The sequence below is a fragment of the Urocitellus parryii genome, chromosome 5, assembly GCF_045843805.1.
Source record: "Urocitellus parryii isolate mUroPar1 chromosome 5, mUroPar1.hap1, whole genome shotgun sequence".
In the NCBI taxonomy this organism is placed as follows: Eukaryota; Metazoa; Chordata; class Mammalia; order Rodentia; family Sciuridae; genus Urocitellus; species Urocitellus parryii.
This window is the reverse complement of record NC_135535.1, coordinates 101173546-101245634: the sequence shown is the minus strand read 5'-3', so window position 1 is coordinate 101245634 and position 72089 is coordinate 101173546. Positions and strand designations below refer to the sequence as shown.

The 72089-nt window shown below is 38.5% G+C and overlaps 2 protein-coding genes across 3 annotated transcripts; both read right to left on the bottom strand.

The window, feature by feature from the left end:
* Nucleotides 1–12754: 12754 nt before the first annotated feature.
* Nucleotides 12755–22395, bottom strand: Aicda (activation induced cytidine deaminase). The gene is made up of 5 exons (XM_026379317.2): nt 22388–22395; nt 16279–16426; nt 13564–13834; nt 13170–13285; nt 12755–12808 (listed from the first exon to the last, which is right to left on the bottom strand). Exons 1-5 carry the CDS (start codon nt 22393–22395, stop codon nt 12755–12757), a joined length of 597 nt encoding a protein of 198 aa, XP_026235102.2.
* A 20433-nt stretch (nt 22396–42828) lies between these two features.
* Mfap5 (microfibril associated protein 5) lies at nt 42829–58440 on the bottom strand. 2 transcript variants are annotated; one of them, XM_026379313.2, is made up of 10 exons: nt 58222–58438; nt 57460–57519; nt 56434–56469; nt 51844–51879; nt 51201–51233; nt 50529–50564; nt 47138–47167; nt 45969–46056; nt 45113–45186; nt 42829–43367 (listed from the first exon to the last, which is right to left on the bottom strand). In XM_026379313.2, the coding sequence occupies exons 2-10, from the start codon at nt 57515–57517 to the stop codon at nt 43255–43257; spliced, it is 504 nt and encodes a 167-aa protein (XP_026235098.1). In that variant the 5' UTR covers nt 57518–57519; nt 58222–58438; the 3' UTR covers nt 42829–43254. The 2 variants fall into 2 exon arrangements, with proteins under 2 accessions (XP_026235098.1, XP_077654509.1); XM_077798383.1 differs by lacking the exon at nt 51844–51879 and having other exon boundaries at nt 58222–58440.
* Between the last annotated feature and the right edge of the window lie 13649 nt (nt 58441–72089).

The window sequence follows — 72089 nt, the reverse complement described above, 5'->3', positions numbered from 1 at the left end:
TTTAATCACTGAGCTACACTCAGCCCTTTTTAATTAATCTATGTATATATGTATGTATGTATGTATGTACTTATTTATTTACGGCACTGGGGATTGAACCCAGGTGCACTCTATGTCCCCAATCCTTTTTATTTTGATACAGGATCTTGTTTTTGATACAGGATCTTGTTAAGTTGCCCAAAGGTCTTGAACTTCAGCCTCCTGAGTAGCTGGGATTGCGGGTGTGTACTATTTGCCTGACTTCTTCAAAATATTTTCATGATGTTGATCACAAAGCTATTCATATTGATCAATAAATATTTGGATGAATGAATGAATAATTAACAGACTCAGTATTCATTTTTTATGAAGTCTCCTTAAAAACAATCATTGTCAGCATGATCATCTCAGAGTGAATCTCATTAAAATGCAACAAGATCTGGTGACCTGGGCACAGTGGTGTGCAACTAGAATCTCAGCAACTCCAGAGGCTGAGGCAGGAGCATCCCAAGTTCAAGGTCAATCTCAGCAAATTGGTGAAACCCTAAGCAACTTAGTGAAACCCTATCTTAAATTTAAAAAAAAAAAAGAGAATAAAAAGGGCTGGGGATGTGGATCAGTGGTAAAGCACCCAAAAGGGCTGGGGATGTGGATCAGTGGTAAAGCACCCCTGGTGGCATTCCCAGTACCAAAAAAGAAAAAACAAAACAAAACACACAACAACAACAGCAACACAAAAACTGACGAACTTATTGCAACAGACTAAGCAAGGATGTTGATGACTCACACTGGGGTGTGTTGATGGCTGGGCACAAATAACCGGGAGGTCGAGCCACTTGTAGATTCAAGCAGGAACGAACTTTATTTTCAAACTCACGTGAACGCCACCCACGCGACCCTCCAGGAACTCCCCCTGCCAGCTCAACAGAAACTCAACCAACCCATGCAAACTCTCTAGGAACTCTGAGAGAACTCAAAAATTGCGGGCACCCGAGGCAGCAGGAACTGCCCCTTCTGGCAAAATGCCAGGCACCATCTTGACCTGGCCGTGGCTCTCAACATCCCCCCCCTTTTGTTTAATTAAACAACAAGTATGTGGCTTAGGGACCATGCCTGTCTTAGGTTGTCCAATACTACATATGGACCTTACCCGTCATAGGATAAGCTGACCTCAAGGCGTCAGCCTCCTGTCTTAGGTTGGTACCATTGCAATTGGATCTTACCCGTCATTGACTACCAGCCCAGGATTTAGCCACACTTGTGGATAGTGGTTTTTATACAAACACCATAAACAACCTGCTACAAGCAGAAAGGGGAGGATACAAAACGCCAAGACACCAAGCCAATTGACAGCCCCTTTTGGAAAAATTGTACCACCCATGACATCATCAGCAAAGATACACCGCACTACCACAATTCACTGCACCAACAGGTAGTTCACAATGCATACAAGTGATACATAGTCCAGGCAAGTTCTGCAAGCAGTTCAAAGCAGAGGAATCCATTAATATATCCATTTCCTCCCAAAGTAAATCGACTCCTTGATTGAGTATCACTTGTTGAGTTACATTATTCATTGATGCATCAGTTTATACAGTTTGTTGTGATAGCTATCGAAGAATCTGTAGTTTGGTTTTATCTTTGTCTTCAGCAGCACTGAGATGAAGATAGGAATTCTGGCAGTGATGGCTAAAAGAAAAAATTATGTAACATTCCAGCAGGCACTAAAAAAAAGCAATTTTCTAAACAATTTACTAGCCTGAATAGAATTAGACATAATGAAAAGGAAAGGTGAAAGTAAACAAACAGATCTGTTAACCTCCTTTTTTGTTCACATTTTAAAACAATCCTCAACAGCTGTTTACCCAATTTAAATTAAACCATTTAAATCACGTGAATAATAAAAAAAAATATTTGGATCCATTTTTTCATGAGCGTTCCTCATATATGATATATGGACATATGCACATACAGACATACAACACAAACACAAGTGTACATACATAACACAATACATACAACACATAACATAATAGTAAAGGCCTTGTAGCTTTTTACAGGTGAAATCCCCATTGCAATGCTCAAAACCTCCACAGTCAAAAAATAAAACTGATCAGAAAAACATTAACCTAGGTCTGTATGTGCTCAAAAAGCAAAATAAAACTTCATGATGTGGGAAAGGGCAATAATAAAATAGATATTGAAAAAAGCATCCTGGTTACCACCTGGGTTTGACTCTTCTTTTGATATGCCATCCTTTTTCCTGTAACTTGCATATGGATCTGAAGGTATTCCCACAAGCAAGCCCCAAGGTTTCTTACATTTGAAATAGGCCTTAATGGTGTTCATTATTCATTAGCCTCCTGGTGTGGGAGAACCACTGTCACAGATGTAAGGATAGCCAAACTGGAGTTCTGGATATCAGCTGTTATGGATTAGAGCCAAATCATCTTCTTTTTGGTCTGTAGAAATCGCTTTAGTTAGTCTCTCTGGAATCCAAGTCAGCTGCTGTTCTCCCTGTGGAAACACACAAACAGACCCCCGACTCCAGACAATCACTGGGTCAGGACTTTTCCGTTGTCCTGTTAGAATATCCTTCCAAAGTACCTTGGGCTTATGTACATTTTTTGGACACATGTGCCTTTCCACAGCACTAAGCCCTGATGAATCCAAATTTAAAAAGTTTAGAGTAAAAAGGGTTATTTTAAGTTTATCTTTGGGGGATATATACCCCTTCCCAATTCCCTCTTTTTGCTTTAATAAGTACATTTTAATAGTTTGATGAGCTCTTTCAACTATGCCTTGTCCCTGTGGATTGTATGGGATTCTTGTTATATGAGTAATGTCAAATGATGAGCAAAATTGTTTAAAAGAGGTAGAAGTATAGCCAGGGCCATTATCTGTTTTTAACTGTTTTGGAATGCCCACAGTGGCAAAATTTTGTAAGCAATGAGCTATAATATCTCTAGTTTTTTCTCCGGCATGAAGGGAGCCCATCAAAAATCTAGAAGAAGTATCAACTGTAACATGCAAATATTTTAATTTTCCAAATTCTGGCAAGTGTGTGACATCCATCTGCCAAATATGGTTAGGTATCAGTCCTCTAGGATTGACTCCAAGATTAACTTCTGGTAAAAAGGTCACACAATTTTGACATTGTTTTATTATTTGTCTAGCTTGTTCCTTAGTTATTTTAAAATGCTTTTTTAAAGTATTTGCATTGACATGGAAGGATTTATGAAAATTTGTAGCTTCTTCTAGTGTAGAAAAAAATATGTATGTCATGTGTAGTTTTATCTGCTAAATCATTGCCCGAACTAAGGACTCCAGGCAATCCTGTATGTGCCCTGATATGTCCTATAAAGAATGGATATTTTCTGTCCCAGATTAGACTTTGTATAGTGGAAAACAAAGAGAAAACAGTAGAGGAAGGGGAAATCTTACCAGCATCTTCAAGGGATACTATAGCATTAACTATATACTGACTATAAGTTAAATAAATTAAATTAAATACAGAAAATAAATTAAATACAGACTCTTTAAATATCACAAAAGCTTGTAATACTGCATTAAGCTCTACCTTTTGAGCTGATTGTTTGAGTACTAAAAACATAAAAGTTTGATCAGGGGTAACTACTGCTGCTGTACCATTATTTGACCCATCAGTGAATATATTTGGAGCATTCATGATAGGTGTTTTTCTTGTCATTTTTTGGAAAAACTACAGGATGCGAAGACCAAAAAGACAACAAAGGATTAGATGGTAAGTGGTTATCAAATGAAACATTAGATTTACACATGATTATTGCCCAGGTATTTAACTAATTAGCTAACTCATCAATTTGATCCATAGTATATGGAGTAATAATTTTATTGGGAGAAATTCCAAACACTCCCTTTGCTGCTTTTATTCCTTTGAGTATTAATTGTCCTACAGCCTCAGAATACCTAGTAAGAATAGTATTAGGAGAATAAGATAAATGTATCCATAATAATGGACCTTCTTGCCAAAATAGGAATATTTTTTGTTGGTAATACAATAAATAATAAAGGCAAACTTATATCAATTCTATCCAAATGCATATTTTCCATATATATTTCAATGATTTTTAGTGTCTTTCTTGCTTCAGGTGTTAACATTTGGGGTTAATTTGGATCTGATGGACCTTTTAGGATATCAAATAAAGGTCCCAACTCTCCTGTTGGTATGCCTAGATAAGGCCTTATCCAATTTATGTCTCCTAATAATTTTTGAAAGTCATTAAGTGATTTGAGTTGATCTATTCGTATTTGAATTTTTGGTGGATGGACCATGGTCGAGGATAATAGAACTCCTAAATAATTAATTGTAAAATTTAATTGTACTTTATCTATTGCTATCTCTAGATTATAATTTTTTAATAAATTTGTAAGTGTGGCATAACATTCTAGCAATGTGTTTTTATCTTTGTGTGCTAATAATACATTGTCCATATAGTGAAATATTTGTAGTTCAGGATTTTGATTTCTAAGTGGCTGGATTGCTTTGTTAACATAAATTTGACACATAGTTGGGCTGTTAGCCATCCCTTGAGGGAGTACTTTCCATTCATATCTCTGATCGGGACCTTCATGATTCAGCTCATGGATAGTAAAGGCAAAACATGGACTATCCTCAGGATGAATTGGAATTGAAAAAAAAAACAATCTTTAATATCTATAATTAAAACATACCAGGTTTTTGGCAAAGCAGACAATTGAGGAATCCCCGATTGAGCAGGTCCCATAATAACCATCTTGTTATTAATAGCTCTTAAATCTTGCAGTAATCTCCATTTACCAGATTTCTTTTTGATGACAAATATGAGAGTACTATAGGGTGATATAGAAAGTTATATATGTCCCTCTGTTAATTGTTGTTTGACCAGGTCATGGGCTGCTTGTATCTTTTCTTTAGTCAGGGGTCACTGAGGAACCTATACTGGTCTTTCTGATTTCCAAGTAATTTTTATTGTCTCAGTGACCCCTCCTGAAAACCCAATCCATGTCTACCTATTTCTTGATCTATTTGTATTGGTGCCACTATACTTTATCCTTTTTCTCCTAATCCTTTTCCTTTCCTAAAACCTTGTCTAGTCCTAATAGTGGGTGCATTTGGATTGATGTTATTTGTTAATGTCAAACCTAATTGATCTAGAACATCTCGTCCCCATAAATTTATAGGAAGATGATCCAATACATATGGCTGTATAGTTCCTTCACATCCTTCAGGATCCTTCCAATCTAATACCATTGCACTTCTATGGGGATTAGTTGCCACTCCTAGGCCTCAAAGCGTTTGAGTGGCTTGTTGTAACGGCCAATGTTTTGGCCATTCTTGACGATAGATAATGCTAAGGTCTGCACCTATATCCAGTAGCCCATTAAATTCATGTCCTTGAATATTTAGTTTTAGCATGGGGTGAGAATCTAAACTTAAAGACAGTATAGCCCAATCTACATCTGTGGAGCCTAATCCCCTGGAACCTCTTTCTATAGTAATACTGGAAAATTTATCATGTAAGCTGGGTATTATTAATAACTGTGCTATTCTATCTCCTGGTGAAAGTCCTTTTAGAGTAGAAGAACTGTGTCCTAATAATAAGCCTACTATTCCTTGGGGAAGAGTCCTTTTACCCCTGTGGGAATGATTTGAACTCCCATATCTGGAGTTAGTACTGCTCTGGTGGAGGGGCAGATGTCCAACCCTGCACTCCCTCTGGTTTGTCTAATGAGGGATCTCATGAATAATGTGTCCTGGGCACTACCCTGATGGGGTTGCTGGGTTCCTCCAATGCCCTGTATATTTGTGGTCATGGGCCCGGAGCATTGGGCCCCCTTGTCCGTTTTTTGGCAATGGAGCCCAATGTTTTTCTCCATGATATCATGGGTAAAAATCTGGTCCTTGTCCGTTTTTTGATAACGGAATACCCTCTATAGTGGTTTGAGAATGGCATTCATTAGCCCAATGTCTCCCTCTATGGCATTGTGGGCAATACCGGGAATTCTACCCCTTTGATATCTAGTTTTGTTAAACCCTTCTCCTATGGGGCAACTCCTTTTAAAATGTCCTGTTTGTTCATAATTGTAGCATGTTTTTGGCCTGGCACCTAAAGCCTGTTGTACTGCAGCTGCCAAGACTTGCCCTTGTTCATTAATGTCTCTGCATAATCTAATATATGTGTTTAAATCTCCATGTTTCCATGGTCTAATGGCCTCCCTGCACCATCTGTTTGCTTGTTCGTAGGCTAGTTGTTTTATTAATGTCATCACTTGTTCTACATCCCCAAAGATTCTGGTAGCTGTTTGTATAAGCCTATCTACAAATTCAGCATATGGTTCATTAGCTCCTTGTATTACCTTAGATAATTGACCTTGTAAATCTCCATGCCCCTGTACAGTTTTCCATGCACTAACCGAAGCTGAAGCAATTTGTGAGTATATGTCAGATCATATCTAATTTGTTGCAGCTGACCCTCATAAGGTCCCTTTCCTAACAATGTATCTAGATTTCTCTGAGGATAACCGGCTGCTACGTTTCACCTAGCCATCTCCGTGCAAAATTCCTGATTGGCAACCTTCCATAACAGATATTGTCCTCTATTTAGCACAGCTTTGCACATACTAGCCCAATATGCTGGCGTCATGTTCAAGTTGGTAATGGATTCGACCATACTTACAGTGAAGGGTGCTTGAGGACCATAGGTTGTTACAGCCTCTTTCAGCTGCTTCACTGTTTTGAAATCTAAAGCATGGTGAACTCGCTGCTCTCTTGCCTCCTCAAATACAGGGCATGCTAATCTTTGAGGTCCTGTCTCAGGATCCCATCATCAACTATGGGGGTTGAGGGCCACTCAGCATATATTGTCTCCATAGGTGGAGCTGTTGCTTGAATTATGCCCTCTGGTGATAGAACGGTGTTAGTAGCAGCCTCCTGTTGTAACTTCTCCCCTGATAGCTTTTTCTCCTCTAAACTTTCTTCCCTTTTCTGACTATCTCGAGAGGCCTCCTCTTTTTCCTGATCTAATATGTCTTCCACCATAATCTGAACTGAAAGCTTTGGACTAGGCAAACAAAATCGTATCATCATCCACAATGGCAATGTGCCAACTGGCAAAGTTCCTGGGTTTTTCTTTTCCCTCTTCCTTAAGTCTTCACCATGATGGTCCTATTGTGATATATTCAACAACTCCTCCTTAAAAAGCCATGGGCTACATTTTTGTATCGTATCAATGTATGCCCTAACTGTTCTTGGTTTTACTGGGGTGCCTCCTTCCTCTAGCAATTTACTTAATTTACTTTGTTTTTTGCTAATTTCTGATCCCATATTTCTGCTACAAAGATAATGCAACCCAACAAGATAACACAAAACAAAACCGAAACAGAATGAAACAAAAACGGAACAAAAATGCATTGTATCAATTTTCCTATTTTCTTGAAATGTATATCCGTGGTCTATCTCTATCTCTTCCTCAGGGCTGAACAACTTTTCTAGCATCCTATTTATTTCTAGGGGCAGGCAGCTTGAAATAGAAAGTAACAAATCAAAACAAGAACACATTGTTTTTTTTTTAAATGGCCACCCATTCTCTCGCCCTGCCCTCAGGGGCAAGCAGTTTCACTTACCCCCAAGCTTCAGGCGTTCCCCGTGTGGGCCACCAAATGCCGCAGTCTGGCTGGGCACAAATAACCGGGAGGTCGAGCCACTTGTAGATTCAAGCAGGAACGAACTTCATTTTCAAACTCACGCAAACGCCACCCACGGTACCCTCCAGGAACTCCCCGCAAGCTCAACGGGGAACTCAACCAACCCACGCGAACTCTCTAGGAACTCCGCAAGAACTCAAAAATAGCAGGCACCTGAGGCAGCAGGAACCGCCCCTTCTGGCAAAATGCCAGGCACCATCTTGACCTGGTGGTGGCTCTCAACAGATGGCCTCCTCCCACAGATCACCAAGAACACACTTGGAGTCGAACAAATCAGGTTTATTACTCATCGTAGAGAGGGAGAACATGCATTAGGAGGAACCACCATACATGAGGTATCTCAGTAAAAAAAAAAAAAAAAAAAAAAGAATTTTAGAAGCAATGATAGCATTGGGGCTATAATTGATTTTGGACTTTGATTAGATGATTTGGGGGAGGGTCAAAGAAAATGAGGGCTTGCTATGGATCATATATTCTTAGAGAATGGAGTTGATTCTATGACTGAGTTTGTGAATAAATTGTTATCTGAAGTGAGGATGATCTAGAAGAGGGTAAAGCTAATGAAGTTGTGATCAGTCATTTCAACCAAGATAAGAAGTGCTGGTGTTTTCTGGGTCCCACAGTGACCTTTTGTCTATTTTTAGACAAAACTGTAAAATAGCTTTGCTTTCTCTCATTCTAGCATGTCTGAAGTCGATCTTCTATGAGATTGTGTATAAGCAACAGGAGCTAATATGGCCCAGCTATGAGTGTGGGGCCAGCTTTCAACTCCTAGGGGCTACTTTGTTTTCGTCTCTCCCAAGTGGCAGTCGAAGAGTTAGAAAAAATATAAATTCAAGAGATGTTTAGCAGCCAGGGATGTAGTTCAGTGCTAGAGCACTTGCCTAACATGTCCGAGGTCCTGAGGTCAATCCCCAGCATGGAGGTGGGGGTGAGGGATGAATAGAAAAATTTAGAAGACAAAGTCTACATGATTGGATGTTGGGGCAGAGGTTGATGTCAGGAGTGATCTCTAGGTTTCTGTATTGCAATGCCACTCATTAAGATAGTATTAGTTTTTATGTTGTCTTCTAATTTAATTCTTACCAAAATTATGTGAAATATTACCATTTTCATACCAATATTATAGATGGTAAATTGAAATTTTATAGATACTAAATATCTTTTCCATTGTCACATAGAACTAGAACTCAAATCCATGTTTCCCTGACTCCAAAGTCATACTTTAAGAAAAAAAAAATGGGGGCTAGGGATGTGGCTCAAGCGGTAGCACGCTCGCCTGGCAAGCATGCAGCCCGGGTTCGATCCTCAGCACCACATACAAAGATGTTGTGTCTGCCGAAAACTAAAAAATAAAAAATATAAAAAAAAATTAAGATAAAATTCCACTAATTCCATTACATAATTTTTGTCATTCCCAAATAAATATACATTAAATAGGCACTTTTCATACCCTCATCCCCATCCATGGAAACCAGTAATCTTTCTGTCTGTATGGATTTATCCATTCTAGACATTTCATGTAAATGGAAGTATACAATATGTGGCCTTTTGTATCTGATTTGTTTCACATAGTGCAATGGTTTCAAGGTTCATTCATGTTGTCCTGTGTATCAGTACTTAAATCCTTATTATGTATAGATAAGGATATTGTATAGATGAACCATGCTTCCTCCTACCCCCAGTACTGGGGATTGAACCCAGGGTATTGCTCATGCTAGGCAAGTGCTCTGTCATTGAGTTACACCCCCAGCTGGTTTTAAATTTTTATTTTGAGACAGGGTCTTGCTAATATGCCCAGGCTGGTCAAGAATTTTTTTTTAGGTGTCTTTTTTTTGGGGGGTGGGGGTGGGCGGGGGTGCTAGGGATTGAACTTGGGGGCACTCGACCACTGAGCCACATCTCCAGCAGTGTTTTTTATTTTTAGTTAGAGACAGGGTCTCACTGAGTTGCTTAACGTCTCACTTTTGCTGAGGCTGGTTTTGATCCTCCTGCCTCAGCCTCCCAAGCCGCTGGGATTGCAGGTGTGTGCCACTATGCCTGGGTGATCACAAACTATTGATCCTCCTCCCTCAGCCTCCTGAGTACCTGGTATTATTGGTATGCACCACTTCTTCCAGCTATACTATGCTTTTAAAATCTTTTCTTCAACTGATGGACATTTGAACATGTCCCCTTGAATATTGCTGTTTTGAACATTTATACACAAGTTTTATTTTGTTTGGTGGTGCTAGGGATAGAACACAGAACCTTGTGCATGCTATGCAAGCACTGTATCACTCAGCTATATACCCCATCTCTTTTGTACAAGTTTTGTTTGTATGTTCCTAATTCTTTTAAAAACTCAAGAGTGGAGTTAAGTCACACAGTAATTCTGTCTTTAACTTCTCAGGAATTATTGCTCTTGTCCACAGTGGTTATAGTATTTTTCATTTTAACTAGCCATGGATGTATAAGTGTTCCAATTTCTCCACAACCTGGCAAGCACTAGTTGTTATTGTTTTGCTGTGGTTGTTAGCTATGCAAGCGGGCAAGAAACTGTCGATTAATCCAAAATTGTGAAGATTTACCCTTTTGCTCCTTTCCTTCCCCATACCCCCACACCCTGGACTGGAGATTGAACCCAAGGGCACAATACCATTGAGCTACATCCCTTTCCCTTTTTATTTTCTATTCTGAAATAGGTTCTCACTAAGTTGTCCTGGCTGGCCTTGAACTTGCTATCCTTCTATCCAAGCTTCCTGAATCACAGGGATTAGACATTCACCATCATTCCCACTTTTGTTGTCTTTTAGGAGTTTATAGTTTTACCTTTAAGGATTGATAAATGTTGAGGTAATCTTCATATATGGTGTGACAGATGTACAAAGTCCTTTGACACATGATGTCCAGTTTCCCACACCATTTGTTGTAAGATCAGTCTTTCCTCACTAAATGATCTTTTACTCTTGACAGAAATCAGTAGATCATAAATATATAGGCTGATTTCTAGACTCTGAAGTCTATTCCATCATGCTGACTTTGAGTTTTAACATTTTATACATCACTTTTGTAATTCTTGTATTCAGCAATTCATCTCTAAAACTTCCAAAATTATTTTATATACTCGGTTGATTGAAAATGAGCAAGAATCAATTCACCGTGGAAGAATTTACTAAAAACCAAGAGAATAGCTTCATAGAAGTATTATCACAGTGTTAGACTATGTTACAATTAAATACTTTACTATTGGAATAATTTCTAAAATTATAAATTGATATGGCAATATGTAAAAACGTGGATGTGTAACCAATGTGATTCTGCAATCTGTATACGGGGTAAAAATGGGAGTTCATAACCCACTTGAATCAAATGTATGAAATATGATATGTCAAGAGCTTTGTAATGTTTTGAACAACCAATAATAAAAAAATTTTTTAAAAATTATAAATTGAGTTTGGGGGTAGCTCAGTGATAAAGTGTTTGCCTAGCATATTCAAGGCCCAGTGTTCAATCCCCAGTACCTCCAAAATTAATTAATTAATTAAAGTTACAAATTTATGAGACTTCAGGAACCAATTTCAACATTTCAGAAAAGAAAATTATGATAACAAAATATCACTAGACACTTTGTAGCATAATATAAAAATGAATGAATACATGAAGTAGTAACTTTTATTATTTAACCTTTCACAAACTTATATACAATAAGATTAAAATAGCTAGCATGGTGACACACTCCTGTACTCCCCACTATTTGGGAGGTTGAGGCAGGAGGATCACAAGTTCAAGGCCGGTCTGTGCAACTTAATGCAACCCTATTTCAAAATACAAAGGACTGGGGGTATAGCTCAGTGTTAGAGCACCCCTAGGTTCAATCCCCAGTACTATATAAAAAAATAAACTGATAATAGTTGCGTGTACAAGTTTTTATCTGCATTGCAAGGATCGCTAGGTAATAATTGCAAAAGGATGATTATTCTGAATACTATTTTCCTCAGCATCCAGGATAGTTGTTAGGGACAAATAGAGAATCTATGTTTACTATGATTTTGCTGGAAAATCACAATTTTCTTTCAGTGCTTTCTCACTTGTCCCTCTCAAATATTATTCTTTTTTGTCATACTCTTTGGGAGAAGCATCACACACACATAAAAGGTGGAAAACCTTGACCTGCTTGGCATTGATGAGGTTAAAAGGCTCACCAGAGAGAACAGATTTTCCTCTTCTCAACATTTAAGCAACTCCCTTCCAAGTGTACAGTAAGTAGAAAGTGTGAAGTTTGCAGGTATTTCTAAATTATGAACTTCTTCAAGAGTTTCTTTACAGAGGATTTTCTTCTAAGGCATCAACTCATCATTTCAGTGTCATCTTCACAGTCCTCATTATGGATTTTGAAAACCTTTATTAAAACCACCTGAAGGTGACTATCAGCAGTTCAAACCCTCCACCCCTATCCTCTTATATACAATATAAAAACATGCCTGAGACAATTAAAACATACAAAATATGTTTGCATATTAATGCTTTGGGGACAGGATTTGGGCTTACAATCACCCAGATTCTTTCATCAGGAGGGTCTACAGATCATGGCCTGATGGATGAAGTTACCCAATGGGAACTTCAAAGGAAAAAGAAGTAGAAAAATATGTTGCTAAAATCTGACAATTAAAATATGACAATAAAATAATAAAGGATAGTAATATAAAATCATCCGATCTTCTCGCCATGCTTTTTAGGCTATGCCTTCTCTTTTCTTTCTACCTACAATTCATAGAACATTGATACTTTAAGATGGTCCCAGGTCCTGCAGTTCTGTTCTCTTCCAGTAGAGGGCAATGCTGCACTCAAAACTGCACCAGTTGCAAAATCACCCTGGTCAGCCTGCGTTCCTTCTCTATGATCAAGACAGATTATTTTTTAAATCATATACAAGTATTTTTTCCCTCTCTACACTCTAAGAAATGAAGAGGTGAAGAGGAAAAACAGAAAAGGCTTGAAGGATTATTCTTCTATCCGATCTCTTCAACAAAGATATTTCATCATACGTGACATGCCAGGAGGTTTGCTATCAAAGTCCCAAAGTTCGAAAGGCGTCTCGTAAGTCATCCACCTCATATAGGGGCTGCAAAGAAAGAGAAAAATGAATGCAGTGAATGGCTTCAAAACTGAGCTGGACAGGGAAGTCTTCTAAACTGCATGGCTTATCTTTTTAACATTTTGTTAGTAAATTGGAATTCTGATCAGGAGGGAAACACAGCTGAGGAATCTGAGGAGCGATTAACAGAAAGAAGACAAGTGAAAGAAGGAGAAGATAAAGGAAAGACATCTTAGCGGAGGGCTCTGAACTATGAATTAACAGAAGGGAAAACTGAATTATAGGAGAAATAAAGTTTTGTCAGATGAAAAACGAGAGTGACTTTTAAAAATATAAGAAGCTGCAGGAAAAGACTATAGAAAAAGTGAAAAGCAAGGAAGCCACTTACCAAAAGGATGCGACGAAGTTGTCTGGATAGCCGAACTGAATTCTCATGCAGCCCTTCCCAGGCCTTGAAAGTTCTTTCACGATTTTCTACAAAAGTATTCCAGCAGTAAAAATAATCTTAAAAAAAATGGGGGGACAGGGGGGAAAGAAAGTTCAGGTCTTCAACTAGAAGTAAAGAAAACCCGGGCCTCATTTCCTCATTTACCCAGGACCTTGTCTCCAAGCCATTCACAGCTTTCCTGGAATTCTAATCAATAATTTTGATTCCTATCGTGAACCAGGAACCTTAGGCAATTCTTCCCCCTGAGTTTTCCCCACTGACTCTTCTCATTCTGAATTGCAATTTAAAATTATGTCTGCTGCACAGAGCCTGCGCAAAAGGTTCCCCTTCGCACCTTTGAAGGTCATGATGCCGATTTGGACCCCAGCTCGGTGCAGCCTCCGCAGCCCCTCAGGCTCTGCCTTCTTGTCCTCGCAGAAGTAGAGGCGCGCGGTGAAGATTCTCAGACTGAGGTTGGGGTTCCCTCTCAGAAAGTCTGCCACGTGCCGGGCACAGTCGTAACAGGGGCTCCAGGAGGTGAACCAAGTGACTCGGTAGCACCGGCCAGGGTCCAAGTCCCAGTCCGAGATGTAGCGGAGGAAGAGCAATTCCACGTGGCACCCTGACTGGGGAGAGAGCGGAGAACTCAGTTCACTGACCTTTGTTGTGGTTGTGGTAACTTCACAGATATTCTCTCCCACAATGAGCTTTTAGAATGCTGACAGTTACTGTCTTTTGTGTTACACAGAGGTCAAGCAAGAGCTCATTAGTAAGAGGTGAACCAAAACCTTTGTGTGTATGTAACACTGGTCTTACCCAGTGAAGGAAGGCTAAGGATTTTTTTTTTTCTTTTTTGGGGGGTGTGCGGGGAGAAGGATGACATAAGTAGAGAATAGCATCATACTACCCGTACAGAGATTGAATTTGTGCTTTGAAGTTATTTTTGCACATTTTAAGAAGGAAAAATATCTTGGAAGTTTCTGTTGATAAAACATTGTGGAACTACACTTGGACCCCTAGGTGGAGCTAGGACAATTTGTGAGATTGCTTGGGAGGATGCAAAGAGTGAAAATAGATTATGGTGAATCAGACAGGTGGGGGTTGTAGAAGTAATAGGCACTAGTATGGGCCAAGAGCAATTAAATAATGTGTTCTCTCATTGTATAGTCTCAGTGATTGTAATAATAACTGCAATAGTGAGGTATAACAGGCCAAACTCTTATTGCAGAAGTCATTAATCCCAGAATATGAAGACAGGTTTCATTTTCTAGCTTCACTTTTGAGACTTAAACAAATTACTCAACTCTTGGTTCTTACATTTCCTCATCAGAAAAATGAGCTGGTATTGTGAGCATTAAATGTGAAAGTGCAGATAAAATGAAAAGTTTCTATACATAGAATGTGTCACATTATAAAATAAGAAAATGACTTGAATGTAAAATCATGATGGTAATAAAGATTGGCAAACAAATAAAAGTAATGAAAATAGCATGACATGCCACACCACAGATTCTTCACAGGCAGAAGCTTATGTAAGACCATTTGATTTTGATGAAGAAGTCTTTTTAAACTCCCTGCCCCGCTGTACAGGGGATTAAACTCAGTATTACTCAACATCCCCAAACCTTTGAAAATTAAAAAAAAAATTTTTTTTTTTTGATGGGCTGGGGATGTGGCTCAAGCGGTAGCGCGCTCGCCTGGCATGCGTGCGGCCCGGGTTCGATCCTCAGCACCACATACCAACAAAGATGTTGTGTCCGCCGAGAACTAAAAAAAAATAAATATTAAAAATTCTCTCTCTCTAAAAAAAAAAAAAAAAAATTTGAGATAGGGTCCCTCTAAGATGTGGAGGCTATCCTCAAACTTTCCATCCCCTGCTTCATTCAGCCACCCAAGTTACTAGTTGGTGAAGAAATCTTCTGGAAATGTAATCCTATCAGGTAGCTGAAAGTTTGATTTAATTAACCAATCTATGGAGGCTTCTCTGAGTTTTCTGGGGCTCACCATAGTAAATGTATTTTCTGGTCTACAATCTACATGAATAGGAGGAAATAGAAATCATTGGGAAAGAGAATTGAGCTGCTATAATTTCACCTATATTTTTCATCTTTATAAATTTTCAAAAATTTTAAAGACACAATTTTTTTTTTCATTTAAAATTTTGCTTGAGCTGGGTGTGGTGGCCTATGCCTGTTTTAGTCTCAGGTACTTGGGAGTCTGATGCAGGAGAATCACTTAAGTCCACAAGTTCAAGAACAGCCTGGGCAACATGAAGAGACTCCATCTCAGGAATAGAAAAAAAAAAAGTTGGAATTTAGTTTGAGGGACTGGGCACATGACTGGGGTACAGTACAGCACTTGACTAGGATGCTGAAAGGCCTGAGTTTGACCCCCAGTACCACAATAAATAAATAAATAAATAAAATGAGCTGGTACTATTTCCTCATATCAAAATCCTCTTACCTTAATCTCAGGGCAATTCAGAGGCTGGGGATATAGCTCAGTTGGTAGAGTGCTTGCCTCACATGCACAAGGCCCTGGGTTCAATCCCCAGCACTGCACATATGGAAAAAAAAAAAAAAAGGCTGGAAAAGGGGAGGAAAGTTTGGGATCAAGTATGGCATTAGGGTACCAGGCATGATTGAGAAGGACATTAAATAACCTTTCAGGCCATGTCTAATATGGGTGCATAGGGAGGGGGTAAAGAAGATTTGAAAAAGTTAGTGGAGACAGAAACGCAAAAAAAAAAAAAAATGGGTGGGCTAGTTTTAGTGGCCCATGCCTGTAATTCCAGAGACTCTGGAGGTTAGGCAAGAGGATGGCAACTTCAAGGCCAGCCTCAGCAACTTAGATAAGCCTTAAGCAACTTAGGGAGACCTTGTCTTAAAATAAAAAATAAAAAGGGATGTGGCTCAGTGGTAAAGTACCTCTGGGTTCAATCCCTAGTACTGCGCCCCCACAGTGCCCCCACCCTCCAAAAAAAACAAAAACAAACCTGGACCTCAGCAGGTAACTAAAAGCATCTACTGTTTAGCTTTCAACTGCTGGGAAAGCAAACTTTAATTGATACCTTGTTGCGAAGGTGGCCGAAGTCCAGTGAAAAGGAGGTGGCACTATCCCGACGCTTCACCACATAACACAGGTAGGTCTCATGCCGACCCTTAGCCCAGCGAACATTTTTGAAATGGTAAAGAAACTTCTTCCGATTCATCAGAAGGCTGTGGGTGAGAGGAAGGAGAAGGAAATCAGGAACACAGTTCACTCTCTGGTCACTTTGGGTTTTCCTTCAGATGATGATGATGATGATGATGATGATGATGATGGGTGCTGGGGATGGAACAAACCCAGTACCTCTTGCTTGCTAGGCTCTACCACTGAGCTACATCCCCAGTCCTGTTATTATTACTTTTAAAATTTATAATTACTTGGAAGCATCTCTCCCTTCATTTGCTGGATGCCTGAGACCTACTGAGCTTGGAATCCTGCTTAAACATCTTTTTCTGCTTAAAATTAAGACCAACTGAGAGAAACTTGGCAAGAACCCTAAACTCATTTGAGTTCAATAGACAGTCTCCTCCCCTGGCTGTCTACTAGATGTTGATGACTTAATATTACAAACTTGTTCTTCAGTCTCATAATTATTTTTTTAGGTTTCCCTCCAGTTTCTACTTAAATCTCCAATATGTACCTTAAACTCAACATGGCCAACAGCATCCCTAAAATGTCCACTGTCCTGAACTGCTACTCCCCCTGACTTTACCATGTCAGGTAAACAGACTGGAAACTTGGAATCATCCCTGATCATTTCTTCTTCCTTATTCCTCATGTAATTAATTATTTAAATTTGTTGATTCTGTTGGGTCTCAGAAAGGATACTTTGCCCTGCTGAGAACTTTGAATTACAGGAGCGTGAGAAATCTCAGATGCAGCCTCCGAAGCCAAGGGTCTGACCTTCTGCCTTCCTGTCTCCTGTCTAGCGAATATTAGAAACCAGAATTCCTCTCCCTCAAGAAGGATCATAGAAGCTAAACCCCCTCTCCCCCAAAGCATGCCATAAAATCTGGAAAGGCCTCTCTCTCCCTTCTCTATTAAAGACTCTCCTCGCACAGGTGTCCTGCCCTATACCCAGGAGAAGGAATGCAGCATGGACAGGCCACGTAGTATCTGGAGAGACCTTGCTGAGTTTCCTCCCTTATTGAATTACCATTAAATCAGATCCCTTTGTCTAGTCACATTTCCATGTGCTTCCTGTTCTTCATTTGAATCTAAACATAAAAACAGTTTTCCCTGGGTTTGGGGGTCTTTAATTAAATAAACTTGTTATGCTTTTCTTTCTTCCCTCCTCCTCTTTTTTTTTCTGTTCCTCCCTTCCTCCTTCCTTCCTTCTTTTCTTTTTTTTTTAATACCTTTTTAGTTGCAGATGGACACAATACCTTCATTCATTTGTTTTTATTTTTATGTGGTGCTGGGGAATGAACCCAGTGCCTCACACAGGCTAGGCAAGTGCTCCACCACTGAGCTACAATCCCAGCCCTCCTTCTTTTCTTCCTGCCTTGCTGGGGATGGAACCACTGGTCTCTTACACAGTAGCCAAGACCTTTGCCTCTGAGCTATATCTCAGCTATATCTCAGTTCTGCTGCTGCTTTTATAACTTGGCAATATAATCTTCATATTTAGCTAGGTGCACTCTCTTTCTCTCTCTCTCTCTCTCTCTCTCTCTCTCTCTCTCTCACACACACACACACACACACACACACACACACACACACACACACGGACTGATTGTCCCTCCTCTTTTTTTCCTAGCTCTAAACTCAGTATCTTGCATAGTAAATTGAATTTGTTGAGACACTCTTTGGTAACTCAAGTTTCTTTAAGGAAATTTAGAATCCCTTTTAAAGCTGGGAACATAGTAGCACAAGCTATATGGCAAGGTTGCTACTAAAGCAAGAGTGCTATCTCTGATTTTTGTGGGTCCTTTTTTCCAGAAATATATTTTTCCAACTTGTGGAGATAGTGCTGCTACCTAATGGTACTGGGTAGAAGAGCAAAGAACTTGTAAAGGCCTGGTGAGGAATTTGAATACAGTTTGCTGGCAAGAGAATTGAAACGTTTTTGCACTTTTTTTTTTTAACATTGAGGCATAATTTACATACAGTAAATTTTGCCCACAATTCTGTGAATATTGGCAGATGTAAACACCCCACATTGCTACCACAGTCAGGTTACAGAACATTTCCCAGGTAACTCGCACAAAGTTTCTTTACCTCACTTTGCAATCAATTCTCCTCTCCACCAGGCAACCACTGACTTGCTTTCTGTAACTATACATTTTCTATTATTTCATATAAACTATATATCATCTCTTTTGGTCTTATTTCATTTAACATAATGACTTTGAGACTCATCCATGTTTCATAGTTTGTTCCTTTTTCCTGCAGAGTGGTATTCTATTGCATGAGTATAGCATGTTTTGTTTTCTCATTCACCTGTTGATGGATATTTGGATTGTACACACTTTGGTGCAACTGTAAGTAAAGGTACTATGAACATTCATGTGCTGGTCTTTGTATGGACATAAAATGAGAATTGATAATTTAATAATGTATTATAGGTGATAGACCTGGCCTTAAAAATTAACTGCCCCAGTGTCAACTTTATTAGATAGAAAATCTAGGACAACAGCCAGTTATAGCTGTTTCAATTCTGTTTTATTTTGGTACCAGAGATTGAACCCAGGGGTGCTTAACAGAACCACATCCACAGCCTTTTTTATTTTTTGTTTTGAAACAGGGTCTTGTTTAGTTGCTTAGGGCCTCACTAAATTGTTGAGCCTGGTCTCAAACTTGTGATTTTTGTCTTGCCTCAGCCTCCTAAATTTCTAGGATTATAGGCATGCTCTACCTTGCTCAGCTAGCTCTTTCAATTTAAATGTCTCCATTTACACACACAAAAGTTATTTAAAAACATTTTAAACCTTTAGGAAGAGAACTAGATTTATCAACAGTATAAACATTGTATGTATCAAACAATATAAAAAGTAGTCAACTGTATTCATTTATTTAGTACCAGGGATTGAACCCAAGGGTGCTTACCCACTGAACCACATCTCCAGCCCTTTTTAATATTTTATTTAGAGACAGGGTCTTGCTAAATTGATAAGAGCCTTACTAATCTGTGAGGCTGGCTTCGAACTTGCAATCTTTCTGTCTCAGAAGGCCCAAGTTGCTGGAATTAGAGGCATGCACCACCTTGCCAAGCTGGGTTTTTTTTTTTTTTTTTTTTTTTTTTTTTTTTGGTACCAGGGATTGAATTTAGGGGCACTCAACCACTGAGCCACATCCCCATCCCTATTTTGTATTTTATTTAGAGCAGAGTCTTACTGAGTTGTTTAGCACCTCACTGTTGCTGAGGTTGGCTTTGAACTCACGATACTCCTGCCTCAGCCTCCCGTGTTGCTGGGACTACAGGCTGTGTTTTGTTTTTAAGTAAATTACGCAATTAGGTACCAGTGGTAAAGCTCAATGGTAGAGTTTTTTGTTTTGTTTTGTTTTGCTTTTTGGTACCAGAGATAGAATCCAGGGACACTTAACCATTGAGCCACATCCCCAGCCCTTTTTATATTTTATTTTATGACAAAGTCTTACTAAGTTGCTTAGGGCCTCCCTAAATTGCTGAGGCTAGCTTCAAACTTGTAATCCTCCTGCCTCAGCCTCTTGAGCCCCTGAGTTTGCAGAAATGTGTCACCATACCTGACAAATGGTAGAGATTGTGAGAGGCACTGAGTTCAATGCCCAGCACCAAACAAAAATTAAAAATGCATAATTGACAAGAATCTAAAATGGATACAAAGCCTCAGCAACAATCAGCTTTATTTAAAAATAGTAATAATGTATTATGGTAGTCACTATAGCACCACCACTATTTCTATGACTACTTAATTAATTAGCACATAATAACCATCAGCATGTGTAATTTCAACACATAATAAGCTCTTAATAAATATAGAAGAGAAAGAAAAAAAATTTTTTTGGAGCCCAAATAGATGTTGTTGTTATTGTTGCTGTCTGATACCGAGGACTGAATCCAAGGGTGCTCTACCCTAAACTTTGCTTATTTTTAATTTTGGAATAGGGTCTCCCTATATTACTTGGACTCTCCTTGAACTTGAGATCCTCCTGCATAAGACTTCTGAGTCATTGGAATTATAGTAACACAACACTGCACCCTGCTGAGTCAACAGATTGAACATCATCTCATACCAATATCCCTTTTGTATTCAACCTTTGGGGCTGTATAGATAAGAAAAGTGAGGAACCTTTTACCTTTTTTCCCTTCTTCCATGCTGGGGATCTAAGCTGAGGGGGCATCCATCATATCTTTGAGGCAAGCACTTGACCACTGTACACCACCATCCCTGGAAATCTTTTTTCATGTACCACGGGTGGTATGTGTATGCATGTGCCTGTGAGCTCATGAATATGTGTGTGTGTGTGTGTGTGTGTGTGTGTGTGTTAGGGCAGGTTCGGTTATCATGATGATGGAGAAATGTCCCAGGAATATAGAAAAGAGGGATATGGAATAGTAAAGGAATTCAGAGTGTTTTTGTGTCCTATCTCATGTGAAATGGCAGTTGGCCTTTACTATTTCAGTCAAAGTTCTGCACTGGAATGAAATGATTTGCTGGAGCCTAATCTGTTATGAACTTTCTTGATCCATTTCTTCCCTAGCTTGGAACCTGTTTCCAGGACCTGTTCTTCTATGGTGTGTCTCCTAGGTAGGAAGGACTTTGCAGAGACAATTTTTTTCAGGCCCCCAGGTTGACAGCTGCTTGGACAGCTGTGTTCCCTGAGGCAGAACATGAGCTGCATCCCCAGCAATGCAAACCAGAGAGAAATGGGTTAAAAATAATCCTGACATAGTCATCTTCTGCACATAGGACCTTCGTGAATGATAATTATGTATTGTCCTTTTGTCCTGTTGAATTTTGTCTTTCTCTATCCTTATTTGTCTTTCTCTGAATTTCAACAATTCACTTTTCCTTTGTTTTGCCTTTGCTTATGTACAAAGATTTCCACTGGACCTTTAACCAGGATTTATACCTCAGATTAGTATTCACACTCTCACTGCAAGCTGAGGAGACAGTTGATATTATTTTTTTCTCAAGAAAATGTTCTAAAGAAGATTTACTGTACCATTAAAAATCTTATTTTTGTTTATTTGCTTTTGCAGGACTAGCAAGCACTCTACCACTGAGCTACACCCCCAGAACTACCATTGAAATTCTTAATTATGGAGTCTAAATTATTTGTGAAAGAATTATATTGAGATAATATATGTAAATTAGGTATGATTTCCCTATATTCCTAGTAATCATCATGATAAGAATGGAACCACCATATAAAACTATAATGCACTAATAAAAATATGGAAAAAATTAGAATGGAATAAGCTCTATAATAATAACTTACCATAAAATGCATGTTGAGACACTGAAAACTTTACAGAATCCACATTTAAGTAGTAAGTTAGACCATATTTGAAAAAATGTAAAGATTAGTCAAATAGTAAACATGCCACTAACTGGCCAGTACTTGGACCTATAACATAAAATAACTTGCTTAAATTAATTTTTATCTTTATAACAACCTTAATGACTTTCAAGCAATTAATCTTGAATGTTTTATATTTTTTTAAAGTAAAAATTTCCTTGCCACAGCTAAATTATTTCAGTAGTCTCCCTAGGACAGTTTGCCTTCAAACAGTTTTATTATTGAATATTTACAGATTTATCATAAAAAATTACCACTACTGTTTTTAGTATAGTATTGCTATGACCTTTTTATGATTCGAGTCTCTAAAGATTGCTCTGTTAATATTTCTGTCATAAACTAGTTCTGGTTGTGGCAAATCCCAGGACAGATCAGTACATTGTGCATATTTTGTGTGTGTGTGTGTGTGTATGTATGTACAACATGAAAAAGAGAGGGATGGAGACAAGTGCAGAACAGAGAAAGTTAGGCTGAGAACATGCAAGTCCTGATCAGAAGATGAGTCAGATTCAGAATAAAAAAAGAGCACATTGACCAAACAGATCTTGCAACTGAGAAAGGGATAGCTACTGACCTCACTATTCAGATTTACTCGAAGAAACCCAAAAAGGAGATTGCCTCTTTACCTGTCCATAGTGGATTCCAGAGTGTCTTTCTTGATTCTGAGAGTCTTAGGCCAAGAAAATCTTGCCTCAAGCAATGATGCTTCACTGCCTCTGTCTGACAAAAAAATTGGCCCCTCACATTCAAATTTGAACTTGCCCTTGTAGACTCCTCCCCCCATAGCATCACCACCACCAGGTACCCCAATAGCCTTCTTCCTAATTTGGGTCCCGTGAAGATGGGTGGGGTTGTCATAGGCAGAGTCATAGGGGTTGAATGATTAAAGGCAGCTTTCCTGAATGTTTCTTTTAGGGCTGCCTCTAAGAAACCAAGAAGTCCATGCTTCATAGGTAACAAACATCAGGAGACAGTAATAGTATACACTTCTTAAGTTAGAATCATGGTAATAATATCTCCCCTACCACCTCTTTCTTTTCTTTTCTTTTCTTTTTAAATTGGGATTGAACCCGGAGTGCTCTAACCACTGAGCAACATCCCCAACCCTTTTGTTTTAAGATAGTTTCTTGCTAAGTTACCCAGGCTGGCCCAAGCTTGCAATGTTTCTGCTTCAGCCTCTCGTTACAGACATTTGCCACCATGCCTGGCTGTTGTAGTTTGCATGTTTGTGTGTGTGTGTGTGTGTGTGTGTGTGTGTGGTGTGTGTGTGTTGATGGAGGTCGAATCCAAGACCTCATGTATGATAGGCCAAGGCTCTGCCACTGAGCTACTCCCAGCCCAATAAACACTATCTTTAATTTTAAAACTATAATTATAATGATAACATTCATTTTCACTTAAATGGCATTAATTAGCATTTAAGTGGCATCTTGTGTTCTGTGAGCTGAAAGCATCACAATTAATTTACACAATGTCCTTGGACCTCAACAGAGACAGGCACAAACAGCTCTGCTTTGTGGCTAAGCAAGTGAACTCAGTTATATAGGATTTATAACAGAAATTTTACTTCCCAAACCACTGATGTTTTTCCTTTTTTGATTGGATATAAGAATTGTTGGAAGAATAGGTATTTATAGCAAAGAGTAATTTTTGAATGAGCCATTAAAAAAAAAAAAAAAAGAAAAGAAAAAACTTTTAATTTCAAGTCAGAAGTAGCAACACCCACTGGGTATGGTGATGCATGCCTGTAATCCCAGTGGCCTGGGAGGCTGAGGCAGGAGTATCACAGGTTCAAAGCCAGCCTCAGCAAAAGTGAGGTGCTAAGCAACTCAATGAGACCCTGTCTCTAAATAAAATACAAATAGGGATGGGGATGTGGCTCAGTGGTTGTGTGCCCCTGAGTTCAATCCCTAGTACCAAAAAAAAAAAAAAGTAACAACATCCCCAAATATCAAACTGCTTATTTCACCAGACAGAATCAGTGCTTAACTGACTATATTGAACTTGGGAAACAGGTTGAGCTTTTCAAATAAGAGGCTTTAAGTTCCTACCCTTTTACAACTTGGTCTATTAAAGATTTTATTTGGGATTGGGGATGTGGCTCAAGCGGTAGCACGCTCGCCTGGCATGCGTGCGGCCGGGGTTTGATCCTCAGCACCACATACAAACAAAGATGTTGTGTCCGCCGAAAACTAAAAAATAAATATTAAAAAATTCTCTCTCTCTCTCTCTCTCTTTCTCTCTTTAAAAAAAAAATCTTACTTCTCACTCCCAGCTCAGCGAGTTTATATATTTTATTTATCCATCATGAGGATAATTTAATACCTACTATAAGATAGAAACTGTGAAAGGTGCTGGGAATCCAACAGATAGCAAAACAGCTGGGGTCTTTCTTCTTCACACACATGGGGCATACACCCCTGCCCCTGAACTCCTGGCACCTCCACCTGGAGTACTCTTCCCTGTGTATTGTTTTTTTGTTTTTTTTTTTTTTTTAGAATTTTATTTTTAATATTTATTTTTTAGTTTTCGGGACACAAAACATCTTTGTTTGTATGTGGTGCTGAGGATCGAACCCGGGCCGCATGCACTCCAGGAGAGCGCGCTACCAGTTGAGCCACATCCCCAGCCCCTTCCCTGTGTATTGTTACAGATTCATTTCTTATTTGTTTTATGTCTGATAGTTGAGACTTTCTCAACATTATATCTAAAAATCAATGATTTTTAGATTCTCATTCCCTACTTCCTTTCTCGCGTTATGTAATTTTTCTTCTCAGCACTTATCACTTGAAAGACACTCTTTATTTTATTTTTCAGTATGAATTATTATTTCTGAAAAAAGAAATTATGAAGGGGCCCAGCAAGATGATAGGCAGTAGTTGACTTAGTTGTCTTTGGCATGCTAAGTGTCACAGAACAGTAGAATGGGGAAAGCAGGGGAAGAGATCTTCCAAATTCCTCTGCAGCATCCACACATGGGGTGTGGTTATTTGAAATAGGATCCCTTCAAATTGTCTCTTTAGATGTAACTTGTGCTTTCAACATATTTTTATCCAATTTTCCAGAGAATAACATACGTACGCAAACATAAACAGAGCACTCATATATATCCTCCCGAAGGACCAACATTAATTCTCAGAGATGGTGCCATCTTTAAATTCCCCCAAAAAATGGAAGCAAGCTGGGTGTGGTGGCATGTACCTGTAATTCAGAGACTAGGGAGACTGAGGCAGGAGGATCAAAAAATTGAGGCCAGCCTGGGCAACTTAGCAAGACTCTGTCCCAAAATAAAAATTAAAAGGGGCTGGGGATGTAGTTCAGTGATAGAGAACCCCTGGGTTCAATCCCCAGTACGACAAAAAAAAAAAAAAGAAAAAGAAAAAAGAAAAAAGAAAAAACTCAATCAATTGATCAGTGAATAAATAATTAAAATGGAAGAGAAAAAATTTTCCCAGTGCCCCAATGTGAAACTCCCTCCTGACACTGTATCTTCTCATTCTCATGATTATACAAAATTGTATTAATATCCTTTGTTTATGCTCTCTTTTCAAATTATGCCTTTTTGGATCTGGTGAAAATAAGAAAACTGGCCCATTGCTAATTCACATACTTTTTGTTTGCTTGTTTGGTTTCAGTTGTTTTTTGTTTGGTTGGGTTTTTTTGTTGTTTTATTTTTTTTTTTTGGGGGGGGGAGGGTGGTTTTTTGCATTTCTAACCATTTTTAAGTGTACAACTCAGTGGCATTAATTACATTTCCAATGTTGTTTTACCCATCACTATTATGTTTCCAAAACTTTTTTTGTGGGGAGAGGCCACTGGGAACTGAACCCAGGGGCACTTTATCACTAAATTACATCCTCAGTCTTTTTATTTTTTATTTTGAGACAGAGTCTTACTAAATTGCTGAGGCTAGCCTTAAACTTGCAGTTCTCCTGCTTCAGTTTCCCAAATTGCTAGCTTACAAGTGTGTACAACCATGCCCACTTTGTTTCCAAAATTTGATCACACCAAAAAAAAAACACAAAAAACATAGGAATAATGTAGAAATCATGATTCCCTCTTCTTCCTAGCCTCTACTAGCCTCTAGTCTACTTTTTGTCTCTATTAATTTGCCTACTCAAGATATTTCAAAAAATTGGAATCATATAATACTTGTCCTTTTGTATCTGGATTATTTCATCTTGCATAATGTTTTTAAGATTCTTCCATGTTATACTATATATAAGTGCTTCATTCCTTTTTATGGCTGGTTCCATTGTGTATACACTACATTTTATTTATTCATTCATCTGTTGATGAATACCTGGGAGATGTGTGTGTGTGTGTTTGTGTATGTGTGTGTATGTGTTTACAATGTTGGGAACTGAATCCACAGGAGCTTTGCCACTAAACTATAGCCCCGGCCCTTACTTTTTATTTTATTTTTATTTTTAAGACTGACCTTGAACTTGTGATCTTTTTTTTCTTTTTTTTTTTAGAGAGAGAGAGGGAGGGAGGGAGAGAGAGAATTTTTTTAATATTTATTTATCTTTTTTTTTTTTAGTTTTCGCTGAACACAGCATCTTTATTTTTTGTATGTGGTGCTGAGGATTGAACCTGGGCCGCACACATGCCAGGCAAGCGCGCTACTGCTTGAGCCACATCCCCAGTCCTAACTTGTGATCTTCCTGCTTTAGCTTCCCAAAAGCTAAGGTTACAGGTGTGTGCTACCACACCTGGAAAAACTGATATTACTTAAGGTGTATAATATAAGGCTCTGATATACATAGTGAAATGATTATTGTGGTAAAGCTAATTAGCACATCCTTTGCCTCACATAGTGACCTTTCTTTGTGTGTGCAATAAGAAAACCTGAAATTTACTCTTAGCAAGTTTGCAGCATTCACTAATTTTCCAGCTAATAGTATGGTATTATTAATTACAGTTTTGATGTTACACAATAGATTTCTAGACTTAGTTATTCTATATAACTGCAATTGTAAACCCTTTAACCAACATCTCCCCATTTCTCTACCTCCCACCCCTAGCAACCACATTCTATTTTCTGTTTCTATGTAATCAATGTTTTTTAGTTTCTACATATAAATGAGATTATGCAGTATTTTTATTTCTGTGTCTGGCTTATTTCACTTAGCGCCATGTCCTATAATTTCATCTGTTGTCATAAATGGCAGAATCTCCTTTTTAAAGGGCTGAATAATATTATATATGTGTATATCACAGCATGTTGCCAAATCTTGTCTATTGTGAATATTATGAACAATGCTGCAATGAACATGGGAGTGCAGGTATCTCTTTGAGGTACTTATTTCATTTCCTTTGGAAATATACACAGAAGAAAGATTGCTAGGTCATATGGTAACTTTAATTTTGGTGGTTTTTTGTGGGGGTCAGGGGGACCGCCATACTGCTTTTTGTGTCTTTGCCAATTTTCATTCTTACCAACAGTGTGCAGGGGTTTCTTTTTTTCACATCCTCTCAAATACTTGTTTTCTTTTGTCTTATTGATAGATGATATTCTAACGTGCATGAGGTTCTGAGATAGAAAAAAAATTTAGTGTAAAACCAATAGGAAACTCAGTCAACTATTTTTCCTTCTATAATTCACACACCAGTGAATATACCTCTTCTAACACCAAATGGGGGGGGGCGGGTTTCCCCACACACCAAGCAATTCTCTGGTGGACACCAGCTGTGTATCATAATTTAGCTCAATTCCAACCCTATCAACCTAGAGAGTGTCAGATCCCGCAGGGTAAGGCTCAGTCCCACAGGATGGCACTCCACTTCAGTTGACTTTCTAAAGTCCCAGGTTCTTACTAATTGGAGTTCCCACACCCACCTCCTTAGGTCTGATTAATTTGCTAAGATGACTTATGCTACTCAGGGAAACAAGTACTGGCTTATTATATTAATAGATGAAGAGATTCCAAGGGTGAGGCCTAGGAGGATCCCCAGAGTAAGTACTTCTGTCCCCATGGAGTTGGGGTGTTCCATTCTCTTAGTATTAGTCAGCTTTCCATTCCACAGCAATGGAAAGCTGACTAATACAACATTGTGTTAGTTGAATATTTGTTGACCTTTTGTGCTTGATTTATTCTTTTCCATTGGTGTATGTATATATGCCATTACCATACTAATTTGATTACTATATCTTTGGAATACAATTTGAAATCAGAAGTATGATACCTCTAACATTCTTCTCAAGACTGATTTGTCTAATCAGTGCATCTTGTAATTCCATATAAATTTTAGAATTATTTTTCTATTTCTGTGAAAAATAAAATTTTGGGGGGTGGTGGGGTATTAGGGGTTGAATTCAGGGGCCACTCGACCACATCCCCAGCCCTATTTTTTGTATTTTATTTAGAGACAGGGTCTACACTGAGTTGTTTAGCACCTTGCTTGTTGCTGAGGGTGGTTTTGAACTCAAGATTCTCCTGTCTCAGCCTCCCAAGTCGCTTGGAATACAGGCATGTACTACCACACCTGGCAAAAAATAGAATTTTGATAGACGTTGTGTTGAATCTCTTTGTTGATTTGGTTAGTATGTAAATTATAACAATATTAATTTTTAAAATCCATGAACATGAGGTATCTTTTTCTTTATTTGTATCTTCTTCAATTTCATCAGTTTCAAATGTTTCAAAGTACTGCATAGATCTTTTACCTTTTGGGTTCAAGTTATTACTAAGTTCTTTATTTTTTTAATATTTATTTTTTAGTTGTAGTTGGATACAATACCTTTATTTTATTTATTTATTTTTATGTGGTGCTGAGGATCGAACCCCGGGTCTCGCATGTACTAGGCAAGTGCTCTACCGCTGAGCCACAACTCCAGCCCCTAAGTTCTTTATTCTTTCCAAGTATGGTGATACATATATAATCCCAGCTCTTCGAGCAGCTAAAACAGGATGATTGTAAGTTTGAGGCCAGCCTGGGCAACTTAGAGAGACCCTGTCTGAAAGTAAAAAAAAAAAAAAACAGGCACAATACTGCATACCTGTGATCCCATATGAACTCAGATAGATATGGACTGCATGCACAGTGTTATCTATGCTTCTTAATGGCAGTTCTTTTAGCCACACACCCAAATCCTAGCTGAAACTATGCAATTATTGCTTTAAAAAGCTCAATGGCTTCTCAAAGTAGGGCCCTTCTTTCTGCTCAGCCTCTGACTCTAGATACAAATTCATTACCTAACAAGGTCAGTCAGTACCTGGAAACCCCAAGTCAGCCTTCCTCCAAAGCCCAGACAATAGTGTCATACTGGTAAAGTCAACCCTACAGATCTGCTATGTTTTGAATCACCCTTCCAAAGTCGATGTTGAAATTTAATTGCCATTGTAACAGTGTTGAGAGGTGGGACATTTAAGAGGTGATTAGGTCTCAGGGGCATTCCCTTCATGGATGTATTAATGCATTTATCTCAAAAGTGGATTGGTGTCAGAAATGGGATAAAAAGGATAAAGCTCTTGATTCTTTCTCGCCTTTGCTCTCTCTTTCTCTCATGCACACACATGTGCATACTCCCACCATGTGATGCCTTCTGTTGCATTACGATGCAACACAGAGGCCCTGGCCAGATGCTGACACCATGCTCTTGAACTTTCCAGCCTCCAGAAAAGTATGTCAAATAAATTTCTCTGTCTTATAATTTACTCAGTCTGTATTATTATGTTATAGTGTATAAAACAGACTAAGAAAAGATCTTAACTTATTTTTTTTATAAAGAAAAAAGATTTAATTTGGATGACAGTATGGGAAGTTTCGGTTGATGTTTGTTTGGTCCTCTTGCCTTAGGCCTATGAAGGTACAGTATATCTTGGTGGGAGCCAGGGATAGAGGAGCCTGTTTACCTCTTGGTGGCTGGGAAATAAAGAAACAAACAGGAAAGAGATGGGGGTGGCAATATCTTCTTCAAGAGCACACCTACAATCATCTTCCCTCCCTCCCTCCTTCCTCCCTTCTTTTTTTCTTTTTTTTTAATTGATTTTATTTTTTTAAATACACAACAGCAGAATGCATTACAATTCTTATTACACATATATACCACAACTTTTCATATCTCTGTTTGTATATAAAGTAGGTTGACACCCAATTCATGTCTTCATACATGTACTTTGGATAATGATGTCCATCACATTCCACTATCCTTGCTAAAGATCTTAATTTATTTTGCCATATCAGTTTAGAAATCTTTATCAGAGCTACCAAGGATCCCTTCACCCTCATATCATTAATTGTGTTTGGCTGAATCTCTCAGGCAAACTCAATAAATGCCTTGGGCAAGAAAGACTTTCTCCTATATAAAAAAATGTGAAGAGTTGATCTAGCAGATAATTAAATCTAAATCAGTCGAAACATGGATATGTGCTCCTTTGGAGCTCCATGTTTTGTCAAAAGAGTCTCTGTTGGCAGAATTATCTATGGATATTTGTTTACTTCATTTTATAAAGTATATTTTATATGGTGTTGGCCAAACCTAATAAAGACAACACAAAATACTATGTGTACATTCTCACAAAATATCTTTCTGGGTTTTTTGTTGTTGTTATTGTTTTTAATCTTTAATTTTTTTATCTTTCTGTTTTGAAAATCTTTTTCAGAGTATTGCCTGTACAAAGAAGATTCTCTCCAACATATAAAAGTCAGCTTTAGATATTCAGTACTTAAAAATGAAGGTTCTAGATAGAAAAAGAAAATCTGTTTGTTTTGATGTTTTACACCTTTGGGAACAATCTAAAAAATACTTTTATGAGTAATGAATAAACACCATTTTGAAAGCTGAAATTCCCTCATTTGACTGATATTTATGGAAGGCCTATTATGAGAAAGCATACGAGAAATACTGAAGGGGAATAATGATGCACATTATAGTTTTTCAAGTCATTTATAATGTTGTTGGAAGCTTTAAAAATAGACATAGTAATTAAATGATATTATAAAAGAATTATATGGTAATAAAAGACAGATGTAAACATTACAGAATTGTAACATCTCAAAGTTGAAGGCATGTTAGTGTTCATCTAGCCCTGCACTTTTCAATGTAGGATGAGCACATTTGGAGGTATGCCTGAATGAGAGAGCACACTAATAGATCAAGGAGTAAGTCAAAACCACAGTATGGACATGCCACACTATGCTGAACATACAGGTCTAGGGAAACATAATTTTTTATTTAACAAATTACTTATGGGCTGAGGGCTTAGCTCAGTGGTGGAGCACTTGTCTTGCATGTAGGAGGCCCTGGGTTTAATCCCCAACATACAGAAGGAAAGAAGGAAGGAAGGAAGGAAGGGAGGGAGGAAGGAAGGAAGGAAGGAAGGAAGGAAGGAAGGAAGGAAGGAAGGCAGGCCAGCCAGGAGAACAAGGTAGCACATGCTTGTAATCCCAGCAATTTAAGAGGTTGAGATAGAAAGATCATAAGTTCAAGGCTAGCCTGGGCAATTTAGCAAGACCCTGTCTGCAAAAAAATTTAAAAAACAGCTGAGAATGTAGCTCAAGGTAAAGCACGGCTGGTTTTAACTATTGTTATTCTCCCTTACCTGCGAAGTAGACCCACATTTGGCAGACCAACTGTGTGAATGCTAATATAAATAGCATTATCCAAATTTTAAAGATAAAGCATAAGTCCCAGGAAAATTCAGCCTAACAGGGTAGTTTTGGATTATACCCTCTGGTGGTAGGCATTTCTTATTTTACTCTTACTTAAAGTACAATTTAATGAGAGAAAAATTAAGAGCTAGTGATTCCATAATTCTCTATAGGAAGCATGAATCCTTGCTGAAACATCCCAGGCAACTGTCTTGTATCCTCTTGTACAAACCCAGGAACAGGATATACATCACCCACCTGGTGCCATGAGTTCAGAGGAAGAAGAAAATCACAGCAGGTAGAAAGTCATCATTGAAAACTTTGAGACAGCCATGGTGCTTTAGTGAAACTTTGGCTAATGAATAAGATTTGAATACAAACAGAGGATATTTATTCAGTGGTAGTAGAACAGTTATCTAGTGTGCGCAAGGCCCTGGGTTCAATCCCCAGCACCACAGACACACACACACACAACACACACACACACACACACACACACACACACACACACACACAGAGATAGAACACAGAATTCCTGATGGACAATATAGAGTCTTTTGAAGACAGAGAGACTAGGGCTCTAGATCTCCCCCATGATTATAAAATCATGACATTGGGACATAATTCTTTCCTCTCAAGTCACTTGGAAGACTTCCTTAGCTATTGTGTGTGAATGTGAAAGCATGGTATCTGGAATATGTGGAATATGCCTAATAAAATTTCTCATACCTCTCAGCATGAGCAAAGGCAGGATTATAAGGATTTGCTTTGTATGTTTTAGCAACAAAGAGTAGCTTAGTTGGTTCAAGTGATGGCTCATAGGACAGCAATGATGACAGAAAAAAGCTGTGATTCATATTTTCTTTTTTTTTTTTTTTGTCTTGGTGCTGAGGATTGAACTATATAAGCTCTTTAAGGAAAACTTTCTATCTCTCTCTCTCACTCACTCTTTTTTTTTTTTTTTTTTTTTTTTTTTTTTTTTTTTTTTTTTTTTTAGATGAGGTCTCACTGTGTTGCCTAGGCTGATCTCAAACTCTTAGGCTCCAGAAATCATCCAGCCTTAGTCTCCCAAGTGGCTAGGACTATAGGCATGTACCACCAAAAGTGGCTTAAGGAATACTTTCTAACAAAATCAAGACTTAAATAACTTACATATAGTGGTAAAATCTTTAAGTTAATGAGGCATGGTTTATCCAGCATAAGAAATATTTTATTTCTTAGAAAGTTATACTCCTGGCCTGGGGAAGTAGCTCAGTGCTGGCCTAGCATATATGGGACTCTGGATCCAATTCCTAGAACCTAAGGGGGTAAAAACAAGGAAAAAAAACTATACTCCCTCTTTATCTTTCTTCTTCTAAAGGAAGGAAAATTTTTATCTTTCAGTTACAAAATCATTTTCCATTCCTGGGAATTTGGAATTAGTGTCATTAAAAAAAAAAAAAAACATTTTGTAGGGCTTCATTGAGCTCTTTGTTATTTTCCTTACTAAGAACCCTCTTCCACACCAACTTCTATTGAAAAACCGCAGCACAACCTGGTTAGTTTATTTTTAACAAAAATAACATGACTTGGAAATTGTGCTGCTGGTGGTGAGTGCAGTTTTGGACATCTGGACTTTACCACTTAGTCTTCATCATGAGAAACACAGGTGAGGTTTCATTATGGCCAGTGTGTGAGGCCAAAAGGCCCCTGGGAAGCCTCTGGGGCTTGCATTCCTGTGTCTCCCAGCCATCACATTCAGACAATGACTCCCAGGCCACTATTTTCGGAACCACCTAGATTGTTCAATTTGATACCTTGTTGTTTTTAAAAGAACCCAAAAAGGAGTCTGTGTGGGTGAAAGTGCGGTTTTTGGAGAGCTTCAACTTCTGCATTCCCCAATTTTTGTTTTTCTCACTTTACTGCCAAGCATATTATTGAATTGCTCTGAGGTTTGAAAAAGTCGAGGGACAGGTCTTTAAACATATACAGGAATTACTCAGCTTCTGCTGTTGCAGCTGCCCAGAGCTCTTCAAGAATGAGAAAAACATAAACAAGTATTTATCAAAAGCCTAGGTCTATGAAAAAGGCCTAAAGAAAGATTTTTTTTTATTTTTTATTTTGGATGGGAAAATGAGGTAAGGAAATTTCCTGGTCACACACATGCAAGAAATAGCATAGAGTAGTGGGAAAGATTCTGTAAAAACACATAGATTTGAATTCTGTCGCCACCATTTCCTACCCACCATCATCCTCCACATTCTTTTGAATGTATTACCATGGCCTATGTTTCAGTTTCTCCATGTGTAAAATATGAATAAATAATAATAACTAACCTTTATTGTGCACTTATTTTAGCATGTTGAACATGTTGCATATGTTATCTAATTTCAATCCAAGATGTAGGAGCTGTTATTATTCCAGTTTTCAGCCATGAACATTGAGGTTCAGACCCTCATTGTTATACAAAATTACATATAAGAGGTTGTGAGGGGAATGGGAAAATAAACAAGGAGAGAAATGAATTACAGTAGATGGGGTAGAGAGAGAAGATGGGAGGGAAGGGGAGGGGGATAGTAGAGGATAGGAAAGGTAGCAGAATACAACAGTTACTAATAGGACATTATGTAAAAATGTGGATGTGTAACCGATGTGATTCTGCAATCTGTATTTGGGGTAAAAATGGGAGTTCATAACCCACTTGAATCTAATGTATGAAATATGGTATGTCAAGAGCTTTGTAATGTTTTGAACAACCAATAAAAAAAAAGAAAAAAAAACATTGAGGTTCAGAAAGTTGAAACAACCATCTTGTAGGATTATTAAAGATAATGTAAATACATGGGATCATGTGGTGGCACACACTGTAATCCTAGGGGCTTAGGAGGCTGAGGCAGGAGGATTGCAAGATCAAGACCAGTCTCAGTAATATAAAAAGGCCCTAAGCAACTTAGTGAGGCCCTGTGTCAAAATAAAAAAGAAAACGGACTGGGTATGTGGCTCAGTGGTTAAGTGCCCCTGGGTTCAATCCCTGGTACCCGCCCCCTGCCCCATAAAAGATAATATAAACAAGTGATTCAACATAATGCTGTGTTCATGGAAGATACTCTGTAAAGAATGACTGCTTTAAAAAATTATATTAGGTGTAGTTGGACACAATATCTTTATTTATTTATTTTTATGTGGTGCTGAGGATCAAACCCAGAGCCTCACAGGTGCTGGGCGAGCACTGTACTGCTGAGCCACAATCACAGCCCAAGAATGACTGCTTGTATAAAACATTCTTTTAAATAGCTGCTATATTTAGAAGACAGAATATTTCAAAAATACGAAATGTGACCATCAACAAATTATCTGCTTCCATGATTCATAGTGTTCTAATGATGAAATGTGAGTGAACACATTTAAGGTTCTCACATTTCCATATGAGTAAACATATAACATTACAGATTCCAGTGTTTTAATCCCTGCAGATTTTGATACAGTAAGTCTTTAGTGCCGCCAAGTTCTCAGCCTTTCTGACAAACATTCCAATAATTCCAAAGCAGATGATCAGTTTAGGAATCAACTTTGATAATTACTGGCCTAGAAGATCTCCAAAGTCTCTCTCAGCTCTAAGTAAAATTCTATGATTATGTAACATTACATAATTTTAAGAAATTGATGTGAGTGGGTGGGGGTGCTTTTTAACAAATTGAAATGCCAGGGAAAATTAAAGGTGCTCCAAATACTCTGGAATGTTTCGCAGACCTTTTTTCTCTTCCTAAAGAAAGCATACTATAGTAAAACAATGTCATGTGTAGAATTGCCATTCTCCACATGAAGGGTATTTCTGTGTACATAGTCACTAAGTCATTGAAATCATGGGGGCTTCTACTCTTGGGGATAACTAGAACTATATTGGCAAATTCTTCTTGATTTTTTTTCCTTTCTTTTTTAGGATCTATTGTTTTTCTTTTATAATAATTTACTTAGTCATTGCTAATTAAATTATAGCCCTCCAGATTTAATTAAAATTCAGTATCCTTTATGAAATTTGAGAAGTAGCTAATTGATATCAGCAGTTCCAAATTCTTTAGCAGATACTTTTCTTTCAATTTCCTCCTCCCTATACCTGCTCCTGCACCCCCATCAGCACACTCTTCCATAAAAGTACCAAAAGGACCTTTTTACCTTGTGGCCAAGAGCAGGAAAGGGAGAGTCAACCACCTTAGCACAATCAGAAATAATCACCCATCCAGTACACTTCAGCAGTTTGGTTTATTCAGCCTGGCCCTGCTTCCCACACATATTGTTTGCTTTAGATTTAAATGAGGCATACCTACAACATAAAAGTAAGAAACATCAAAGTTCTCCCTACTGAGGCGATTATCCTGGATATGCTCTATGATTATTTATGCCTCACACAGATAATCCTAAAATCTTGACTGGAATAGACACAAAAGGTCACATAATATATGATCCTATCTATATAGAATTTACCAGAACAGGTAAATCCTTAGAAGCAGAAAGCAGATTGGTGGTTGCCTGGAGGCTAAGGGGAGGGGAGAATAGGTAGTGACTGCTTAAAGAACATGGGGTTTTCTTTTAGGAAGAGGAAAATTTTTTGACAATGATTGGTGGTTGTACAATAAATGCCACTAAATTGTACACTTCAAAATAATTCATTTAAGGGCTGTGGATATAGCTCAGTGGTAGAGCACTTGCCTAGCACGTGCAAGGCCCTGGGTTCAGTTTCCAGCACTGAAAAAAAAAAAAAGACAAAAAAAGATTCATTTTTGTGTTATATGAATTTCACTTCCATAGGGGGGGAAAAAACAGCCAGGTGCCGTGGCATATAGAGGCTGAAGCAGGAGGATCAAAGCCAGCCTCAGCAAAGGTGAGGCATTAAGCAACTCAATGAATCCTGTCTCTAAGTAAAATGCAAAATAGGGCTGGGGATGTGGCTCAGTGGTCAAGTGCCCCTGAGTTGAATCCCCAGTCCCCCCCACCCCCAAAATCCTGATTAATTTAGACACTTCTAGGAACTAAATAGCCAAAGAAAGGATGCGAGTGTCCTGGAACAGAAGGAGAAGAATGGAAATGTGAGTGGGAGGAGAGAACCAAAAATCGATGAAAAGTTCATTTGGCCAAACCTAGGGAGTAGGTGCTTTTGCAAGGACTGAAGGCCACAGACAAGTCTGTGTGAGAAGCTAATCTGACCCAAACTGGGTGGTGGTACACTCCTATAATCCCAGCAACTGAGAAGCCTGAGGCAGCAGGATCTCAAGTCTGAGGCCAACCTTAGCAATTTATTGAGGTCTTGAGCAACTCAGTGAGATCAATCTTTTTTTTTTTTTTAAACCCATGGCACTTTATCACTGAGCCACATCCCAGTCCTTTTAAAAAAAAATTTTGAGTCAGAGCCTTGCTAAATTGCTGAGTCTAGTCTGAATTTATGATCCTCCTACCTCAACCTCTTGAATCACTATGATTGCAGGAGTGCATCACGACTGGGTTCAGTCTTTAGTATCTCACACAAACACACACACACACACACACAGAAAAAGAGAGAGAGAGAGAGAGAGAGAGAGAGAGAGAGAGAAAAGGAAAGACAATAGTAAACTTCAGTAGAAAAACATAGTTTATTATATACTTAATAGTCTTACAGGTGCTATTGAATATATGATCTTGTTAACTCTCAGAACCATCTGTAAGGCAGGTATATTGCCAACAATTTACAGTTGAGAAATTATTTGTTTAAAATCACATAACTAGTGAATGCCAAGTTTGGACTGGCACTGAAACACATACCAATTATTTTGTATTGAATTGAATAGGACAAACTAAGGATTTGGCTTAGTGGTAGACCGCTTGCCTGGCATGCATGAGGCCATTGATTTTATCCTCACCAAAAAAAAAAAAAAAAAAGTTAGATTGGATTGAACAGGGTGATACAACTGCAGTTTTTTTTTTCTTTCTTTCTTTTTTTTTTTTTTTTTTTTTTGTGTGTGTGGGGGATGGTACTAGGGATTGAACTCAGGGACACTGGACCACTGAGCCACATCCCCAGCCCTATTTTGTATTTTATGTAGGGTCTCACTGAGTTGCTTAGCGTCTTGCCATTGCTGAGGCTGTCTTTGAACTCTCAATCTTCCTGTTTTAGCCTCCGGAGCTGCTGGGATTACAGGCTTGCGCCACCGTGCCTGGCTGCTGCTGCTGCTTCTTCTGTTTTGTTTTTTGTTGTTGTTGATGATACCTAGAACCACATTGATTTGGATTCTAGACATCATAATCATCATGGATAGAATTGCTTAGTTTCTATATGATGAGAGAAAATATTCTTTCCCTATCTCAGCATATATTGTCATTCTTATGAGCATTTGGACTTTAATTATAAATTACTGCATTATTCCAGGTCTTTCTATCTCAGATTCATTCTGTGGCAACATAAAAGAGCACAATTGACTTTATCAAATTTCAAATGACCTTCTAGCAAAGGCCATTTGTAATTTGATAATTTTTTTTTCTCTCTTTCTGCACTTGGGATTCAACCAGGGATGTTCACCCACTGAGGTATAGCCCCAGCCCTTTTTATTTATTTATTTTTATTTTGAGACAGTCTTGTTAAGTTGCTGAGAGTCTCACTGTGTTGCCTACTCTGGCCTCAAATTTGAGATTCTTTTGCCTCAGCCTCTCCAGTTGTTAGAATTACAGTCATGTACCACAGAGCCAATTCAATCATTACTTTTTAAGGGGGTATGGGGGAAGAGGTAAATCTCACATAAATTTACAAGATCATTCTGAATTCAGTCCCTATGGATTGCTGCATACATTTAATTATGTAGTAGATATGTATGGCAGATAATCACACAGAAGGGAAAAGAGAGAGGAAAGAGAAAAATACCAGAAATACAGAAGAAAAAAAAAACTGTAAGATCTACAGGTTAGGAAAAAACTAGAACCTTAAAGTGATTATACAAGGTGAAAAAAACACAAAACCATCATCAGCTACTTAATAAAACGTGAGGGTTTGAGGTAAAGCAAAGCTCAATTTGTTAACAGGAAACTATGGGCTCTGCACGTCTATTTATATAAACATTTGCTTTTTCCGTCTTGGGTTCTGCCCAGAAGTGGTTGTCTGACTTATGGCTCTACTTGACTGGTTTAAAAAAAAAAAAAAAAAAACTGTGAAAACTGTGGCCACCTGTTCCTCTCTCCACTAGAGAAACTAAACATGTCACTTTCCCTGATGTTTGGTTAGTGAAAATGCTTAAAGATGCCAAGACATCAACTGTTTTTTGTTTTTTGTACTGGGGATTAAACCCAGAGGGACTTTTCCACTAAAGTAAATTCCCCAGCTTCCCCCTCCTTTTTTTTTTTTTATTTTTTAGAATTTTGAGAGAGTCTTCCTGAGTTGCTTAGGGCCTCACTAAATTGCTGAGGCTGGTCTTGAACTTTCAATCCTCCTGCCTTAGCCTCCCAAATTGCTGGGATTTCAGGCTGCCCCACTGCACCTGGCTCCAGGGTGTCAATTTTATTGAATTGTTGTACCTTCTTTGAGTTCACAAAACCATGAGGGTGGTCCTGCCTCTCTTCTGCTGTGTTCCTGGTGTCTTTCCATTTCATCCTATATTTGCAGATTTGAAAATTCCCACTAACTCATTTCCTGGTTCTCTTCCCCTGGTGTCAACCTATCATCGTGCTCTCAAGATTCTTTGGTCTGTTGCTCTCCATCTTCTGATCTGTCCACTGTGTTACAGTTACTTCAGTACAAAAGGAAGAGGAACCTTAGAGTTCACAAGTCGCTTGCAGCTTCCAACCAGGGGTACAGTATTTGGTTTAGCATACATCTTTTGCCACAAACACCCTAAAGTAGGGAGGAGCTTGTGGCTAGCAACATATACTGCTTGATGTCATCAAAATAAAATCTAGAGGTGGGGAAACCAGCTGGGGTTTGCACCATCTGCTTGTGAGTCAAAAGAATACTAAGAGAAAGTGTGCATAGAAAACTCTAGTGAGTAGAGTTCACACTTGAATTTCCAGAATTTGTTAATTTGAAGAGAAAGGATAATTTTCTTGACTTAAGAAGCATGAAATATGGGAAAAATTAAACTCAGAGTAGAATCAACTCAATTTTATTTTATTGATTGATTGATTGATTCTTGTGGTGTTGGGGATCAAACCAACACCATGTTGTCATGCTAGACAAGCACTCTATCACTAAGCTACATCCCCAACCCTTTTTATTTTTATTTTGAGATAAGGTTCACTTAGTTACTGGGCTCGTCTGGAGCTCATGATCCTCCTGTCTCAGTTTCCTACATAGCTGGGATTACAGGTGTGCAACCCTGTGTCCACTGTGAATCAACTCAATTTGGGAAGAGAAAGTTAAAGATGAACCTTCTGGGCAGGCAAATGAGATCTATTCAGGATACCAAGAAAGCATCCAAACTCTAATGGATGTTTTACTAAATTGTTTAATTCTAATATTAAAGATCCATTAATTTGGTTTACATAGCTGTTTTTCATTAAGACATAAATTCCAGGGCTGGGGGATATAGTTCAGTGGTAGAGCATTTGGCTAGCATGTGTAAGGCCCTGGGTTCAATCCCCAGCACCACAAAAAAAGGTGGGTAGAGAACATTAGAACAACAAGGAATGGCAAAACTTCGGAATTTACACAAAAGAGAAATGAGAGTAAGTAATGAAACTTCAACTACCAAGATTGTTGGGCCTGATAAGAGCAGAAAAGCAAAACGGGGACACATGTGGAGGAGACTAAATAAATTTGGATTTTTGGAGAACCATTGGTAAAGTTATGGAGTAAAAGATAAAACAGAGAAGAGCAGAATAAAGAAAGTTGACTAATTTGGGGACTCAGTTTTCAAAGTGGGATAAAAGTGGACAAATTCAGGTATTTTTTTCTGAACATTAAAGAGAAAAACAATAACCAAGCCAAAGACCACTTTATTCTGAGGGAAAAAAAGATTGGATAAAATTTATTGTAAAAGATTTAATTTGCAATAGACAAATACTGGGATTGAGGTGCTCACTGGTGGGAATGTCACCTATCAATTATCATGAAGTAGGAATGTCAAGTACATGAAGAGATTCTTTTCTTTTTGGTATTTTCCCAGATCCCAAATATAAACTGAACTTTTGAATGTCTTCGAATCTAAATATTAGTATTCTTAGTATTAACTATTATTTTAATTGTACAACTTTATAGGGTACAATGTGAATTTTTATACATGTATACAGTATGCAAAAGTCATATCAGAGTAGTTAACATTTCCATTTTCTTGAGCATTTAAAAATTTTTATTAACACATAATCATTGTACATATTTATGAGGTACGTGTGATATTTCAGTACATATATACAATAAGCATTGATCAAATGAGATAACTAACCTTTCCATCTCCTTATCATTATTTTGAATTTGCAGTCTGTCTCATGAAGAGATTTTGGGTTTGTTTGATTAATTGATTGTGGTGCTAAGGATTGAATCCAGGGCTTCCATTAATGTTAGGCAAGGACTACCACTGAGCTACAACTCTAGCCCTATGAAGAGATTCTTAAGATGATTTTTGTAAACTCTATGCCCAGAAGGTTTCTCTGTAGTGACTACAATATACACTTACTATGTCTGTCTGGACAAGGATACTTTAATTCTAGAGACTATGGTGGAATAGAGATTGCATACCTTGAGGTTAATACTCTTTTTTAAAAATATTTATTTATTTATTTTTCTAGTTTTTTCAGAGAACACAACATCTTTGTTTGTATGTGGTGCTGAGGCTCGAACCCGGGCTGCACGCATGCCAGGCAAGTGCGCTACCACCTGAGCCACATCCCCAGCCCCCTTGAGGTTTTTTTACACTTCTCTTCGATAAGGTGTACAAATCCCATTAAACTAAATTGTTTCTTAACAGCAAGAATCCAACCCTTATTTAGCTAGTTTTCTTGACAGTATGAAGGGAATCCAACCCCTAGCATCATATGTAACTTCTTCTCCCCTAATTCCTATTTGAATTCCATTGATTTTTCTAGAAAGTTATTTAGTTATTCAGACCCAAGGTTTCACAATATATAGTTTGTCACTTATTAGAATGGAATTTGAGGAGCCTGGAGGTATAGCTCAGTGGCAGAGCGCTTGTCTAAAAACATGCTTGGGGCCATGGGTTTAATCTCTAGCACAGGGGTAGGAGGGTAGGATTTGATTGTATTGCATTATGGACTACTGTCAATATTTAGGATAAAGCAGACATGCTTGTGAATTAGACTGCATCTAGACTTTGAAAAATATAAATAATGCATTTATGTCAGAAAATCATAGAACTAATGCCTTAGAACTAACAGAAATTCAGCCTTCTCATTTTAAAGTGAGGAAATTAGACCAGGACCTAATGAAAGAAAATGACTTATCTAAAGATTCATCCTACTCCTAGGGCCAGAACAAGAAATTGTGTTTCTTTCATTTTAAACTTTAGGTAAGCTTTCTGCCTATTAAAATTCAGATCTGACCCCAATGAGATGGCACAAGCCTGTAATCCCTGTGACTTTGGGAGACTGAGGCAGGAGGATAGCAAGTTTGAGACCAGCCTCAGCAACTTAGCAAGGTCCTCATCTACTTACAAAGACCTTGTCTCAAAATAAAGAGTTGGGTATATAGCTAAATGGCAAAGCATTCCTGGTTCAATAACTAGCACACAAAAAATTCATATATGAATGTTCTTCTTAGGCTCGAAGCCAGGATATTCTAGAATTTCCTTTTGCACAATAAGCTCTATTTTTGCACTTGGTGTTAAGGATGAAAGAAGTAGCACAACTCAAGGAAACTCAGGTCAATGGTATGGTTTCACATTAAGTTGTCTAGTTTGCTTTGTGTAAGCAAGCTAACCCCAGTACTATCACAAATGAATAAGTAAAGGAAACATTTTTTTCCAACACTACTCCTTGACTGAACAACTGGATGAAAAAATTGAATAGAGATTTATAAGTCCAAGTTCTGTAACTGGCACAACCTTCTCTTTTAACCCCAGACTCTGCACTTAGCAGAAGATAACATTTTGGGTCTTTCTGTATTGCTATTAGAATTATATATATGATTTTTGGTTCTGTTGGGAGAATCTTGAGGCTACAAAATTCTAGGACTTTCAGGACTACAAAAATTACCATGATCTTTTTCACCAAGAAGACCTGACAGGCAAAATTACGACAATCCAGGCAAAATAGTAAAAATGAGTAAAGAGGAGTATGTAAATGATGATGAGGTCTTGGAAGGAAAATAAATGAAGTTCTATGGTTAGCCAAAGTAGACAAAGATGGCTTCTTCTACCCTAAGGTCTATTTCCAACAGATCTAATAATTGAGATTATTAACATACAGGCTGGGCCTGGAGCTTAATGGTAAAGCACTTGCCCCGTATTTGAGAGGCCCTGGGTTCGATAGTCAGCATTACACACACGCGCACACACACAAATACACATGCACATACAGACAGAGATTATTATTACTATTTATTTTATTTTTTGCAGTTCTGGGAATCAAACTCGAGACCTTGGGCATGCTAAGCAAGCTCTGCCACTGAGCTACATCCCCAGTCCTTGCAAATAGATCATTAACCTAAAGTTTATTCTTTCCAGAATTGTATACAGAATGTTTGAATATAAGTCATGTTTATCTACTATGCCTATGATATTGGGAAGCAACAAAACTGCAATAATATAGGTATTGTGTTTTAAGTACTGAAAAATGAGATAAATGTTATCAGTCTTGTCAAAAATTAGGGAGTAGGGGCAAAAGCTGGATATTGCAAGGGGACAGGTTTAAGAAATTCTCATGTCTATGGGTTAGCTGACAGTGGTGTAGAAGACGAAATTCCCCCTTCCTCTCACCCACACATTCTTTCTTCTTTCTTCTTCCTTGATGATCACAGACCATTGAGTCTCTGCAAATTCACATCTTCACAGGGAGGAAGGCGGAAGTAGTTGGAGCGTCGGAGTCGCCTTGGGGGCAGACCTGCCATCTGACGGCAAAGTTCATCTAGAGGAGAAGCAGAGAGTGAGAGGAGAATTCTGGAAGATAACAAGGGCTCTTGTTTTAAGGGAAAGAAAAGGCTGTGCAATGAGATGTAGTAAAAAATGTTGAAGAGAAAAAGACCTGGTGGGTTGAAGCCTCGGCTCTGCCACTTACTGGTTATTTATCACTTACTAGAAAGTTCCTTAACTTATGAACCTCAGTATTCTTTTTGTAAAATGAGCATTAAAATACCTATCTTAAAGGCTTGTGTTAAAATGAAATAAGGTATGCAAAGTACCCAGCACTCCAGTAAATGTTAGTTTCCTTTATATACCCAGCTCCCAATTCTAGTCATGGATCGAGTAAGTAGGAAAATGAGGTCCAATCATTCATTCCACTTTTAGGTGTTTACTATGTGCAAATAGCTAACTTTAGTTACTCCCCTGAGATACTTGAAAGTGCCTAGAGTCCCAAATACTCATCCTCAATCTCAAGGTGCTTCCCTTGCAGGTGGCTTGCACAAAGCCATTGGGGGCAAGCAGCAAGTTTCCTTCAGCGAAGTTAACTACAGCTCTTACTCAAGAACTCAGTGCAGAGCAGGCTGCTGAGTCAGAAGTGCTGTGTCTGTGGTGTTGTCACCAACCACAGCCATCATTTGGGGCTGTCCATGGGGAAGGTGAGAAGTATGTTTACTCTCACCAAGCATGGTTTAAACCCACACATTTAGGACCCTTGTAAAATTGTTTTTATAACATCTTTCTGCCTTCCTCTACTTCTTAAAATTCTCGATAAGCAATGTAAATGGTTCCTGGAATTGGTGAACTGTTTATAAGATAGCCAATTTCTTAATGTTCCTTTTTCTGGGGGGTACTAGGGATTGGACACAGTGATGCTTAACCACTGAACCACACCTCCAGTCCTTTCTTTCTTTCTTTCTTTCTTTCTTTCTTTCTTTCTTTCTTTCTTTCTTTCTTTCTTTCTTTCTTTCTTTATATTTTTTGGTGCCAGGGATTGAACTCAGGGGCATTTGAACTCAGGAGCACTTGACCACTGAGCCACATCACCAGTCCTATTTTGTATTTTATTTAGAGACAAGGTCTGAGTTGCTTAGCACCTTGCTTTTTGATGAAGCTGGCTTTGAACTCATAATTCTTCTGTCTCAGCCTTCCAAGACACTGGGATTACAGGTGAGTGCCACCACTTCCAGCCCTTTTTATTTTTTGAGACAGGCTTTCACTAAGTTGCTGAGACTGGCTTTGAACTTTCAATCCTCCTGCCTCAGCCTCCCCAGCTGCTGGAATCACAGATGTGCACCATCATGCTATCTGTTTTATATACCCTATCCAAACCTTACTGTCTCCACATTAGTGTGTGTGTATGTGTGTATGTGTGTTTTCCTTAAAGAGCTATGAACTTGGCCATTGACTATATGAGCATATTATCTGTGATTGCTGAATTGGCCCTTTCGCTAGAACCCCAGCAGTTGACCTTTAAAACAGAGCTTTAAAAAACTGTCTATATAAGAGAAACTAGGGGGACTGCCATTTAGATGGGAAAGGATCTAGGGGTACTTTTGTAGGTCTGTATTTGTATTAAGCACACTGCTTTACTTAGATTGTTTATTTGGGGAAACTTCTATTAGGGGCTGAAAAAAGCTAAAGCCTAGGGCCAGAGTCCTCCTCCAAACCAATTCTTGGATCTTGGATCATGATCCTACTTACCTCTCTCATAATCATTCGTCCCCATTAAACATCCAGATGTCAACTTACCTTTCATAACTTCATGTTCCTTACAAACAAGACGGGAGCAGATCTCATTGTTGATGATGTACATACGTCGTAAACTGCAGCATCCAGTATCATGGTCAAGGAAAGAGATAGAAAAAAGTCTTGAGGGGAAGAACTAACTTTGGCCTAGGCTGCTCTTCAACTCTGTAGTTCCCACTTTCCCCTATCTAGCTTCCCTCATCTACATCTCCTTAGGTATTTCAGATGACTGTTTTTTTTTTTTTACCCCTCAGAAGAATGCAGGTAATGGAATGATATTAATGTTCTTTCTTTCCTCCTACTTTACTTTTCTTTCCCGTACTGGGAATTGAATCCAGGGGTACTCCAACACTGAGCTACATCCCCACTTCTTTTTAATTTTTACTTTGAGACAGGGTCTGGCTAAGTTGCCAGACCTGAACTTGGAATGATCCTGATCCAGCCTCCCCAGTAGCTGTGATGACAGGCACCACTGCAACAGGCTAATTCCTCTTCCTACCGACACTTTCCACCTAGAGTCAAGTCCACTGCTCCTTTCCATTTTCTACCTTCATATCTAAGTCTTTTGCTTTAGCATCTTTCAATCAGGTAATAAATCCAACATGCCAGTGTTTCCTTTATGACCCTCTTTTTCTTCATCTTTCATTTTCACTTATCTTCTAACATCTATTAGTCGGCCTGTCCTTGTATACCTCAACCCAGAGGTACAGCCAGCACCTTCAGGAATAGCTAGAAGAGTTATGCTAAAAACACCTGCCCCATCAAATGATGCAATTACTTAGTGAGTGCTTATTAAATAGTTACTGACACAAAAAGACTACCATGGAAGCTGCTGTCTGGGCATTCTGGGTTCCTTTACCTGGTGAAGCAGACCTGATGAACGCATTGCTTGACTGGTCGATGGACAGAGTAGAGTCTTGTACAAGCAAATTTCTCATCCCGGCACTCTGAAGAGATCCAACACACACAAAAAATAGGGAGGTCCAAATAGAAGTAGTATAAATGAAGGATTAAAGAGCTGAGGAAGAATATAGAATAGGGAAAAAATACAGAGTAGTTTCTATAGAGGATCATTATAAATCGGGGGCTGTCCTTCCAACTTACCAAAAGCAGAGCAAAAGGAAACTGACTAAAATGAAATGTAGGTGCTTCCCTACCTCAAAGAAGAGGTGGATAAAATAATTTCTGAGAACTATTCTAAGAAAAAATGTCTTTTTCTAGCCCTCTAATTTAATAAGTGGTCCATACAAAAATAGAGAAATAAAATCCTCTAAGGGAAAGTTTTTATAAAAAGAAGACTTTTTAGGATTATCTATGTAGCAATATGAAATATTAAACTGAAATGTTGATGATCTCATTCTGAAGAATGAGAATTCTTAATTCAAGAATTAAAGTCATTATATCTCTGTTCTAGCTGATTTCAACCCTAGTTGTAGAAAAGACTTATTAAGAAATTAGGGAAAGCACTTTTCTTTTTTGCACTACTGGGGCTCAAACCCAGGGCTTCATGCTAGGCAAGTGCTCTACCACTGAGTTACGTGCCCCCCTTTTTTAACATTTTTAAAAATTTTAGACAAGATCTCCCTAAATTTCCAAGGCTGGCCTTAAACTGTGATCCTCCTACTCTGCCTCCCAAGTCCCTGGGATTTTCGGCAAGCACAGCTAGGCCCATCTACGGAAAGCAATTTTAACCATGATGTCTATGGTAAATTGACAAATTGACTTTATTTCCCAATGCATTAATCACCAAGTAAAGTCCAAAGGTAATGTACAGAAAGAGTGGTTTTGGGACCATTCAACAGCAATCTCTTCTTTGTGACTTTTAGGACAGGAATCCATTTTGAAAATAAGTACATAAAAGCTGAGTTAATAAAGAGGGTGGGGAGTGAAGAGCACGAAAAATATTCTTTGAGGAAGAATTGGAATTAAGCAAGTACTTGTACTCTCCAAAAAATAAGAAAGAAAGGAATCCATAGAAAGAAAAAGAGCTTCAGAAAAAAATAAAAAATATGCAAGAAATGATCATACCTGTGGTGGTATTTTTATCACTGGGCGAGGCTGGAAGGCAGAAACTTTATTTAGTTATTACCATTTCTAGAAGTCAGGACTTCTGTAACTGTCATGCTGCCTCTCTTGGAACCCACTTGGAATACTCATAAATAGGAAACAAATGAGTTAATAAATATTTTTTCCCTCCCTGGTACTGGGTTTGGAACCCAGGGGCACTCTACCACTGAGCTACATATCCTGCACTTTTAAAATTGTTCTTTGAGGGTATATAGCTCAGTTGGTAGAGTGCTGACCTTGCATGCATAAGGCCCTGGGTTTGATCCCCAACACCACAAACAAACAAACAAATTATACTTTGAGACAGGGTGTGGCTGAATTGCCCAGCATGGCCTCCAACTTGAGATTCTCCTGCTTAATCCTTCCACTATTGGGATCACAGGTGTGTGTCACTTCATCCACAAGTTAATAACTCTTAGCAACTTCTGAAAGAAAACCCCTATTGGACTGCTTTGATCCACATGATGGAAGAGATTTAGGAAATAAATTGAAATTATGCCTTTCCCCTTTCTCTTCTGGAGAGTTGAGAATTTCATTTTATATATATATATATATATATATATATATTATATATATATATATATATATATATATATATTTTCACACACACACACATACACACACATATATATATACACTATATATGTGTGTGTATATGTATATATATGTATATATATATGTGTTGTATATATATGTGTGTGTGTGTGTGTGTATATATATATATATATATATATATATATATATATATAATTTTTAAATGGAGGAATGTTCACTATGTTGAATAGGCTGGCCTCAAACCCCTGAGGTCAAGGGATCCTTCTGCCTCGGTTTCCCCATTGGCTAGAACTATATCTAGAGATAAGAGACAAATTTTGTAGGAGCGCAAGGCAAAGAGCCATATCTCCAGAAGTGCTTTAACCTAGAGCTAAGGAGAAAACATATTATCCTATAGAAGCTCCTCCTCACTCTTAGGTCTATTTTCTATAGATTAAAGACATTATCATGGATTCTTTGATAAAAGCTGTTTGGATAAAAAATAGCAAAGGTTGTATTTATAGCCAAACCTGCCCTGGTGCAAGCTTGATACAGGCTAGTTTTCAGAATGGACAACAGGTCAAGGACTTAGATGTGGTTGAGGGGATACACTATTCAGGGAGCTTTTGGGGAAAAAGTGTCTTTTTTTTTTCCCCTTTGGTACCAGGGATTGAACCCAGGGGTGCTTAACCACTGAGCCACATCCCCATCCTTTTTACTTTTTATTGATAAATTATTTAGGGACTAGCTAAATTGCTGAGGCTGTCCTGGAACTTGTGATACTCCTGTCTCAGTCCCCTGAGTGCTGAGATTACAGGCATGCACCACCATGTATCCTTTCTATTTAACTCTCCCAAAGACTTTTCCCACAGGGCATGATGGCCCAGGCCTATAATCCCAGAGATATAGGAGGCTAAGGCAGGAGACTGCAAGTTCCAGGATAGCCTTAGCAATTTAGTGAGACCTTGTCTCCAAACATAAAAAATAAAAATGGGATGTAGCTCAGTAGTAAAGTGCCCCTGGATTCAATCCTTACTACTAAAAAAAAAAAAAAAAAAATCAGAGAGAGAGATTGACTAGGATGTGTGATAGCTGATATCATTTACCCCAAGGTTAAAGCAGGTCTGTGCTGATAATTTCAAACCCTGTTTCTAGCCCAGATCTCACTCTTAAACCCCAAATCTACAGATTCAATCACCATTTTATGGAAGTGTTACTGAATTTTTTAAGATTCTTCAAATTCAACATATCTTAAACTCACTTATTATCTCTTCCTTCTCCAATTTGAGTTGTTTTTTCAGCAATGCTACCACCAATCACTCAATAACCACATTTAGAAAACTGAACATCATTTTAACCATCCTCTTTTCCAGAATGGGGATGTAGCTTAATGGTGGAAGTTTTGCTTACTCTCCAAGACCAAAAAGGAAAAAACAAACAAACAAATAAAAACAACTATCTTCTATCTCCTTTTCTTACTACCTACCATTTGTTCCTTGCCCCTCATCATTTAAAAAACTCAGTTTCCACCCGCCCTGTGGTGGCCCACACCCGTAATCCCAGCTTTTTAGGAAGCTAAAACAGGACAATCACAAATTCAAGTCCACCTGGACAATTTAGTGAGCCTCCCTTCTCAAAATAAAAAATAAAAAGGGATGAGGATTTAGCTCAGTGGTAGAGCACCCTGGGCTCAATCGCCAGTGTGGCAAACAAATAAACAAAAACCCTCAGTTTCCCTCATGTACTAAACTCTACTGTGTTTTTCTTTTCTCAGTCTCTTTTTTCCCTAGGGATTGAACCCAGGATCTCATGTGCTAGGCAAGTCATCCACCACTAAGCGACACCCACAGCTCTCGTGTTTTTTGTTTGTTTTTGAGAGAGGATCTTGTTGTGTTGCCCAGGTTGGCCTCCAATTCCTGTGATCAAACAATGCTCCAGCTTCATTTTTTTTTTTAAGGGGAGTAAAGAGGATTGACATACAGAGCTACATGCCCAGCCCTTTTTATTTTTGGATAATGTCTCATTAATGAATCTGACCTTGAACTTGTGATCTTCTTGCCTCAGACTCCAAAGTCTCCTACATAACATGCCACTGCAGCTGGCCTGCCTCAATCTTCTGAATAGCTAGGAACGAAGCCTGGCAGCACCACACCTGATTTAAAGTCCATTTTGTTTTCACCTCTTAGAACATGTTGTTGGTACCCCTCATTGGAAGGACACCTCCTTGATTGTTTTATCTTGTTCCAATTCTTCTTTCAAGGTTCCAATTCTTCTTTTTAGTTCAAGCCAGATGTGATGCCATGTACCTCTAATCCAGCAGTTAGGTAGGCTGAGGCAGGAGGATCATTAGTTCAAAGCCAGCCTCGGGTATTTAGGGAGGCCCTAAGTGACTTTGCAAGATTCTATCTCAAAATAAAACATAAAAAGGCCTGGGAATGTGGATCAGTGATTAAATGCCCCTGGGTTCAATCCCTGGTACCAAAAAAAAAAAAAAAAGGGGTGGGGGGTGTTTCAAGGATTCCTTCTAGAAAACTTCATTTATCCTCCCAAAAGTTTGTTTCTATATTTGTCTCTTGTCTCACTTAGCCTTGGAAACTTTGAGAGAAAGATCACATCTTGGTACTTTGTATAGCCAACAGCAGTTTCTGCTCATTATGGGTTCAAAATGTCATTAATTTAAATTGGCCTAATGGAAGAACATGCTACATATGCTATCATCTATTTAGGATCCTTCAGCAGCTGCACTGCCTCCCATAATGGGCTCTAGGGAAAATCCAGAATGGCCCTCACGGCCCTGGGATCCCAGATCTGAACTCACCCAGTTCATCTGTGGAAGGCTCCATATCAGCCAGAACTGAAAAGGCACAAAACAGCAGGTGTGAGGAGGGCTTTGAAATGCAAGGGGTAAGGGAGAGTAGGAAAAAGAAGAACAGAGGGCAAGGTCAGGACTACTGCTACCTTTGTGTATGATGTCCAAGGGAATAGAATTTATAAAATTAATTGGGAATATCTTTTGAAGAATATTGCTCCTATTGAGATTATGTTAATTTTTGAATGCTTGTATTATTATCTAAGCCTTATTTAGCTATTTAGTTCACTTTGTTCCACTTTTTAAAGGACTATCGACCTCTCTTATCCCATGGTCACTGAACAATACTCCCACAACCCCTTTATTTAGAGCTTAAAATGTAGCATTAATTCAAGAATTCAAGATCCATTCAAGATCTGGAATATTTTTAACAACATCATGAATCAGAGTTTTCTTTCTCTTCTTCTTCTTTTGGTACTGGGGACTGGACCCAGGTGCTTTACCACAAAGCAGCATCCCCAGTCTTTTTTGTTGTTGTTGTTGTTAAGGGTCTAAGTTGGTAAGGCTGATCTCAAACTTTCGATCCTCCTGCCTCAGCCTCCTCAGTAGCTAGGATTACAGGCATGTGGGATTACACTCCTGGCAGATCATGCCTCTTTTAAGAACTTCAGTGAAACTTACCAGTTTCATCTGTTGAAGGTTCATTCACCAGATCTGCAAAGGTACAAAACAGGGAATGAAAAATGCAGGTGAAAAAAGTATCTACCAGAAGCAGGATAAAGGGGATGATTATCTAAAAGGTGATGAGAAGGATAAAAATGAGGGCATGTGGACTCTTGGGTAAAGAAAGAAATGAAAGAGGTAATAAGACTGAATATTTTTACTGCAATGGTGGCTTCTAAGATGGGCAAGAGCCAGGCACAGTGGTGTATACCTGTAATCCCAGCAGCTTGAGAGGCTGAGGCAGGAGAATTGTGAGAGGCTGAGGCAGGATGATTGTGAGTTCAAAAGCCAGCCTCAGCAACAGTGAGGAGCTAAGCAACTCAACTCAGTGAGACCCTGTCTCTAAATAAAATACAAAATAGGACTGGGGCTAGGGGCTCAATGGATGAGTGCCCCTGGGTTCAATCTGGGCACCAAAAAAAAAAAAAAAAGACAAGAGAGCTCTGGTCTGGGTGAGCACACAATGCCCACCAAGTTTTTTGTTTGTTTGTTTTTGTTTGTTTGTTTTTTGGTCAGACATTATCCTCAACCCTTGTATTCCCAATATGATAGCAAGAAAGTTACCAAAAAAAAAAAAAAACAGTGGGGGTGGATAGCTTACTGGGATCTTCTGTGAATGTTTCTGGAGTCACATCATCTGAAAGAAAATCAGAAAACATTTTTTGAGCACTCTATGGCTCCCTCTACACTTGCACTTCCAATAAATGACATTATCAAGCACAACACCAGTACATGGTTAAGTATCCCCTAAATTGTTTTTCTTTATCTGCCTATAATAATTACAATGGATTGATGATCTCTTTGCTAATCACAAATTCTACCACTAAGCTATACCTCCAGCCCAACATTTATAATTTTGATATGAATTTGCTGATAATGCTATTATACAGAGTGCCTACAAAAGGTGGTGGTGATGATTTTCTGATGCTCAGAAATGAGAGAGGGGGTGGGGGCTGCCAATGTTAGTAGACAACTCTTTGCATTTGATCATCGGAAAATTAAAGGCAGGAAGAGAGGAAATAAAAATGGTCCAGATCTTTGGGTGGATTATATTAGGAAATACTGAGAAAACTATATCTGGGATTTTAAATAATAGTGCTTTTAAAAACAAATTGTCTTTTCTATTATTCTTATTATTTGGTGTTGTAGATTGAACATAGAGCCTTGTACATGCTAAATACATATTTTACCTCTGAACTATGTTCTTAGCCTACTGTCTTTACATTAAAAGCAAAAAACAAAAAACAGCAATCAAAAAAGCAGTTCTAATGTTTCATTTTTAAAAAAATATCTTTTTTTATATGGACACAATATCTTTATTTATTTTCATGTGGTGCTGAGGATCAAACCCAGTGCCTCACGTGTGCAAGGCAATGTTCATTTGTCTCATTTTTAAATTAACTTTCTTCTTCCTTTTTTCTGGGAATAAATCCAAAGGTGTTCTACCACTGAGCAAAAGCCCCAGCCCTTTTTACTTTTTATTTTGAGACAGAAGATCTCGCCAAGTTGCAGAGGCTGTCCTCACCTGAACTTTCGATCTTTCTGCTTCCATCTCCTGAGTAGCTGGGATTATAAGCATGGACCACCATGCCCAATTTAAGATTTTCATTGATTATTATTCATGCTAGACAAGGGCTCTATCACTGAACCATACTCCAAGCCCAAAATTTTGCTTTTTTTTAGATGTCAATGGACCTTTATTTCTTATTGATATGTGGTGATGAGATTCAAACCCAGTGCTTCACACATGCTAGGCAAGCACTCTACCACTGAGCCCCAATCCAGCCCTTTGCTTTGTTTTTAAAAGTATACATTTGTATTAAGTGTACAAATGATGTGTTTTTTATACATTTATTTACTTATTTATTTATTTATTTATTTATTATGTGGTGCTGACGATGGAACTCAGTGCCTCACATGTGCTGGATAAGTGCTCTACCACTGAGCCCCAACCCCAGCCCCACAATGTTTTTGATATATATTCACAAAGTGAAATAATACTACAGTCAAGCAAATTAATTATGTCTATATTCTTACATAGTTACTGTGTAGGTGTGTATGTGGTAGGGAGAGAGAGGGAGAAAAGAGCATCTAAAATCTGCCATCTTGGCAAATAACTTTTTTTTTTTTAAAGCAGATACCACATTTTTTATACCTTTATTTTATTTAGCCATTTTTATGTCGTGCCGAGGATCAAACCCAATGCCTAGAACATGCTAGACAAGCGCTCTACCACTGCTCTGAGCCACAATCCCAGCCCAATAACTTTTAAATACTGTATTTAGCAAATGTTCCATCTGGAATTGTTTGAATAGTTCATAGTCATAATCTATTCTGTCCACTAGAGGTCAGCAAATTCACAAAGTTTGCTTTGACTTTTTAATTTAATTTTTTTTTTTTTTTTTTTTTTTTTTTTGGTACTGGGGATTGCACCCAGGGAAGATTTCCCATTGACCTACATCCCCAGTCCTTTTTATTTTCTTATTTTAAGACCAGAGTCTCACAAAGTTGCCCAGGCTGGCCTTGAATTTGCAATCCTCCTGTCTCAGGCTTGGGAGTTTCTAGGATTATAGGCATACACCACCGTATCCAGAAGAATCAATGTTTTTTTTTGTTGTTGTTGTTGTTTGTTTGTTTTAATAAAGCACGTCAGAGTTATTGATAATTGTAAGGAGGAAAACTACAAATAAAGCATTTCGTAAGCATTTCTTCTGGTTATCTCATTCTTTTTTTCTGTAAACTTCAGATAAAACAGATAGAAATTTATCCGATCTGATAAGCATCTTTTTTTTGTGCCTGTTGCTAAGTATTGAACAGGATCTCTCATAAGCTAGGCAAGCACTCTATCCCTGAGCTACACCCTCAGCCCTGAGCCTTGTTAACATTCAGAAAAAGCTTTCTTCTTTCAGAACAAATTTTGATAAAAGGAATCCATCTCTGTTCCAATATCACAGGATTTTTTCTTTTCTTTTCTTTTTTTTTTTTTTTTTTGTCTTGGTACTAGGGATTTATCCCAGAGGCTCTCTACCACAGAGCTCCATCCCCAGTCCTTTTTATTTTTCATTTTGAGACAGGGTCTTGCTAAATTGCTGAGACTAGACTGTCCTCAAACTTGCATCCTCCTGCCTCAACCTATCCAGTTTCTTGGATTATATCTATGCACCACTGGGCCCAGCTATCACAGGATATTTGAAATATTATCACTAACCCACATCATTCTAGAGATTATGAGAGGCAGATGGAGCCTCTCAAAGGTGGAGCCCAGTTTCAACCCACTTTCTCCCTTTCTCCAGAGGCTTCTCCACATTCCAGTCCAGACACACACATAGGTAGAGTGAAGCCACCGGAGGGAAGAGTTTAAGAGCATGGTCTGTCCTTTGGTTTTCAGGGCAGAGTACTGCTTTTCTGTATATATTGCAGTTAAACCAACTTTTTCATGAGCTACCACTGTGAAATCCTTACTCTAGGTTTCATGAAGTTCTCTGAAAAGGAATCCTTAGAAATTTTCATCATAACTTATACTTTTTATGTTAAAAAAGAATCCTAAAGTCATAAGACAGGACTGGTCCTTACCACCCTAGAGAAATCGACTCAGAGTTTTAATTTTACTAGTGCTGTCTCATTCAAAAACTTAGCAACTCAGATATTTTTACCAATAACAGGAAAAAAAGTTTATTTCTATATTTTTATCTTCAGTACCAGGACTTTCAGCAAGAAATGTATATTATACGGGCCCTGTATACAAAAATGTAAACCTGAAACAACTTTTGTAAAATAATGCTTTACTCTTACAAAACACAAATAATAAATTCTGATACATTTAGTTTACCTTAAGTTGTTAAAAAAAATACCAGTTGTGACCCACTAAATTAATTTTATGACTCATTGGTAGACTATATATTTCAGTGTTCTATTCTCTAGCCCTCATGGGCTGGGAAAAATAAGGTGACATATTATAATCATGTCAAAAGCTTTGAGGCAGGGTGGAGTTTCCTTAATCAGATTGAAGGAAGAGTCCTTTAGGAACCAAAACTTTTGAGTCCTGTCCAGTTGTGCCACATTTTCACCATAGAACTGCCAAGATTTCTTGCCCTGTTTTTACATTTTAGTTTTTCCACTATTATGTGGATAGAATAATGCTTTCTGGGGGCTGTGGGTGTAGCTCAGTGATAGAATGCTCATGTAGCAGGCTCAAGGCCCTGATTCAATTCCCAGTGCCACATAAATAAATAAATATCCTTCCCAAATCATAAACAAACAAACAAAAAGTAACAAACAAAAAAAATAGACCTAGGGATGTAGGTCAGTGCTAGAGCACTTGTCTAGCATGTATAAGGACCTGGGTTCAATCCCCAGCTCTGGAAAATAAAAAAGAGAATGTTTTCTTGCTGGACCTGGTGTCACAGAACTGTAATCCTAGTGACTCAGGAGGCTAAGGCAGGAGGATTGAGTTCAAGATCAGCCTCAGCAATTTCATGAGGCCCTAAGCAATTTAGTGAGATCCTGTCTTAAAATAAAAAATTAATCGTTAAGTTCCAGGCCAGCCTCAGCAATTTGGCAAGACCCTGTTTCAAAAAAATAAAAATAAATAAATAAATAATGAAAAGGGCTGGGATGTAGCTCAATGGTAAAGCACCCTGGATTCAACCCTCAGAGCAAAAAATAAAATAAAATAAATAATAATAATAATGTTTTCCACAAGGATTGAAGGGTAATGAGTATTTTCTTGAGTTAGATAAGAGATCTGTAGAGGAGAGTGGAAAGGAAAGAGAAGAGATGGGCATAGAAAAGTTATTGGGAAAGATGTTTCAGTAGTGGAAAAAAAAAAAGAAGGTTTTTATGAATAAGATTATAAGATTGTGGAAGCTGGTAAATTAGATCCTGTTTCTTATGCCTTGGCAATGCATTTTTCCCCCCAGGAAAGATTCTTTTTTGTTTTTCCTGGTACTGGGGATTGAACCCAGGGGTTCTTAACCACTTAGCCACATACCCAGCCCTTTTATTTTTTATTTTGAGACAAGGTCTCACTAACTTGCTTAGGACCTCGCTAAATTGCTGAGGCTGACTTTGACCTTGTGATCCTCCTGCCTCAGTCTCCTGAGCTGCTGGGATTACACCAGATTCTTTAACTGTTCATCTATATTATCCTGATAAAAACCCCAATACAGCCCATATTCAAGGCTTCACCTACCTCCTCGTTGACCATCGACCCCCAGAGTTATCCATTCTGCAGGAAGGAAGAAGAAAGGAGATATGAATGACTCCCACTGTATGCGCCATAAGGCTTTCATGAAGTGAATCAGAACACGATGTGGAAATGGTTGAGTATGATCTTTAATTTATTCCCATAAGCTCAACACAAAATTGCTCAGACTACTAGTGCTATGCACAAAACTGATAGAAATGGAAACAATCTAGAAAGGCAAGTTCCTGAGAAAATGCCCTGAATCAGAATGTTCTCTTTTCTTCATGCCCAGCCAGGAAGGGTTCTTTTGCACAAGGGGGTCCAGCAGCCTTTCTAGCCTCACAGCCTTCCATTGGCACCCTATTGAACAAGGCAGAAAAATTACTTTCTCAGTCTCTATCTGGTAGAATAAGGGGGAAAAAATAGAATGGTATTTCTTTAAAGTCCAGGGTTACTTTTTGTGACCAATCATTTAGCTAGATTCTGCGAAAATCTGTGAAGATCGTTTTTTCTTTTGAGTGTAGGTGTCTGTTTCTTGCATGCATATGAATATATTTATATAACTGTTCATGCAGATGTTAGGTATCGGTGTATACATTCCCACCAGTTTTCTTCAGGATTTAAATCTTGTTCATTTTCTTATTATATATTCTCTATACATTTGTGTATATATTGGTATATTAGATTCTTTTTCTTCAGGTGTTTGTTTACTTGTGTATTTGTGTGTGACTCCCTTTTAGTGGTAATAAGCAAGTGTGTGCATCATAGTTTCACCCTAGTTTCCTAGGTTCAGGCTGTCTTTTCCCAGTGGAAGGTCATCTCTGGTCACATTCCTGTCCTTTCTAATTTGACACAAAATCTGTTGTTTCCTTCTCTTTAATTTAAAGCAGTTCTAGAACTCAGTTGTCAGGCATGTCTCCTCTCAATCCCCTTTAATCTTGGCCCATTCCACCTTCTAACACACAGCTCCTCATATAGATAGAGCTAGGAAGCTGACATTTTGGGGAGAGAAGAATAAAAATAGGGACTCACCAGATGTGATGATGAGTGCAGTGAGAAACAGCAGCGCTTTGGGGCCAAAGAGCAGCATATCTGATGGGGTAGTGGGAAGAGTAGAGAGGGTGATGCTCAGGGACACACTGACATTTTGCCCCAGGAAAAGGTACCCCAGTAGCTGGTTTCTTGTCTTCCCAGGAGCTTTCTTGGTTTCTCTTTGACTCAAACCCTTTCTCTCTTTTATTATCTTTCACACAACATTTATTTCTCCCTCAAATCTGATCTGTTCTTTGGTAATTTACTATTAGTCCCTCTTACTACTCTTTTCTACCAAATTAGCAGAATTTCTTTTTCTTTTTCTTTAAGACTAAGTCTCACTACGTTGCCCAGTCTGGCCTCAGACTCCTGGGCTTAAGCACTCCTCCTGCTTCAGCTTCCCAAGTAACTAGATTTGTAGATGCTGGGACACTGCATCCAATTTTCAGAGGAATTTTTGTACTCTAAATAGTCCATTCTTTGCCAAACCCCATGGCCTTTTTCACCCCTCATATCTAAGCTTCTTTTTGTCTATCTCTGTCTTCTTTGTGTCATCTGCTCATCCTGGTTACTCCTCTTTTTGGAATTCCATGATAATTTGGGAGTCTGCTCAATTCTAAGTTCAGCAGCATTCCCCACTTCCCCTCTACAGCCTTTCAGTACACACACACACACACACACACACACACACACGCACGCATACACACACAATGCACACACAATCCCTCTGTCTCTACAGAGTTTTATAATGGAGCAACTCACTGTCTCTGGTGCTCCGCTCTCTGCTGTCTCCACTGAGTCCTTTGGCGGCTGTGTCTCTGTCCTCGCACTGTTCTCCTTTGGCTGGAGAGTAAGATGAACAGAGCCACGCCCTGGGAAGGACTTCAGATTTGGCCTAGTCTGAAACAATGAGATGAGGGAGAGGGAAAAAGAGAGAGAGAAAGCCAGGCTAGAGGCCCAGAATGCAGTGTTACAATAAGGCTGGAATGAGAAGGGAGAAGGGAATTTGTAGTCATTCACACCCTCATTCCAAAGGTTATGACCACACTGGTGAGAGATCTTGCTGCTCCCTAGAAGAGTTGGCCCACATTCATGTATGCCTCTTCCATCCGCTTATTTTCCCTCTTACTGTCTGGCCCAATCTTCCTTTACTCTGTGGGTTCCTTTTTACCTTACTAGTCCCCTCTCATTCTTGGGGTGTTTTATTGCACATTAGCAGACTTTATTTCTGTCTCTCTTTCTTCCATATTTGAATCATTCCTCCATTCCTCTCTTTTTTCTTTTTGGTACTGGGGATTGAACCCAGAAGCCCCCCACCACCGAGTCACATCCTCAACCTTTATTATTTTACTTTGAGACAGAGGCTCTCTAAGGTCCTGAGGCTGGCTTCAAACTTGTGATCCTCCTACCTCAGCTTCCCAAATTACTGGAATTATAAGTGTGCACCACAACACTCAACTCTATTCTTTTTTATTTGTTTTATGTTTTTCTTTTTTGTGTGTGTGTGTGTTTGTGTATATGTATGTGTGTGTGTCTTTTTAATATTCATCTCTTCAGCACATTCCTTTGTATCTCTGTACTTCTTTTTCTTCTTTGCCTCTTTCTTGACTCACACATCCAGGCTCTTGTTTTTTCCCTTTGGGGTTATCCTATTTATTCTCACATCCAAGCAAACACAGACACCAAGTGAGGTTTGTCCAGGAGAAAGTCTGGCTATCTTGGAGTTATAAAAAGTTGAAGCATTCAGAACTGTCCAAATCCTTTTCAAATGTGGAGGAGCTCCATGAGAGGAGCCAGTCTTATTTTGTCTTTGACTTTGTTTAGACTTGTGCTAAGAATCTTAGTTTCTGAAATTTGAAAAACAAAATGCCTTAAGAAGCCTAAAGAAAATTGGGAGTCAAGTTCATTCTACTTATTTTCTATCAGTATTTTTTCTCAGATCATATAATATGCTGACAACATTCTCTCTGATCCAGGAATCTTAAAAAGATTTTGTATTTGCTCTCCTTCATAAACATTTCCACATTAGAAGAAGTGGACTTGAGTTACCGAAACTTAAGGTTGTGGAATGTTTGGCTTTATATGCAATAGAAATATCCTCAATTTCAAGTCACCTGCTAGCTCCTTTAGTGTATGTTATATAGCACCCTGATAAGATAAATTAGACTGTAGATAGAGATCAAATAGTACGAATAAATTACAGACTAGAAGAAAAAATAAATGATGGAAAGAAGAAAGGAAGGTAGGTGCTTGGTTAGAAAGGAGAAAGGAGGTAGAGAAAGCAATGAAAATAGTCAGAAATAAGCAAATTGCACTCCATAAGCACCTCTGGTCCCTCTGAGGGAGGTGTAAGTGTTGCATCTCTGAGATACATGGATTCTGGTCAGTTCCCAGAACAAGAACGAGTACACTCTTGGGCTGGGTTCATGGCTCAGTGGTAGAGCATCAGACTAGAATGTGCAAGGCCCTGGATTCAATCCTCAGCACTACATAAATATAAATAAATAAAATAAAAGTATTGTGTCCAACTACAACCAAAAAGTAAATATTAAAATAACAAACAAACAACAACACAACAAAAAAGAAAACCCAGCTCTTCCTGATCTGCTTGACCCAGAACTTGCCCTTCTTCCATCTGGTCCATAGTGAGGGGGCAGAGGCTAGAAAACAGATGTGATTATAGTTTGAAGAGAGGGAGAGAAAAAGTTGAGGTAGGGGGTGTGAGGGGGGAAAAAAAGCGGATGCAAAGCAGAGCTAAGACGACATAGACTAGAGAGCCTAGAGCAACAATCATGTTTTCCATAAAGCTTAGACAGATGGGGAAACTGAACTCAGGCCAATCGTTTGGCAGGGAGAGCAATGACCTCAATGTGCTGGCCTAGCTAGAGACTATGGTTTAGGAAAGCCTCCCCAGGCAGTAGGAGGGGACCATCTCCTGGGGTCTTAGGAGGAAGTCTGAAAGCTAGGGCAGTGAAAATGAGAACAGAATGTTCAGAGCAAGGCCAAAGAAAAGGGATGAGGGAGGAAAGCAGCACCTTAGAAGGCAGGGAGACACAGAAAATCAGAACAGCTATATGTTTGGGGGCTTCGTTGACTTCCAAGAATCCAGTTTGTTGCCAGACACAGTGGTACACATCTGTAATCCCAGGGTAATCCCAGGGACTCTGGAGGCTGAGGCAGGAGGATTCTAGATTCAAGGCCAGCCTGAGCAATTTAGCAAGACCCTGTCTAAAACTAAAAATAAAAAGGGCTGGGATGTAGCTCAGTGTGTAAGATCCTGGGTTCAATCTTCAGTACTGCCACAAAAAAAAAAAAAATCCCAGGTTGGGATACACAGTGGCACACATCTGTAATACCAGTGACTCAGAAGGATCTCAACTTCCAGATGAGCTCAGCAACTTAGTGAGACTCTGTCTCTCAAAATTAAAAAAAAAAAAAAAATAGAAAGGGCTGGGGATGTTGCTCAGTGGTTAAATGCCCTTGGGTTCAATCCCCGAATTCCTCCAATCTAAAAACAAACAAACAAATAACAACAAAAAAAAAAACCATCCAGTTTGTTCAGGGTAATTTAGTTTGGTTAATTTCTTCCTGGTCACTGTAAAGGTGTTCCCTTTTTTCTAACACAATTCCCCATTTGTTTTCGAAGTCCAAGCTTGGATGTTCAAGCTCATAAGAGCTTCAAATTTACTTATGTCAGGGTGATCTGGTCAGCTCTGTTGTATTACACCATCAGCTTATCATTTAATTACATCAAGTCAAAGTCAATGGCCAGAAATGAGAAAATGCCATCTAGAGATAGAAGCCTATAATTTTCGGAGGCTGTCTATGACTTGGGATGAACTCCTTGGGCAATAGTCCATATTCCCATTCCACATAGGCTACATCTTCTGTGTGAAGAGAACACATTTCCAGTAAAAGAAAAGCCCTCTGTGGAACTGAGTGGCAGGTGTAGAAGTGACTTAATAAAGGCAATCTATGGTAATGCATTCCGCTGTCGTGTATTTAAAAAAAAAATCAATAAAACTTAAAAAATAAATAAATAAAAATAAAGGCAATTTATGTTTGAGTTAACCAGAAAACTTTTTTTTTTAAAGTTCTGTGGAAAATGGGTAAAATACAAAGAAAAACAAGGGAGACAGAGATGGGAGACAGCAGGCTGGCTTTATTCATCTGTTTATTAGCCTATAAAGAATACACCCATTAGCTGAAGGCCTCTGGGCAAATGTACAGAAACATTACTACACTCCAATCCAACTAAATTAAATCCAGGGGCTAACACACACACACAAAAAAAAATTCCCATAAAAGGAAGGAAAAATACGAGAGGAGGGTTGTATGAGGTGGGGGAGGAGTAGAGGGAGCAGTATGTGTAGAGAGATGAAGCAAAGAATTAGTAACAGCCAAATGCAAAATAAGGACTTAGATGCCAGTAGGCATATGTTCTCAGAAAACCAGGGCTAGGGAAAATTTGTTTCTCCCTCAAAATCCAGCCTAGATGTTATCTCCTCCCCAAAACCTTTCCTGATTCCCCTGTTCCTAAAGAGTTAATCATTCCCTCTACTGAGTCCTTTGTTTATTTTTATAATCTCAGGATCATCTTTATTAAGCTCTTTTACATATCTTTAATCTCTATTCATCTGCAAGTTCCTTGATGGCAGAGTTTAAGTCTTACCCATTACCAGCTGACATAATGGTTAACATATGAGAACTAAAATATAGTCACTGGAATTGAGTGGAGATGAAGACTTGAAACAGTAACTTTCCATTTCTGAAGTATAAACATTCAAAGACTTAGTTAAATAGAAAGGGGGTACAGGATAAAGTTTTAGTAAAGTAAGCAATTTGAGAGTACACAGGGAACTGTTGCAAGTGGAACGAGTAAGCAGTTATTAAAGTGATCTGAAGGTAACAGAGCAAAAGAAAATAGGTACAAGGTATAGTGGATCACACCTTTAATCTCAGCTACTCAAGAGACAAGAGGATAGCAGTTCAAGATCAGCCTCAACAACTTAGTGAGACCCTGTCTCGGCATAAAATTTTAAAAGAGCTATAGATGTAGTTCTGTGGTAGAGGAATTGCCTGGCACATTCCAGGCTCCACTGGACTGGGATTATCATTTTGCTTTGTATAAATTTTCTGATGGCACTGCTGGTCAGTCTTGCACTATTACATCCATTCTCACTTGACTGTGCAAATGTAAAATGTTTGATCTAGATTCAGGATTCTGTTACAGTTCCTGAAACAGAACCATCAGCAGCAACAACAAAAACTTTAAAAGCTCTGATAAGACTGGCTATAGACAAAATAGGACAAATATTAGAAATTAATTTAAGAAAGGGAAGTCCCTATCTTTTCATCTCCACTCCACACCCTGCCCCCAAGAAAAACCAGATAGAGAAACTAGAATTTGAAAATATGAAAAAAAAAATCCCAGGAAAGTTCAGTGTACCTAAAACTATTAATAAATAATAATAGGTAATATAGTTATATCAGCCCATTTATGTAACAAATATATATATATTTTTTATATACTATATGTGCTAGGCAGCCTCCAAGATGGCCCCCAGTGTTCCCTGTTTTCATTCTCTCCCCTTTGTGAAATACTCTCGTTGATAGTGGACTGGATTTGGGGACTACTGGCAAACAGAATACAGCAGAAGTGATAGGATGTCACTTCTAAGGTTAGGTTACACAAAGATTCTGGCTTCTGTCTTTGGTGCTCTCCCTCTCTTGCTTGCTTGTTTGCTCTGAACAAAACTTGTTGCCGGGCAGTGAGCCACTTTAGAGAGATGCCTACATGGCCAGGAACTGAGGTCTCCAGCCAGCAGTTAGGAACCTCAGGCCTGCCAAAAGCCATGAGTAAACTTGGAAGTGAATCTACTGTCAGTTGGTTGGGCCTTGAGAAGTCTGCAACCCCAGCCAACACCTTGATTACAGCCTTTGTGAGATACCCTGAGCCACAAGTATGGCATAGGCTGTGCTTGGATTCATAATAACATACATTTGGGGAAAATAAATTATTGTTGCTTTAAGGTGCTAAATTTTTAAAATTTGTTATATATGACAGCAGAATGCTTTACAATTCATATTACACATGTAGAACACAAGTTTTTATATCTCTGGCTATATACAAAGTATATTCACACCATTTGTGTCTTCATAATGTACTTAGGGTAATGATACCTATCTCATTCCACCATCTTTTTTACCCCCATGTCCCCTCCCTTCCCCTCTCACCCCTTTGCCCTATCTAGAGTTCATCTGATCCTCCCATGCTCCCATACTGAATCTAATCCTTCCCCTCCCAACCCCATAATAAATCAGCCTCTTTGTATCAGAGAAAACATCCGGCATTTGGTTTTTTGGGATTGGCTAACTTCACTTAGCATTATATATTCACCAGCTCCATCCATTTACCTGCAAATGCCATGATTTTATTCTCTTTTATTGCTGAGTAATATTCTATTGTGTATATATACCACATTTTCTTTAAAGATGCTGAGAATAAGATGCTAAATTTTGAGGTGAATAATTAGTATATAAATGTCTATATAATAGATAAAATGCATATTGTAGTTATACAATACTGTACAATATGTATTTTGAAACTATATGAAAGTATACAAATTTGCATATTTAAAACTATAGTATTGGGCTGGGGATGTGGCTCAAGCGGTAGGTCACTCGCCTAGCATGCATGCGGCCCCGGTTCAATCCTCAGCACCACATACAAACAAAGATGTTGTGTCCGCAAAAAAACTAAAAAATAAATATTAAAAATTTAAAAAAATAAAACTATGGTATCAATAAAAATATTAATATGAAATACTATAAGCTGGGTGCAGTGGCACATGCCTATAATCCCAGCTACCAGGGATGCTGAGGCAGGAGGATCACTTAAGCCCAGGATTTTGAGGCCAGACTAGGCAACAAGGTGAGACAAATAAATAAAAGAAAAACAAATATCTAGGGCAGAGGTTATGGCTCAGAGGTAGAGTGCTCGCCTAGGACATGTGAGGCTCTGGGTTTGATCCTCAGCATCACATAAAAATGAATAAATAAAATAAAGTCACTGTGTCCATCTACAACTAAAGAAAAGTACTTTCAAAAATAGCTAATAAATATGAAATACTATATATTAGTTATTATAATATATTAGCTATTAATCAAACTAGTTAGTTATAATAACTAAAAAGTTTGGGTTTTTTGTTTGTGGTGCTGGGGACTGAACCCAGGGCCTTGTGCTTGCAAGGCAAACACTCTACCAACTCTATACCCCAGCCCAGTGGTTGGTTTTGTTTGTTTCATGGTGCTGGGATTAAACCCAAAGCCTCATACCTGCTATGTAAATGATTTGCCACTGAGCTACACACCCAACCCTAATAATACCCAGTGTTTATGGAACATTTACAGTATACTTAGCTATGCTACCTAAAAACTAAGTATGATTATACCATACAAATTATATTTTTCTTTTTTGCCGGGCACAGTGGCACATGCCTGTAATCCCAGAGACTCTGGAGCCTAAGAGAGGAAGATCACTGGTTTAGAGCCAAGCCTCAGCAATAGCAAGGCACTAAGAAACTCGGTAAGAGTCTGTCTTTAAATAAAATACAAAATAGGACTGGGGATGTGGCTCAGTGGTTGAGTGCCCCTGAGTTCAATCTCCAGTACCCTCCACCCTGCAAAAAGTTACATACTTCTTTCTAAAGTTAGTACCTTCTTTGGAAAGCAGAGAGAAAAGGAAGGAAAGAAATTCAAAGAAAGGAGAGATAAGGGAGAAGTGACAGATAAAAAGGAAGAAGGGGAAAAGGAAAAAAGGGGAAAAAAGAGGGAGAAAGAAGGAAAAAAAGAGAGAGGGAGAAAAAGAATGTGAGCTAAGGATGCAGCTTAGTGGTAGAGCAGTTGCCTTGCAGGCAGGCATGAGACCTGGGGCTCAAACCCTAGCACCATTTAAAAAAGAAAGAAAAGTATTTTAAAAGAAAGAAAGAAAGAATTGAAGGAAACATTTATTCTGGAGCTTAGTTTCAGTTATATCTTGGAGTGACTTTCCTAATGATGACTACAAATAATTAAATTCCTTTATTTGTTTAACAAACGTAGAGAACTTTTTATGCTGTTATAAGTATTTGAAATATGCAGAAATAAAACAACATTTATTTTGCCTTTGTATTGCTTACATTTTCTAAGGAAGACTATGGAAATTCTTTTGTTTTCTTCTTCTTCTTCTCCTCCTTCTCCTCCTCCTCTTCCTCCTCCTCCTCCTCTTCCTCCTTCTTCTTCTTTTTGTGGAAGACTGCAACTCCAGTGCCTTGGCATTGATAAATTTCTACAGACAGAATGATGGATTAGATGATTAATAAGGGTTGGGACTGAATCCCATCATGGGGAAATTGGAATTTGTTTGTTGTTTTATGTGGTCTCCTGTATCTTTCTATTTTCTGGCATGATTGAAGGCAACTGGTAGAGATATCCTGAGAATAGTGATGGGCAGAATACAATGCTGCTCTTTCAAACACTACTGATTGTCTATCATGAATCTTTGATCTCTTTCTACTTGAAGGTCCTTCTCTCCACTTCCCTTAAAAGTGCTATTTAATAAATTATACTCTGGGCTGGGGATGTGGCTCAAGCGGTAGCGCGCTCGCCTGGCATGCGTGCGGCCCAGGTTCGATCCTCAGCACCACATACCAACAAAGATGTTGTGTCCGCCGAGAACTAAAAAATAAATATTAAAAATTCTCTCTCTCTCTCCTCTCTCACTCTCTCTTTAAAAAAAAATAAATTATACTCAATTCATTGATTTAAAACAACATTTTTGTTTGTTTAGTTTTTGTTTTTTGTACTAGGGATTGAACCCAAAAGCACTTTACAACTGAGCCTATCCCCAGACCTTTTTATTTTTATTTTGAGACAGGGGCTCACTAAGTTGCTGAGGGCTTTGCTAAATTGTTGGGGCTGGCCTGGAACTTGCAATCCTCCTGCCTCAGCCTCCTGAATCACTGAGATTACAGGCATGAGCCACAGCACCTGGTGTAAAACAACAATTCATTATTGTCCACAGTTTTGTGTGGAGGAGACATGGTGTTGGCCGAGCTGCAGGGATGACTAAAAGATACCAGATGGCTACATTCAAATGGCTAATTGGTGCTGGTGACCAATAGGGATCTCCATGGGGCTTGTGGGGCGAAGCCTTGGTTCTCTTCCTTGAAGTATCTCCATGTGACTCACTTAGGCTTCTGACAACATGGCCTTGGTTTAAGGGAAGCACACAAGGAACATATAAAGAAATTACAGATCTCTTAAGGGTCAACCTCAGTTCTGTGAGCCAAAATAATTTACAAGGTCAATTCCAATTTAAGAGGAGGAAAAGTAGATTCTACCTCTTTTTTCTTTTGCTTTCTTTGTCATATTTATTTATTTATTTATTTAGGCAGTACTGAGAATCAAACTCAGGGCCTTACACATGCCAGGCAAGCATTCGACCACTAAGCCACATCCCCAGCCCTCTCTGTGGTTTTTAGGCTCTGCCTCTTAATTGGAGGAAAGGCCAAAAATATGCTGTCATTTTTAGTCCATCAGCATGCTGAATGAATTTTTTCAACAGACCAGGGTTAAATGCCAAACAGGAAATATTTATATTTTGCCCTTTCCCTGAAATCTAAATCACCTCTTTCACAATTCTAAGAAAAGCTGTCACACAAAGACCTCTTTGTTGCTCAATATTGTAGACACATTTCAGTCATATTTTCTTTAGCATTAGGACTGCTGACCAGTCCCTTCTTCTTGAAATGATACCTTCCTTCAGCATCTGTGATACCACATTTCTTGTTTTCCTCTTCACACCTCTCTAGTGTGCTTCTTTACATTTCTTTATATTTAAAAAAAAAAAATTTGTGGCACTGGAAATTGAACCCAGGGTTGCTCTACCACTGAGCTACATCCCTAGCCCTTTTTATTTTTCATTTTGAGATAGAGTCTCAGTAAATTGCCCAGGCTGATACAAAAACTTGATCCTTCATCCTCTGTCTCCCAAGGAGCTGGCATGTGCCACTGTGCCTGGAATTTCTTATGTTTAGTTTTAAATTTTGATAATTCTCGAGGCTTTGGCCCCAGCCACATTTCCTTCCTGCCTTTCTTCCTTCCCTCTTCCCTCCCTCCCTTCCCTATTCTTCTTTCTTGTTCTGGAAACTGAACCACAGGCCTGCTGCATGCTGAGCACATGCTTCCTCTGAGCTACACTGACAGACCTCCACCTCTATTTTTACTGTGCTCTCTATCTCATTAATCCACTCCCGTGTCTTTGTGTGTGGTCTCTTGGTTTGTTTCTCCCTTTTCTATACCTCAGTCTAATCTGCTTCTATCTTCTGATCCCCAGATCTGAATATGCTATAGCACATCTTTACAGAGGGCAGTGTCATTTAAGAGACAGAAGTTAAAGAGACACACCCAGCTTCCAGGAAGGACTGCCAAGAGACTCTATTGCTCTCTCCATCTTTGGAGGACACTTTCCAAATTGGAATGTTACCAGTTGGCCTCTAGAACTATCTCAACCCTGCTATGATGCACAATAAGAAAAGGGATCCAGAGGCTGGGGATATAGCTTAGTTGGTAGAGTGCTTGCCTTGCATGCACAAAGCCCTGGGTTCAAACCCCAGTACCACAAAAAGAAAAAAAAAAATAGAAAGAAAAGTGATCCAGGGGCTGGGGCTGTAGCTCAGTGGTGGAGTGCTTGCCTCACATATGTAAGGCACTGGGTTTGATTCTCAATGCCACATAAAAATAAATAAATAAATAAATAAATAAATTGTGTTCATCTACAATTAAAAAAAATTTTTAAATAAAGAAAAGAAAATGGATCCTCATTCCCTGCCTCTGTCCTTATTTATTTTTTCTTTCTTTCTTTTTGGTTAGCATTGAACCTAGGGACACTTTATCACTGAGCAACACCCCCAACCCTTATTTTATTTTTTTAATTTTTACTTGTTCTTTTTAGCTCTACAGGAATGTTTTTTGACATATTATACATACATGGAGTATAACTTCCCATTCTTGTGTTTGTACATGATGTGGAGTTATACTAGTCATGTATTCATATATGAACATAGGAAAGTTATGTCTGATTCATTCTACTGTCTTTCTTATTCCCATTCTTCCTCCCTTGCCCTCTTTTCCCCCTTTGTCGAATCCAAAGTACTTCTATTCCCCCTACCCTAATTATGTGTTAGCATCCACACATCAGAGAGAAAATTTGGCTTTTGGTTTTGGGGGACTGGCTTATTTCACCTAGCATGATAAGTCTCCAGTTCCATCCATTTACCGGCAAATGCCATAATTTCATTCTTCTTTATGGCTGAGTAATGTTCCATTGTGTATACATGCCATATTGTCTTTATCCATTCATCTGTTGAAGGGCACCTAGGTTGGTTCTAGAGCGTAGCTATTGTGAATTGAGCTGCCATAAACATAGATTTAACTACAGTATGCTGATTTTAAGTCCTTTGGGTATATGCCAAGGAGTGGGATAACTGTCTTATGGTGGGTCCATTCCAAGTTTCCTAAGGAATCTCCATACTGCTTTCCAGAATTGCTACACCAATTTGCAGTTTCACCAACAGTGAATGAGTATACCTTTTTCCCCATATCCTCGCCAACATTTATTGTTACTTGTGTTCTTGATAATTGCCATCCTGACTGTAGTGAGATGAAATCTCAGTGTAGTTTTAATTTACATTTCTATAATTGCTAGAGATGTTGAACATTTCTTTTTGTTTATTTGCTGACCAATCATATTTATTCTTCTGTGAAGTGTCTGTTCAGTTCCTAAGCCCATTTATTGATTAGGTTATTTGTGGGTTTTTTTTTTTATGTTTAAGTTTTTTTAGTTCTTTATATATCCTGGAGATTAATGTTCTAACTGAGGTGCATGTGCTAAAGATTTTCTCCCATTCTGTAGGCTCTTCCTTTATATCTTGATTGTTTCCTTTGCTATGAAGAAGCTTTTTAGTTTGATCCCATCCCATTTACTGATTCTTGATTTTATATCTTGAAGTTTAGGAATCTTGTTGAGAAATTTGGTTCCTAAGCTAACATGATAGAGAGCAGTCACAGGGTCTCTTGATCCACTTTAAAGTGAGTTTTGTGCAAGGTGAGAGATAGGGGTTGCTACATATGGATTTCTAGTTTTCCCAGTACTATTTGTTGAAGAGAATATCTTCTCCAATATATGTCTACAGCACCTTTGTCTAGTATGAGATAATTGTATTTACGTGGATTTGTCTCTATGTCTTCTACTCTGTATCATTGATTCATGTCTGTTTTGGTGCCAATACGATGCTGTTTTTGTTACTACAGCTCTGTAGTATAATTTAAGTTCTGATATTATGATGCCTCCTGCTTCACTTTTCTTGCTAAGAATTGCTTTGTCTATTCTGGGTCTCTTATTTTTCCAAATGAAATTTATGAGTGCTTTTTTCTATTTCTATGAAGAACCTCATTGGAATTTTAACAGAATTTGGATTAAGTCTGTATAGTATGGCCATTTTCACAATATTAATTCTGCCTATCCAAGAACTTGGGGGATCTAAGTTCTTCTTCAATTTCTTTTTTGGGGGGTGGGGGTACCAGGGATTGAACTCAGGAGCACTCAACTACTGAACCACACCCCAACCCTATTTTGTATTTTCTTTAGAGACACAGGATCTCTCTGAGTTGCTTAGCGCTTCGTTTTTTGCTGAGGTTGTCTTTGAACTTGGGATCCTTCTGCCTCAGCCTCCAGAGCCCAGCCTTTGGATTACAGACATGCACCACCTTGCCTGCCTCTTCTTCAATTTCTTTCTTTAGCATTCTGCAGTTTTTATTGTAGAGGTCTTTCATCTCTTTTGTTAGGTAGATTTCCAGGTATGTCCCCCTCACCAGGCTATTGTGAAGGGGATAGTTTTCCTAATTTCTCTTTCAGTTGATTCATCACTGATGCACAGGAATGCAATTGATTTATGGGTGTTAATTTCATATCTTTATACTTTGCTGAATTCATTTATGAGTTCTAGAAGTTTTCTGGTGGAGTTTTTTTGAGTCTTCTAAATGTTTATTTAGAACATGTTTTATGTGGTGCTGAGAATGGAACCAAGGGCCTCAAGAGTGCTAGGCAAGCGCTCTACCACTGAGCCACAACCCCAGCCTTGGGTCTTCTAAATATGGTATCATGTTGTCAGTAAATAGAGATGGTTTGAATTCTTCTTTTCCTATTCTTATTCCTTTAATTTCTTTCTTCTTTTGCTGTGGTTAGAGTTTCAATAACTATGTTGAATAGAAGTGGTGAAAGAGGGCATCTCTGTCTTGTTCCAATTTTTAGAGGTAATGCTTTCAATTTTCCTTCATTTAGTGCTGAGGGCCATTACCAAGTAGGTATTGACGCATCGTAATCCTTGCCAGTGTACCCAATGTTAAATGGACTTGCCTTGGAAATTTGCTGCGACCTTGCTTGTGTGCTTTAGTAAGATGACCCTGCTCAAGGTGATCGAGGGTGGATCCAGGTTTGAGGAAGTATCCTGCAGGTTTGAGGAAGTATCCCGGTCCTCGGTTTTAGGGTGTTCCCGGTTTAAGGCGTTTCCCGGTTTAAGAATATGGGTTTTAGGGAAGTTGAGGTTGAAGATTATTGCTGCTGGGATTAGGGTGTTCCTGCTGCTTGTTCCTGTTGAGTTCTCGTGAGATTAAAATGGGATTTGGAAAAAGCCTCGTGGAGTAGGTGAATTGTGAGGGCAGAACGAGATTGCCCCTGAACCTGTGTGGAAGTCGCTGTGAGTTCGGTAATAAAGGATTGCTGTTTGAACCTACAAAGCTGTGTGGTGGCTCGTGATTCTGTGCCAAGCCGAGACATTGGCACTTGGCATTTGGCAATTTAGAATGATGTTGGCCCTGGGTTTAACATATATAACTTTTATAATGTTGAGGTATGTTCCTACTATCCATAGTTTTTCTAGTGTTTTGAACATGAGTGGATGTTGTGTTTTGTCAAGTGCTTTTTCTGTATATATTGATATAATCATGTGATTCTTGTTTTTAAATCTATTGAGGTGATGAATTACATTTATTGATTTCTGTATGTTGAACTAAGCTTGCATCCCTGCCTTATTTTATTTTTTATGGTATTGAGGATTCCACCCAGGAGAGTTCTATTGTTGTTGAAAGCTCCATCCTTGTCCCCAATGCCAACCCAATAACAAGGATACTGTTTTGAAAAAAAGGAGAAAGAAGGTTTATTGCTTTGCTAGCAAAGGAGAAACACAGGGGACTCCTGTCCCAAAGCTGTGATTCTGCACCTCCACAGGAATGGGGACTTTATAGAGGTGTTTCAAAAAAAATGAGATTAGAGAGATCATCTCAGAAAGGAGATCAGGAAGAAGTTTAGGGAAAAGATCAAAGAGGAGAACTTTAGGGAAAAGATTGGGGGAAAAAAACTTTTTAATTTTCAAAGCCACAAATGATATAATCAAAGCATCAACTGAATCCCTGTTATACTATCACTGAGCTACATTCACAATCCTTTATGTTCTTAGGCAGAATCTTGTTAAATTGCTGAGGCTGGTCTCAAACTTCTGTCCTCCTGCTTCAGCCTCCAGAGTCTTTGG

Excerpts from the sequence above, each read along its gene's own strand:
- Aicda (XM_026379317.2), bottom strand. Across the intron at positions 13,835-16,278 it reads TCGGCCACCTTCGCAACAAG|TCAGGGTGCCACGTGGAATT; the intron begins GTATCAATTAAA and ends CTCTCTCCCCAG. Across the intron at positions 12,809-13,169 it reads AACTTCGTCGCATCCTTTTG|CCCCTATATGAGGTGGATGA; the intron begins GTAAGTGGCTTC and ends CTTTCTTTGCAG.
- Mfap5 (XM_026379313.2), bottom strand. The coding sequence starts at position 57,517 with ATGCTGCTCTTTGGCCCCAAAGCGCTGCTGTTTCTCACTGCACTCATC. Across the intron at positions 56,470-57,459 it reads TGCACTCATCATCACATCTG|AATGGATAACTCTGGGGGTC; the intron begins GTGAGTCCCTAT and ends TCCTTCCTGCAG. Across the intron at positions 51,234-51,843 it reads AACATTCACAGAAGATCCCA|ATCTGGTGAATGAACCTTCA; the intron begins GTAAGCTATCCA and ends GTACCTTTGCAG.